The 72089-nt window shown below is 42.6% G+C and overlaps 2 protein-coding genes across 2 annotated transcripts in view; both read right to left on the bottom strand.

Annotated features, from left to right (window-relative positions):
- Window positions 1–38046: 38046 nt before the first annotated feature.
- On the bottom strand, window positions 38047–54406 carry LOC145402586 (putative glutamate receptor). The gene is made up of 13 exons (XM_080274583.1): window positions 54365–54406; window positions 48292–48434; window positions 44724–44862; window positions 43317–43540; window positions 42980–43105; window positions 41953–42111; window positions 41121–41211; window positions 40549–40846; window positions 39906–40123; window positions 39510–39687; window positions 39229–39328; window positions 38682–38811; window positions 38047–38130 (listed from the first exon to the last, which is right to left on the bottom strand). Exons 1-13 carry the CDS (start codon window positions 54404–54406, stop codon window positions 38047–38049), a joined length of 1932 nt encoding a protein of 643 aa, XP_080130709.1.
- An 11294-nt stretch (window positions 54407–65700) lies between these two features.
- Window positions 65701–72089, bottom strand: part of LOC145402587 (glutamate receptor ionotropic, kainate 2-like) — a 13240-nt gene continuing 6851 nt past the window's right edge. The window contains exons 5-7 of the mRNA XM_080274584.1: window positions 69645–69760; window positions 69144–69273; window positions 65701–65808 (exon numbers count right to left, since the gene is read on the bottom strand). Coding sequence (XP_080130710.1) covers window positions 65701–65808; window positions 69144–69273; window positions 69645–69760 — 354 coding nt within the window. The remainder of the gene's footprint in view (window positions 65809–69143; window positions 69274–69644; window positions 69761–72089) is intronic.

Raw genomic sequence — 72089 nt, forward strand, 5'->3', positions numbered from 1 at the left:
ACACTTGCCCCCGAACATGTGATCGCCACGAGGAAACGAGGCTCAGGGGTCCAGCCAATGTTCAAACTCGTATATCACAGCAGATCTAACTCGGTGCTTCGTTTCATCTCGTCAATCACATGTTTCGAGCAAGTGTGGCCGAACCCTAACATATACATTAGCCGAGGCAACAGCAGGCGACGTATACGATTTTGTAAGTCTAGCCTATTTCGAGTATTTTTATGGGCCAGCTTAAGCGGGAATGATATTAAAAAAAAACTGCCATTCTATGCCTTCCACCCCTTACAACTGTACTTTGGTTTGACAGTCACTGAGGACTTGGTAAGGCGTTGACCTACCGTATTTTTAGAACAGTAAGTCAAAGGTCAAGGTCATATAGCAAGGTCAGCCTTAATTTTTAATCCAGTTTAGACCATACTTTGTGGAAATGTTTAGGATAAGGCATGGAGGGAGGGATTCGATTCTGAGGATAATCAAAGGTCAAGGTCACATGAAGTAGGTGAAAGTAACAACAAATAGTGGCTGTATAAACCTCTCGCAGTATCATCCCATCTTTAATGCTCTGTACTCTCTTGCTCTCAAATGTTACTTTCGAATGTGGGTGTAGCAGAGAGGAAGAGTTTGAAAGTAATGGAGTTGAGGTGTCTGAGGAGTATGTGTGGAGTGACGCGTACGGATCGAGTGAGAAATGATGAAGTGCGATGGAGAACAGGAGTTATGTGGGAAATGGCTGATCGAGATGAACAGAGTGTTGCGATGGTTTGGGCATATGGAGAGAATGGATGAAGAGCGATTGATGAAAAAGATAACTGGATCGAATGTGAGAGATGTACGGCTGAGAGGAAGACCAGGAACAGGATGGATGGACAATGTGAAGAGAGCGTTTGATGAGAAAGGGATGTCTGTAGAGCATGGGAGAGTGGCTGCGAGTGATAGGGATGACTGAAGAGAAATTGTGAATGGATAAATGGTGGCGTGGCCCCAAAGGGGATATTCTCCCGCTTTTGGCCTGATCAGCTGAATAGGCCAGGTGCAGGTATGGGGATGGGTCCATTATGATGTGGCAGGGGTAAACCAGCTTTGCTGTCGGGCCCTGCTTCACATGTAGCTGACTGCACTGAGCAGTTGACCCTTGTGCGGTGTGGTGCGGTGAGGATCTGTCCCTTTTCCCCTTGGGGCTAAGGTACAAGTAAATGTGTGTGTGTGGATGAGTAAATCTGGAATGTGTCTTTCTGTCTCGGCTACCCCGTTTCTTTGGGGGAAGCAGCCTAGGTATAAAGTTAGATTTATTAATATTTTTGTTATAGCATTGTTTGCCATTCTCCTCCACAACAGGATGTGTGGGTCATTTTCATATTTTTGCAAATAGTAACTGACTTCCTCATTATTTTGGTGTTCATGAAACTGTGCTGCTTAATATGATTAACATTTTGCCTAATAAACATGACTAACATCCGTTTTCTTTTTGGTATAAAGAGTACATAGTTGGATTACTTTCTCGCATCTATTATTCAGCTTTACCGAGTGCAGCATTAGAGTATCATACCAATATCCATCATTTAATAATTAAATGCTTTATCAGAATTAAGTGTTGAATAATGCAGATATATTCTCTGAAGTTCGAGTAGGTGACAACGTAGACGAAATCTCAGTCTGTATCCTTCATTCCACGAGCGCACATGGCCTTCAGTCAGCCAGCGGTCCACCCATCTTCGCACTGTGGTCACATTTGATCCTGTCTTTCTGGCTATGTCCCTCAGTGTCAGACCCTGTGTCCAGAGCCACACGAAGCACACCCGATCATTGATCCTGGTTTTTCTTATAGGCTGAATAATTTTTCCCTGTCCGAAAATTAATCATGATTAGAATAGTAGAGTTAGTCTGAGAAAAAAAAAAAATGTTTCACCTTAGCTGCAAGCAATGATGACTTAAACCCTAACCTAAATGTTGGTTGCGGTTATTCCATGAGGTCCGTAGGTGCCGACAACAACTAAACTTCGGAGGTGCAGAGAAATAATTGGGTTTGGTAATGTGTTTGTTCTTCAGAGTTACCCAGCCAATCAAAAGGTCTATGATCTGTTTATCATCTAAGACACACACACATAGTGGGACTGTCCAAAGTCATTTGGTTTACAGGAGGTTTTAGAGCTTTGGAAAGTTCCACAGACCACTATTTTTTTTGGCATAACTATCCAGGTAAAGGTAAAGCTGTTATGGCTTTACTCATGCAAATGAATGTGACGTAAGCTTTGCCCTTGCAGTCATCACTGCAAACTTATCAAACAGTAATTATCATCTTAACCATATATCCAAAAATAGATGAGATTATCTGAATCCAGAAACAGCGGCAGGAAAACTCACAAGTAATATACAGGTAATATAATAATTTACACGTTAGCAGTGAAATAGGCCACAGTCATACCCTCATGAAAGGCCTCGTGATGCACATAAAAAATGTACTTCAGGATGCTGGTAGAACAGATAACATACATCAAGTTATTCAGTCAATTCTTCTGTTCCTTGACGTCATACATCACGTATTCACATATGTACTTACCATAGCCATCCATATTGGTCTTCCACGATGCTTCCTACTTTCAAGCTCGCTCATATCGGGGTGTCGGTAGGCACTCTTATGCAGGGATGGCTCCATCGCGTCCATAAGCCTTAATAAATGAAATCCTTCGTAACTTCCACATACAGAGGTATTATAAGCATCTAACCTTAATCCTCATGCTTTTCTATACCTGAAGCATCTAAAGTAAAAAAAACAACACTCCAAAATATTATCAAGAAAAAGGCTCGATTTCTCCGTATTCTTCTTTCATAAGATCCCCTAGCTCAAAAATGGCAAAACCTATTACTTTTTTTTTTTTTTTCACAGAAGGGTTTCGCTGGGTATGGAAAGTGATAGATATTTCACGAAAAAGGTAAACTTTTACAGTTTTCATCCGATTTAGACCAAGCCTGGTATAAAGGCAGAGGATGACGGAAAGATGAAGGGGTTCAATTTGGGGAACAATCGATCAGTATTAATGGTCACAAGAATAGCCCTCCTTTCCCCCCCCCCTTAAAAAAAAAATGTAGGAATGGGTACAGATTCTTTTAATTCCTCGACCAAGTTCCAATGATTTTTCTACAGTTCCATACAATTCATAAAATTTATTTTTATTCCTGTATACCAAGTAAATAATCTTTTTATGCCCTTCCTCTGTTTGAACAAACTATCCAAGCATGCTTTCTTTCACACTTTAACCATTAGACTTTAGTGCTGCATGTGTCACGAATCTTACCTTTTTAACTTTTTTTTCCCAAGTCGCCTTTCCTTGTTCTCCTTATTTCATTTCAGTTTGCAAGCAGTCTTCCATTTTATTCTTTGCTTCTGCCACTGCTTATTGATTGCCAATGAATATAGACAAACGACAACGAATAAAGATGAACGAAAACAAAACTTACCGATACGTATATAAAGTAATATATTGTACAAAATAATAATAATAGTAGATTTATGGTCCGAGTTTTACTTGCGATCTGGTGTTTTTTCGCTACGGCAAGAGCGCTTTGTTCAAGTATCTGGTGGTCAAAACTATGAATTTTACTTTATGTACAGCAAGACCAGATTAACCGTATTCTTTATTTTTTGATCAACAATTGTCTACTTTATGCTCAAGTACAAAAGATGAAAATGTTTATACATAAATATTCTGGAAAATCTAGCATCGTCTGTGGTGGCGTAGTCGACAACGAATCAGTTGCTGATACAAAGCCAGCTTTGAGTCCAGAGGCATGGCTCGTTTTAATCTACTGTAATTCTTGTTATTGTTGCTTTACCCCGATCTTTGTGGTCGTGCAGCCCGTAGGCCACAGGCAAATAACTGCAGCTTTGAGGCCATTCTACAGGCACAGCACAGAGTTTTACCATGTAACTCTATAATACACGGAAGGAGATGAGGGGAGTTGAAATTATGGTTTAGAGCTTTTGATAATCCTTTGCATCAGAAAGAACCAATGAAAGCTGAAACTTGCAAAAGCCATTGGTAGTTTAATTTGCACAAAATTATCACAGTGTAATACAAATTTACCAACCTATTTTACAAAGGGTTTGGCTTTCGCGGTGTCATTCGTGTACTATTATTAATTGTAGCTAAAAAAAACAAAGTAATTTCACAAAGCACACATTGTTCCCCTCCACCTCTAATGACCTTGTTAGGTACTTTCTTCACAGAGTCTTTTTTACTTTTCACTCTAATGTATCTTGAAGGACTTTCATGTCAGTGTAAACAGGAGTAATCAGTTATTATCAATGTCATATGACGCTCAGTATCTTTACCGGAGAGTACCATTTAGGACTTATGTAAATAATGGTGTTAAATGCACCACTAATTCCCTAGGTTTCGACAGCCATGTAACTTCACCCACACCAGCACCACACTAACACCGTCAGCCACACCAGCACCACGCTAACACCGTCAGCCACACCAGCACCACGCTAACACCGTCAGCCACACCAGCACCACGCTAACAACGTCAGCCACACCAGCACCACACTAACACCGTCAGCCACACCAGCAAGGCGCCACACTCAAGACTTACCAGAGGAGAGGCGATGGTGAGGCAGCGGCGGATGAGGCAGTTGGCCGTGCAGGGTCAGGCGACCAGTGAGGCGGCCAGGCTACAGCCTACGTACTTATGGAAACACACACACACACACACACGCTCTCTCTCTCTCTCTTTCTCTCTCTCTCTCTCTCTCTCTCTCTCTCTCTCTCTCTTGTACGGACATGGTATTTGTAACCTATTACTTTAGTCTCTTTTTGTTATCGTGGGATGTGAAAGTCGTACACATATCAAGTAGAAACAAAACCTGATTTGGAAATATTTTAATGAAATATACAGTTCAAGATTGGACACATTTTTTTTTTTTTTACTCTTTTGTACGTGTATATAGGTGTAATCAATAGTACCATTCATAAACCACATATTTCAGCTTTTGGCTATGATGTTAAGCAATAATTTCTGCTGAATATTGTGAGGAATAATGCCCGGTATATATATCTTTATTATTTAAGAATACCGGTCAGTTACTACAAAATATGAATAGGTAACAGTTATATGAATTTCGTCAAAACGGACTTCACTGATGTTCCACAAGACCCACCGATGACACATGATACCCCTGCAATATACCGATACACCAGTTCTGAGTGTGACAACGCCGGGATGCACTCTATATAGATGGGGGATATTAGTGCCAAGGTGGAGACATGAGAAAGTGCATTGCCTGTAGGAGAACTGCTGGTCCTCAGGGAACGAGTTGTTAAGGGTATGTCCAGAGTCGGGCAAAAAAAGATTTATTAGACAGGGCATACAATAGCAGTTTACAAAGAACATTATTTATTTAGTAACTTTGTTTTAGATACAGTCACTTACCGTTCCTTCTTACCTTATTTGAAACATCTGACAGTGAAATAAAATGCTATATAGTGTTACAAGTTATTACTGGTTTCATTTGCCTATCTCACCTTAATTTTGTTCTGGCTCAAAATAATGTTTATACATCGTCGACAATACTACTCGTATGTATGTCATATACTTGCGGTCTTACTATTTTATACCGTGAGTGATAAGGCTGGTAAGGTATGTTCTGCGTCAGTGAGAGAGAAATGTAGAGTAGAGCAGCTCCAGGCAGAGAACAAAGAGACTTGCGGTCCATCCACTTGCCAGAACCACCAGTGTTCCCTGTCCAGGAAATACTCTGTTACTACCACACCACACCACACCACACCACACCACTTCAGCAAATAAGTAAACAATATTAACCAGCACCTTCACTAAGACTGTTACTCGCACATCATTGCTCGCCATTTTTTTATTAGGGGGGAGGAAGACGAAATTGCGCACACTGGTAGACCTCCACCTAGACTCAGCTTTAAACAGCGTGAGCCTTCGAAGGTAGTCCCCACGAGGGGGAGGGGGGTGTTGCCAGGAAGAATCACTGTATTTGAGACTGATGGCATACAGTTTGTTGATTTTTTTTTTTTAACTCAAACGTTTCCCTGTATGCTTGAGGGGTTTTGTGTGTGTTTTTTTTAATTGAAATTCTTAATTTACTGTGCACGTCTTTAACTGTGGCAAATGTAGTTATTACTTACACTTGAAGTCATTACATGTACAATGATTTTTCAGGAAATGTATGAGAACATTTTGTTTAATACTTTTTCTCGGTTGGCCAAATTCTTCTTGGCGTTACCTAGGGTGTGAGCAAAAAGTAAATAACTAAATAAGAATGTATGTTACCCAGGGGTCAGGCCCATTACATTCTCGTACAGCTTCTCATATTACTCGGTTCTGACTTTCTTATTCCCAGCCTCAATCCAACAATTAAACAATCAACTACTCCTTACCTACACAGTGCTTCCAGAATGTTCTGACCTAAAGTTATCGCTTTCTCATGTACAAAACTGAAGACTGTTTGAAAAAAAATCAGCATTATTCCCTGTTTGATCTTAAGTATTTTACCCATAAGTCAGCGACGCCAAGAGTGGACCTGACGGCAACTTTGGAGGGCGCATGGAGGCAGCTGGTGTGGTTCGGGTTGTAAAGCTTCTCCCAGTAAAAAAATATGTCCGCCTCTATCACCTCCATAACTCTGTGCGAAGAGAACAAAGTTATTTTGTAATCGCATATACATCATATATCAGTCAGTATCTTTCATTTCTTTATGATACCTGACCCTATAAATTCTAGAAATAGAACACCTCCCTACTTAAACTGCTTTTTTTTTTTTCACTTATACATTAAACTTCAATCAGTAAGCTAATCTTTACTGTTTGATAATACATAACAGAGTTAACTTTAAGAATAGCTTACCTCCCTAGTGAACTGGAATTTCTTATATACCGATTTTTTTTTAATAACTAGATTAAAAAGCTCATTTAAAAATAAGAATGAGTTTTCTTGTTCACTATTATTCTATTTATTTACCTGCGACTGAAAGCTTCAATAAAAGGGCTGTCTTTGGGACCTGCCATGGCTCCCATTGAAGGTAGAAACGTCTCCCGTCCTAAATAGAAATCACACCTGCCTGTTGGCCAAGATGTTAAGGTACTGAGTGTCGGCAAGAACAGTCAATTAGTTAGTGCTGAGCATCAGATAATGAAAACTTTGGATGATGTTGGCTTACTGCTTATAATTTTATATATAATGGTAAAGTGTAAAGCAGAGACATGCACGGAAGCACCATAGAACAAAATTATTTACATGCTGTACTTATTTACTTCCTTATTAATTATCCAGCCTTTTATTCCACCATGGTGAGTGCAGGAGACCGCGGTTAGTCGTGACATGAGTGAAGATTAAGCAGTGGCTCATCTTTGAGTGGTGTTACGTGAACTATATCTGACCTCGGATGTAAACTATTATTCAGAGCAACATCTGGTTTGAGTTTTATTAATATCCCCTATGCCATGTTTAACGCATACCAAAGAAGGGTCCAGCAAACTGGCATGTCCCTCATTGCTGGATCAAACCATGTTTTCATGTGACACGTCACTGCCAGAGCCACTGGCTGGAGCAAGAATGCGGCTTCTTCGCCTTAGAATGTAAGCCTCCTGTGCTGTAGCCTGCAGACAGGGATGCCGTCTTGGTAAACCTTAGTGACCCTAATAGAGTTTTCCGTAGAGGTGTTCGGAAAAAACATTCAAAGAAGACGGTAGCAGCAACAAACTGTAGTCTAGTGATGGGAACAGCAAGGTATTTCTTGTGTCCTATGATAATATTTTTAACCAGAGCAACCATGAGTGTCATTGTTGCTGTTACTGTCACATCACTGTATAGCCTATTTAAGGTGCAGGCATTATTCTGTGTGGTGTTCTGAAGAAACCAACTTTGGCGAAACATCACATAAACTGGACCCCAATTCTGTACTATGTGTTTATGCATACTGTCACAGTCAAAGCTGGAATTGCAAGTCAGCCACGTCAATGGGTATCCAGTACACTTGCGTTAATATTAAACCACCGTTGTTCGTAAAAGCTATAGCACACGATTAAAATATTCAAATGTCGGAATATTTTACCGCATATATCATAACATTATTTCATCTTATGTACACACATACTCAGTAAAGCATAATTATCGCTAAAACCTGTTATATAGTTACCATGAAAACAATTGCTTATATTGGTTTCGCTGGAGGTAGTGTTCAGGAATAAGAAAGTGAATATAAAAGTAAAAAAAAAAAATCGTTGCACTGCATTATGTGATTCCTACTCTAACATATTGAAGTGAAACCTGAAGACTGTTGGAAGGACATAGGTTAAGAGTGACAGTTGCACAAAGGAGTTATTTGAGAGGATCATGTACATTTAGGTGCAGACAGGCAGAAAAAATTAATGAGGAAGTGAAGGAACACCATGGTACCGATATGGATGTGACTGAAAGAGTCAGGAGAAATACCATGGGATGATTTAACTATGAGGAGAAGATGGAGTATGAGACTAAGTGGAAGAGTGTATGTGAATGAAGTGAAGGAGAAGGGAGACTAAATATGATGGAGGAATAAGGGAGAGGGGGGTGAGTTGGAGAGAGGGCAGGCTGGAAGAAAGGGAGACATAGAGGAGACATGGTTGTGAGATTAAGGAAATTTTAAAATTTTAAATATTGTAACATTTGACCCATTAAAACAGTTGGCTTCCATAACAAAACTAAAAATAGTATCTGGTAATGTCTATGTCTACAAACAAGTTTACCTGTATGTGTAAAATCTGTACTCATTGTCCGATGGGCAAAAATGTCTAATGTAATGTAGGCGGTGTCTCCCCTCCTCAGCAGCATGTTCACATCAGGCATGTTGGATCTGTCCAGCAACATCAGCCGACCCTTACTCTGCAGCTGCCATACATCGCGCAGAAAACCACTCGTGGCGGCCTGGCACACAAAGAATGGGAAAATATAATGCAATGAGCAGAGTAATGCTTGGAAACACATGGCTTAAGAATAGAAGCATCCGTAAGTGTACATAGGTTAGTGGAGAGGATGGACATGGGGAATGATGAGTGTGTTCCGATCCCACTGCCTCTCCCGTTTACGGAGTTTGATGAGGTGCCAGTTCTGCCTGGACTGCCACTGCTGTTAATTCGTCAGTTGCTCTTTCCAGCGCCAGCTCAAGCAACTCAATCATGTCCTCTGTTGTTGCAATGGTGAAGCCCTCGTCTGTGACTGTGCTGGTAACCGTGGCGTTAGTGCATAAGTGAGTCGAGGATTGGAGTCAGAGAGACAGAGACATGCTTTCATCATTAGATTTTACCACCGTGCTCGACTGTCCTCAGATGTACCAGAGATGTCCTGTGGTTTTCTGCTGATTTCAGTCCGTCCTCCAGCTGATAATGGGTCGTGTCTGGGTCTGGCTTGTAAGAGAAACAAATACAGGAATACTAGACATATGCGGGACCACACGGAGCTTCGCTAACGAGAAGAACCATATGGTGCTTCATAAAGTGAACCAGTTTCCATGTCGAAAATCATTAGGGAGCTACAGTGAAGCATCATACTGTGCTTCGCTAGAGTAAAGCACTGCTTCACAAAATCTTTAGGGAGCTAAATGAGTCACTACATGAAGCCTTTCATGATTGAAGCACCTCCCATTTGAAAGTCCTTAGGGTGAGACTCACTGACCTAGTTACGCCCATAGATGATGCTGCATCTAAAATGAAGACATAAAAACTGCTTAAGTAAATGACCGATGGTATTTGTGTCCCAGGTCTGTGCTTAAGGTTTAATGGCAATGAGGTTGATTACCTGGCCTGCAGACACACCTATTGCTAACATTCACGGTACGGCCTCCCAGGTTGGCCAGGCGATGCACCAGTCGCCAATCTGGTAGCTAATTTGTTATTGCATTAAGGTGTGCAAAGAGGGATATCACAACGACGTCTTTCTTTGTCTGTCTGTTTGTCTCATGTCAGGAAGAAACTAACATGAATAATAAAATTCCTACCTGAAGTGCCTGTTGCTGAGCTGTACCGTACATTATCATAACTTTAACAGGATTATCCACCAAGTCTTGGAGTGACTGTAAGGGCTGGGGGATGTACCTGACGGCCAGAAGAGCCATGAGGTTGCCGGTGTAACTTCGCGTCAGCACCAATGTGGTCTGCATCCACACCCCCATCAGCACACGCTCCCACCACCACCACTCCGCTGACTTGCTTACATCTGAGTCGCCAGCATAATTGTGTCAGCAGCATCAGATTAATATAATCTTTATCCCTTAGTCTATGATTGACAAAGATAATTTAAGTTACTGAGTGATGAAAATATCTACTTAACACATTTTTCTCTTCAACAGTCAGTCCTGGTACACTCCAAAGTCTCAAGATCTCACTAAACCTCCTCAAACAGCCATTAGGATGAAAAGGAATATAATTACTTTACCTAGCTATAACTTGATTTTGCATTACATAAGGAATGGTCTGGTTCTAACGATATACGGGTACATGTGGTTTTATCTTTTTTTTTTTTTTTTAATTAAATCTTGTATTATGTTGAGATACACAGTCTGAGATTTGAAGGGGACAAATTTGGTGTCTAACGCTTCTTGAAGCCGCGAAGGTCAATTGTTGATCTACTTTTCCTCATCCTTCTCCCTGAGGCTGGACATTTGAACTTACACTTGGACACACTTATCCTTTGGAAACTAACATGAAATTAAAGTGTAAGTGAAAATTTACACATTAAAAATAAGAAGTGCACTTTTTTTTTTTTTATGTGTCCGACTCTGGGCAAAGGCTCAGGGCCTATTTCTTGGGGGTAGTTGCCTATCCCAAGGCCCAGTAGTCCTCCTACACCTCCACATGTCACCACTTCGGCGCTAACACCCACCGTCCATATTGAATACATGCTAGGGCTGTCTCATATAGGACTGGTGTATTGGTATTAGCGGGGGTACTTTTACGACATGTCGGCGGGTCATCTGGTAGATCAGGAAAGTCTGCTTTTAGGAAATTCAAATCCTTAAACTGTTCCCTGCCCCAGCCGAGATTCGATGCACTTGATTAATGTTACTGAACTAAATAACATAAATAAGAACCACATAGGTGTTAGAAGAAATAAATGAGTATCTGGTAGTTAACAATGTGAACACCCACCTTGCTGTAGCAGAATACGAGTAATGTTGGCAATATTTTTGAACATATTAGTTCGTCTTTGCTTGAGTTGAGAAAGACATGAAGTTAAAAGCACAATGACGGCGATCGCAGCCAACATGGACGCCAGAGTGGTTTCCCATACCAAGGCTCTTAGGGGAAACAGGAAACTCCAGGGGTTCACTTCGCCTCGGCCTCGACCAGCCAAAATTATTACGTAAGTTGTCCCCAGAGGAAAGGTGTAGTCCATGACAGTACTTCTTTGGAGGGTGATTTTAAAAGGTCCAATCGCCATATCCACTTCCTGGAAACACACACACACACACACACACACACACACACACACACACACATATATATATATATATATATATATATATATATATATATTAGTAAACATAAAACTTGCAAAACATGATGTTAATTTTTATGGAATTTGTCAAGGGTGTCAAGACACTGATATTCAAGGCTCAGTTAATTTGACACCACAAGAAAGACACGGATTGCTTCACGTATGATACAAGGTTATTGGGTTAGGACTGGGAGAGCTATGATGTTGGTTACCAGACCCTGCTGGCGGCAGGGACTAGCTCATTATCGCGTTTGTCTCTGAGTCGCTCTTTTTAACCAGGATCCACTAGCTGTAACCGGGAGGGAACTGGGCCAGACTGGAGCCCCCAGGGTGGCACCTGCAATCTTCCCTGTGGCTAATTGGATCCTACACGATGATTCCCAGAGATGTGAGGCATATGAAAAAAAGTCTTAAGTTGAGAATTGTTTCTTTTTAGGTAAAGATCCCCCAATGAACTGACAAAAAACAGCTTAGCTCCTATAGTTTGTGTGGGTTATCAGAGACTCAGCAGGAATGCTCATTTTTGTATCTAGGCACAGGTAGCACTCTGTTTCATTGTGATAAGCTAAATTTTCCTTGCATATATAGGCTATCACTTCACTCTCATCTCAACTGTCAGGACCAATTTGCCTAGCCTCGGGTTCCTACACTCCTCATGGGGCAACGTAGAATTGGATGATGGATGGATGGATACAAATCACTGCTTATTTTGAGTGATTCTTAAAATATTCCGTGTAGATAAAACACTGCTTTTCCAAAAATTTGTATAATTTTCACTGCAGCGACCCTTGATCCAACTTGTAATGACTGATCAACAAAGTTAACGTTCTTACCTTCCTCTGTAACATGCCAATCATGCCCGTCCAGGAGCCATTTGGAAGCTCGGTTCCGAACTGAATCACCGGTGACTTGACAAATGCTGGTCTATCAGGGAGGATGAACGTAATGTAAGTCTTATGAATACTGAACAGTACAAGATATTTCAGATTAAAAAAGGTGGTCCGTAGATAATGCTTCTCTTGCAGTCCATCAGGCGATTTTTGTGTGTGTTTCAGGGAGTGTTTAGTCGACGGTATCAATGTACATCTTATTTTTTCATTTCTTACTCTCACTCCTACACCCACACCCACACCAGCAGACTGAGTCGTCCCCGCAACACATAATATACTGCCAAGTGAGTTTTTAGTGCAGTACTATTTACGGACTAACCTGTACATGCCGTTAGTACAAACAAATAATCAAACTGAAGACGAATTCCCAGGCTTAATGTTGCTATACCATAAAATAAGTTATATATTTCACCCAATTGAATTAACAAAAGAAATATATCTAAACCTATATATTTACTTGAAATTCATAGCACTGGCTATGGTCTTAACGATGGCATGTGCTGAGTTTAAGATTTCGATTCTCTTTCCACCGTCTGCCTCGTGGACCGTCACTGTTTTGTCAGTGGGATCGGAGACCCATAAGACACGCAGCTCTGGTCGCAGAAACATCCTTTGGGATGGGATAATGAAACGAAGAAATTAGACAAAGCAAAAATATGTGAACTGAACAGTATACTCCGACAACACATAGAATATAAATACCACTGTTTTACAATATATATGCCTTTTTATGAATACTTGCAGTTACCTGCTATAACGATGTGGTGCCTCAATACAGGAAATAAGAACACCAGTTAGTCATAGTTTTTCTCACAACTGTTATACTCAGTGGTGTACACGAAGCTTTTTTTTTTTTTTTTTTTTTTTTTTAAATCATCAAAAAACCAAGCCCCACCGAATAACTCTAATTGCTTCATATTCTTGAGTGTTTTAGGGGTGCTGACAAGGAGCCCACACCTGCTGGAGCAGAGCACCCAGGGTGGAGCAGCTGCAGGACCCATTCGGGAGCTTCTTCATGTTTCACTGCACCTCGCCGTGGAAAGGATCCTGGTCCAACCCATACGAGGTATTTGGGACGCCAGATTATTTCACGGTGTACAGTAGGTACTGTACTGTACCTGTAGCACGACCCAGAATCACTTGCTTATCTGTGGTCGTGGAATCTGCTTAGTCAAATGGACCGGGGTTAAGAAACATTGCCAACAACAGCTGTTACACATCACTGACAGCGAGTCATCTCCCAGTAAATGACCACATTCAGTTATGATCTGTATTATACAAGCGTTTCACTTATTGGAAGCTCGGACCTCTATAAGTAAACATCTCTTTCTCACTGTCAATACGCCTTCTCCTTGACCTACCCTGTGCTCTCACCCCAACTACGTCTAATCTGTGCGTCATCTCTATGTCTCTGATGACTCTTTCACTTTATGTGACCATATTAATCGAATACTCCCTGAACTGCCCTTTCCATTATACTATGTCTACTTCCACACCTCTCTCATACAATCCCATAGCTCACCTTGACAAACCATCTCACTCCGCGTATGCACTTTATGCCTTTTGTTTACAACACTTCTATGCTTTTCCGGGCCTTTCGAATCTTTTCTTGTCCTTAGCATTCAGTATCCACGCCCTGCATCCACCCAGTACTCTCTGCACTACCCTGATTTCATTAATAGCACACCCATCTTTGCCTGAATAAGCAGTGATGTTGCCTTCAACGCAGTTCCCAGTGCCCATAACAATTTTGCTCCTTGCCCTATCCACTGGCTTACTTCAGGATCATGTATTCCTTCCACTGCTATTTCATACATCAGGGTACATGAATTTTTTGGAACCTCCCAAATCCTCCTTGATTACATAAACTGTCTTATCAACAGGTTTAGAGCAATGAAGTGCAAAGAAACAATGCCAACTTCTTTCAAATAGTAAAACAGTGTGATCCTTACTTTTTAGCTATATCTCTACTCACGCGTTCAATGGGTAGCTGCTGTCATACACTTTTTACATACCCTTTGATACTTCTCATATTTTTAAAAAGGGACCAGCCACGACTAATAACAAAATACTCACCTGTAAAATTTATCCGGGTAGAGGGAAAGATAAGAACTGGCAAGGAGACCTGTTCGCTGAGTCCATGATGCCACGGGAATACGGTTTGTGTCAGGAGAACTGTATGGTAAGTCCACGTACGCGATAGCCCTGGAACTGAATTTATATATTATTTTATGCATTATGAAACCGATGACTAATAACACTGGCAGACAAAGCAATAATGTGTGAACTGAACAATATATTACGACAACTATAAATATAACTAACACTGCTTTATAATATGTATGCCTTTTTATGAATACTTTCAGCTCTAGTGCAGCCAGGATTCCGGTGTCTTGAATGGTGAGTGAATGGGAGTGTGGCTTAGTCAATTAGGCAATATTTTTTGCTCCCAGAACCCTATATCACCCCATTTTGCCCGCCTTGGAATTGAAAGGGAGATCTGGAAGATGATGATGATGATGATTAAAATCTATCGTCGCAACTCCTGCAGTCGTATATGCCTGGACTGAGGTGATATAAGGTATAAACAGAGAACAGAGGAGAGAAATGAACATTTTTTTTTCCAATCTTTATGTCAACCTTTTTTAAAAATAAGCTCAGAGTTGTCTCTGCAGCTTATCTGTTTGCATCTCAACAAAAAAAGAATCCTTAACACAGTAGTTGCTATTTGGATGGATGGATCTCACTGGTGAGTCCATGGTAACTGTTTTAGTTACCTGATTGTGGTGTTGATGTGGATGTGATAGGAAGCGTTATGAGGAACACACTGAGGTGGTTTGGCCATGTGGAGAGGATGGAGGGTCAAAGACTGACGAAGAGAGTGTATGTGAGTGAGGTGGAGGGGGAAAGAGGGAGGGGGAGGCCGAGGATGAGATGGAGAGATGGGGTGGAGAGGTATATGAGAGAGGGGGGTGTGAGTTGGGAGCAGGGGAGTGAAATGGCGGGGGACAGGGCGACTTGGAGGCGATTTGTTTGTGGCCACCCCAAACGGGATAGAGGCGTCTGGCAATAGACAGATAGATAGATCGTGCACTTCCTCAAATCACCGTCAAATGTGGTTGAGGACGCGTAATACAGAGGGTGAAAAGGCAACAACAGTGGCTTCTATTCATCCTATAATGAGAGAGATCAATGGACGTCATTAACTCCACGTCTTTGTATTTGTTCTCACTTGTTGGCTGGGGTATATTTGAGAAGAAGTAAGACTGAGTTTGTCATGGCGAGTGTGGTGCGGATGTGGGTAAGGCGGTGGAGTGGGAGGCGGGTGAGGACGAGGAGTTTCGTCGGCCACACCAGGAGGCGGCCCTTGAGGGACCACTCGGCGAAGGCGGCGAGGAAGGCTGGGTCGTCACTCACCACCACCACTACAGTTGACGTCTGCAGCAGCTGGTGACATAAACAAAGCATATCTTTCACTCACTGGCATTCAGAAGAGGACAGTTAGAAATTTTGTCTCTATATAAATAAAGCAGCCAGTGTGATGCAATGCAATGCTTTTGGAAAAGATAAAGCTGTTTCTTAACCATTAAATTAAGGTACTGTTTATCCTTTTGTGATATACTCGTATTTCATTATTTTAACACGCATATATTAAGCCAAATATCTTAAAAATACAGTTTACTGAGTTACTTAAAACCTTACATGTAGAGAGCTTTGCTACAGTGTACACCTACCGCAATAAATAAATAAATAGATAAACAAATTCGTCAAGTCATTATGGTCAATTTCTTCGACCTGTTTATTGCACTAAACAGTACATGCAATATATTATGAAGGAGAATAAAACAAAAACAATTAAATCTGATTAGTTGTTAAATTTTTTTCCATTGGTATGTTGGTCTTCCTCCAATGGCCTTCAGTACCGTTGTTATACGATTTGGCATGCTCCTGGAATGATTGTGTAATATATAATCTTGCTGGATTTAGAAGTATTTCTGTTACCTTTGTTGGCCAAGAAAACTACCGTCCCCCCCCACACCACCACACACGCATACAAAAAGTTACTGTATATACGATGTGAGTGGCCTACCTTCAGTAGTAATGTAAGAGTGACCCATCTGCCTCAACAGTAACGTGTCAGTGACCTCCCCGCCTCAGCAGTAATGTGAGACTGACCTCCCCGCCTCAGCAGTAATGTGAGAGTGACCTACCCGCCTCATCAGTAACGTGTCAGTGACCTACCCGCCTCAGCAGTAATGTGAGAGTGACCTACCCGCCTCATCAGTAACGTGTCAGTGACCTACCCGCCTCAGCAGTAATGTGAGAGTGACCTACCCGCCTCAGCAGTAATATGAGAGTGACCTACCCGCCTCAGCAGTAATGTGAGAGTGACCTACCCGCCTCAGCAGTAATGTGAGAGTGACCTACCCGCCTCAGCAGTAATGTGAGAGTGACCTACCCGCCTCAGCAGTAATATGAGAGTGACCTACCCGCCTCAGCAGTAATGTGAGAGTGACCTACCCGCCTCAGCAGTAACGTGAGAGTGACCTACCCGCCTCAGCAGTAATGTGAGAGTGACCTACCCGGCGAGCCTGGCCGACCACCCGGGAGAGCTGTGCCTGCGTCACGTTAGCGTCCTGGCCGTCCGCCGCCACCTCGAACACCCCCAAACCCCACGGCGCTACAACACCACTCACACCTGCAAACTGACAACATACATTTTTTTTGAAAGGTGTCATTACAAAAAATTAAGTCTCCTCTAAGCTGGATACCCCCTCTCACAAAACACACGACCCTCCATCTGATCCTCAACTACAGACGTATCCTTTCTTTAACCCTTCTAACTTAGTGGCAAGATCAGCATAATTTCCTGCTTTCCCTGATACGTTTTAGTGCCCAGTGAGGCTAATCTTTACCTGTGAGCTTCTGTCCATGATGAGGATAATGAAGTCTGCGTGTTGAGGTCCAGCTGTAAGAGCGGCGTTCATTGCCATCACGACATCCTCTCTCCCTCCACTCTCATCTATGTGCATGAGACATTATTAGTAAAGGCTATGGCGTTGTGTATAGTAATTTCTATTTTTTTAAAATCCAGACTTAACTTCGTATAAACTGATAACACACAATATCTAAATTTATAGTATATGTTACAAATAATTAATCTCATAAATGACACATCAAAGAGCTTACTACTGTATTAGTTGTCAATGAACAAGTCAGCTGCAACAGTAATTCCCCTGGTGTGTCTGAAATATATATCTACTCCAAAAATCTACAGCTCTTTTATGAATGTTGACTAAGACCCCAGAAACGGACCCATAAGATGGTTGCTGTGAAACTGAAGTCAGACGAGTGCTTTTTCTAAGTCCCGAACTGATATGACATGCTGATTGTTCTTAATATTTTGATCCGAGTCAGTGTTAGTTTAATGTTTACAGCATATTATGGATCTAAAGCTTTTTAGACCGGACAAACCCAATGGCTAGAATCATAGCATAAGAAAAAAAATGTGAATCTAATTTATTATAGACATTCTGTATAGCTTACCTAAGTAGTCTGTAATTAGTGTTAAAACATGGTAATGCCTTTGAAAACTAAATGTAGTTTGTTATACATCTGATTTTACATTTAGATGAAATATTTATGAGGATGCTTGCGATAGATCACCCCGGATGATCAGTGCAGATTTAAATGAAATACAACCCACATTCAATCGATTTCAGTGATTTTACGCTTGATCTTCAATATTTTTACATGGCCATTAAAAGAAAAGATTTTTTTTTTATTCTAACTAGAGAAAGAAAACTAGAAAATTTTTATTCTAACTAGAGAAGGAAAACTATAATTCTGTCCTTCGACCAAAGAAGGATTAACTTACAATTTACTCTAAGCCTCTGACCATCAGTTGTATTATGCTGGACCTGGACCACTACCAACAACACCAGGCGAACGAGAATTAGCCTCATCTTGGTGGGCGAAGATGAGCACATGATAATAAAAAAAAAACATCCACTGGCAGATGCTGGAATTAACACACCTCTGGAAATATTTTGAGTCTTTTAACATAGGACTGTGGTTAATAAGTTTTGCTTATCTAAAACCTTATATACTACTGTATGTCATGAGTTGGAACTCTGACACAGTAAGTTTTTATATGACCCTCCTATAATATGACTGTGAAATATGCAGATATTGGTATTTTTTAGATTTCATTAACTGATATAGAACTATAATCGTTAACAAGTGACAGTATTGTTGTAATAACAGCACGATGGTACAGTGTATTTAGTGAAAGTGAGACTGGAAACTGTCACTTTCATGATGTAACTAGATAAAGTTTTGCATAAGAAAAAGCTGTTAATGTGCCTCACTACGGCGGAGTGCATTTGCTTGAGATAATCAATTGAGGTCCCATCTTCGTGACAGCTATTTACCTTGTCTGAGGGTTAATCTAATATACACTGAAATCGTCAATCGAAGCTGAACAGTGAACCCTCCCAGCCTCCACAAATCTTCATCTCCAGTGCTGTTGACTTCTGATGGTTATTGAAACCAGCTTTGATTACCTCAGTTACCTTCCCGACTACCCCATTGACGTAGTTATCATGTCTGGACTGTGGGTATGGCCACACGTGTCAGTGACTTGGATGCAACATAGCGCTAACCAACATGATATCCTAATCCATGAGAAATCGGTCAAATGTTCTATGAACTCGTTTTTTTTATATTTTGTAGATTAAGCTGACTGTAAACTAGTTAAGTATTAGTGGAATGAGTTTTTAAGCAGAATAAATACTTTGTGTTGTAAATTCACAGGCCGTTTTGTAAAAAAAAAAAAAAACTGTTTTGAAGAAACTTACCATTAAAAAAAAAAAAAAATGAACAGACAATATGAAGTCATTGCTGAATCAATTTTATGATCGACAACAAGCTAATCATTGAAAGGATCACGTGACTGAAACTTCATATGCCACTGGAATTCTATATAGTTCATGACTCTGAATTCAGGATAATCGTGAAGTTATGATATTGATATGGACACTGTATATTGGAATGAAATACAATACTGTCACAGTACAGGAAAGTAGACCATGTTAAGTAAACGGTATTACAGTACTCGTACTTTCAGAATCAAGTAATGAGTAAAAAATCTGACGAATTGGCACTAGGCTGCATTACAGGTAGAGACAGATCAAAAACCTTCATTTTCATACAGCTTTATTCAGTAAGAAACAACATACACATCTTAATTGGAATAATAGCTGAAATTAAATTAATAGAAAAATCCTTACACTATGTCATAAGTTTGATTACTGAGCAATGAACGAAGACTCCAAACAATAAGGCTTCTGCCCATATACCTGACCTCATAATGCCAAAAATATTAATGTACACTAATATGGAGATGAAACCAATACTGAAGTCTAATTACCTCCGCCAAGGAGGTTAAGTTTTTTCGGCGTTAGTTTGTTTGTCTGTTTGTCTGTTAGCAGGATTGCTCAAAAAGTTATGAACAGATTCTGCTGAAATTTTTTGGAGGGTTAGGGAATGACCCAAGAAACAATCCGTTAGATTTTGGTGGTGATTAGGTTCATCATCCTGATCCAGGAATTTTTTGTTTGCTTGTCCACACGATGTCTCCCAAAGTTCGCCATGAATTTCAGTTAAATTTTGTGGACGGGGGGACCATGGGCCACGAAAGAATTAATTAGATTTGGGGGTTGATCCGGATCCGGATCCTGGAATGGCATTGGCTGAGGTATGCGCTCTCTGATGCTTTCTAGTCTGCAAATGAAGTTCGGGTATGGTGAGTGCTGTCAGTGATTGCACATTTCGGTATTTTCTGCTGATTGTGTACCTGCCCATCTAGCCATCCATGAACCAACGGTAGGGAACATGAAAGTATAAACATAGATTTTGATTCGAACATATGCTATTAGTGTTTGATTTTGTCAACAAATTAGAGTAGTTTACATTATTCAGAGTATTAAAAAATGCTGGGTTCAAGTTGGCGTTTTTTGTTTTCTTTACACCCAGGTCGCCATTGTTCTTCCATCGTCGCACCCATCTCCGAACAGTGTTGGTGCTGAACCCTGTCATCTGCGATATCATTTTCAAGGTTAGACCCTCAGACCACAGTCGCACAATCGTCTCACGATCATACAGGCTAGTTTTTATTTGGAGAGCCGGGTAGTACATATCACCTGAGTACAACTGTAGGATGCGAAAGAAGATGAGTATAAGTAGAGTGTTCCAATTAATTTAGTTCCTTTATTTACTCAGTTTTTGCCCCATGTATGCATCAATACATCCTTTGCTGTCATGTACCCGTCCTGTCTGCCCTTCAGCGACACCGTTTTGCAGAGTGTTGGGGCTTGTACTGAATGTCAAAAAACTCTTTCTAGTCCTAATCCTCACATTTTTAAAATACATCAACTTGGTCTAAGTTGTAGTCGACAGTTCACCAGGATACGGTAATGAGTAGGCTAGTCTTTTGATGAGCAATTCGTCTTGTAAAGGGCTTTGATGGCAAAAAGGAAAAGATAGGTCAGACAGGAACACGCCAAACTCAAAGAAGTATATAGTGCCCCATGAAGTAGGCCACATATCCATTTAGTCATTATTTAGTCTTTACATTATTCTCGCTTCCAAACTCATGAGTAACGTTACACACACTCACGCACACACACACACACACACACACACACACACACACACACACACACACACACACACATAACTTTCACACTGTTTGTGCTATACATTTGTAGTTCTATCAAAAATGACACGTGCATCTCGAGGGCAGAGTCATCCACAATTTGATCATGCATCATAAATTTTGCTTCCTGAATGTTTTTGTTAAGCTACCTATTCTGCATCCCTTATAAATGTTGTTGCTGAAAAGGAGTTTATATGAAGTGAAAGATTTTTCCAAGATTCCGTTCCATATGCGCTTCTTTATTTCCCCATCAGGAGCATTAAGATCTAGGGCTAAGTGGCTCATTTCCGACAGTTCAGGCTAGCGTGGCCAGCCTCACTCTCTCCTGAATGGCATTATGTGAGCAGTAAACCGCAACCACGTCTTGGCTGTAACCTCTTCCCTCTAGTCAGAGCGCCTTAACCCACTAGAAAACAAGCATCATTTGGTCGTATGGTTACTATCCTGCGTGGTAAATGATACTGGGGGTTTTAGTAAACCACTTCGCTTGTCACTAACTGAATGTACAGTCACCCTAATGTTGCACTATATGGAGTGAGTGGATGGTGAGCTCTCCCCGTACATTATATTCGTATGGCTGAGTATGACAAACTATGATAATAATGTAACAACATAAATACTGGTGCACTAGAGGGAGCATCTTATTATGGCATGTAATTCCTTCCATTACTTTGTTTAAGAACTTAATGTTGTATGAACAGATTTTAATAGCACTGATTATATATCGATAACCTGGACAGATTTAATAAAGTATCAATATTCGCTTTACCAACATCTATAGCGGACTGAAATTTTTTCTTTCAAATATTACTAATTAAGTTTTGCCTTCTTTCAACCGTTCTTTAAAAGAAATGTAATTATTTACGTCCCACAAAGACATACTGGGAAGTTATTTTTGCTAATGTCACGACATTTCAATCCAATCATATTGATGGCCTGTAATTTCATCTATGCTATCCTCAGACGATTCTATTCAACTTCCTCGAGTTTGGAGGCTAGTCGTTGCCTTCATTAACCCCTCCACTACTTGAGGTATGTACGAAGCTAAATAAAATCGTCTGGATGTAGCAAGAATAAAATTGAATATGCGTTAGAGGACTGAAAGAGTTAATTTAGCAAAGTTTTATGTTATATTAGTAATCGAATGAAAAGGTACAGTGTATATATAAATATGAGTATCGTAAGTGATGTGTATATGTTTTGGCCATTTGTTGAATTACGAGTACTAGGTCCCATTTATCAAACGTGATCGAAAAGGTTAAGCGGTTGACGGCTGTGGGAATGCACTCACACCTCCAAGGATTTAGGACCATTTTAGAGAATATCAGTGTTACATTAACGGTGATTAGATCACTAAAAGAAAATTTGACTTCCATTTCCTCCCTTTAAAATATCTACTTTGAGAAAGTAGTAGTGGTGTAAGTATTTCTGCAAAGTAAAGAGGAACTTTTACTTCCATTTCCGCATTTTTTAATGTTAGGGTGGGATCACACAGGATTACTTTGAAGATGCTTTGACATAACATGAAGCATCCAATATACAGTACATTACGTAACTGCGCTGGCAACCTACATTCAGGCATTTAGATGCTTTGGGTTATCTGATGATGTACCAATTCAGTTTTAGGCAGGGATGGACTTAGCTTCAGAAGGCCACGTACCAGCAGCGAGGTGAGGTGAGGCGCGGCGGGTGAAGCAGTCGGCCGCGCAGAGTCGGGTGGCCAGTGAGGCGGCCAGGCCACACCCTACGTATTTATGGACACACACACACACACACACACACACACACACACACACACACACACACACACTGGTAGTTAGTCCCTCACTGTCTGTCTCTCTGTCCGTCTGTCTGTCTGTCTGTCTGTCTGTCTGTCTGTCTGTCTGTCTGTCTCTCTCTCTCTCTCTCTCTCAGAATCCATGGCATTATGGAAAAGTGACCAAGGCAGCTATGTCAGTTTCCATATTTAATTTTCTCAACATTTAATGGTCTTCCAAAGAATACTGAGTCTGTGGCCCATTATTATGAGGCTTTAATTCAGGTTATGAGAGACCTTTCGAAGTGGCAGTGTTATATTGTAGTCTTTATTAACTTCTTCAATAGTAGGGTCGATCCTGAACTGAATTAAATAATCTGACTGCAGGATAAATAAAGTACAAGAGTCATCGCCTATGTGAAGTTAATGATTATGGCTATTATTGAAACACGAGAAATAAACCACTGGTATATAATAGCTCAGTATGCATCTCCAGTACCATATATTGAACAGGAAGGCCAGTAGCACAGCGAGTTTGGTAGCCTGCAGTTAACTGAATATGTATACCCAATAACGTAATAGGTGTATAAGTACCTTGCTTCCCTGTAGGTAACTCAGTATGTATCTCTATTAACATAAGTATCTCTTTTCACTGCATTTGACTCAGTTTGTCTTCCCTTATTATGTGTTTTGCTTCCCTCCAGCTAACTCAGTATGTATCCCCAGTAGCAAACATTAAAGAGGATGAAGGCAAGGAGCACCGCCAGTTTGGTAGCAACGACGGTCTTCCTTCCCTGCAGCATCTTTGTCATTCCATTCAAAAGCCGCACCGACCCACCGCTCCCACCAGACCCCATACAACATCCCACAGCGTTGAAAGCCTTCTGGGTGGCGCTTGGGGTGACTATGTTCATGGGTGAGTTGACCGCCTCGTCGACAAGTACGTGGAAGATGATGGTGACGAAGGTGATGATGATGCAGAAGATGAACCACACGTCTACCATCTTGAAGTATGCCGTCTTGGGTAGCGACTCTGAAACCTGGTTGGAACGCAAAAAAATATAGAAATATAAATAATGTATCTGAATATTATATCAATAATTCTTGCAAGCTGTTCATTAGCACTGGAGTTTTAACAGTCTATAAAAATTTGCAGATTTGATAAAGAGCTCGAACTTTACTCACTTTAGACATATTTGTACCTTTGTACCCGTGCAATGAAACACAACTAGCAATACATAAAAAAGTATATATATGCATTAGTGAGGATAAGAACTGGTAACGGGAAAAGTAGGAAAGATAGCTTTTCATAGGTGAAATATAAGGCCCTTTAGAGACCACATCTCATTTAGTGTGTGTGTGTGTGTATGTGTGTGTGTGTGTGTGTGTGCTTAGCATGGGAATTACTAAAACATTTAATTGTAGTTCTTTCTAGAGAGTTTCAACATTTAATCACATTTAGAAAAAAAAAGTCGCTTAGATTCTGGAGTCCTTGGAAATAACATGAATACATTAAAACAAAAATAGTCGTCAGACAATGGAAATATAATGGCAAATGCTTCTCGTATGTCTCAGGGTTATTGAAAATTTCCAAATCGGAATAAACCTTTGTTGACATCGACATGTAAATCACAAGGAAACTGTCAGCTACAAGCAAATTACGTAGAATGGCCATTTTTGGATTTCTGTGCATGAATATGGTAGTTGGGGGTGTCTACCATTCATTCAATGTAGTGCTACCTTCAGGTGACTGTACACAGAGTGAGAAGCTATTTTTGTCACCCAGGAAACCATTACTACACTGAGTAGTAACCATATAGCTAAATCGACGCCTGGTGACCTATAAGGGTAAGACACTAATAGGAAGTGGTCAATAAAGGTTTAGATCCGAGGGGAAGGGTGGGATGGTTGGGGTTTATTGCTTATATAATGGCCACCCAAGGTATAGGGACTGGTCACAGGCGCTTTAAATGTCAGGACTAAGCAGCCTAGCCCTGGACCCTACGTGCCTTCTGGGGCAAATAAACGATTGAATGATACATGTAGGATACAGTTTAATCAAGTGACCCTTGTATTCAGACCTAACCTGTGAGAATAACGTTGCAATGACGAGCTGGACAGTGAGAGCAGCCATCATCCTCACGTCGAAGATGATGGGCCTGATGAAGAGTGTGGTGTAGTTGACGATGAGGAGTACCAGCGTGGGCAGGTAGATGTTGAGGATGGCATACCCGTAGCGTCTGGTCAGGGGCACCACCACCATCATCTCGCTGAACTCGTCATCGCTCTCATCGTAGGCCAGGTAGAGCGACCCTACCTGGTGTAAGAGCAGACGAAGGTTGGGTAGGTAAGAGGTGAGGATGGTGCAGGGTTATGAAGGTAGAGGAGGCAGGTAGAAGGTAAGGCAGGTAGTACATGAGGAAGGTAAAGGGAGAAGCAGGTAACAATAGTAGAGATGCTGTTGCTGCTGCTTACTCTCGGTCTGCGTGGCCGAGCAGACCTGTCGAAGGCAGGTATGCAACTTCCCTATAGGTTTCTCACACCTTTGATGATGTTTGTGTGTCTTAGTGTGGCATGTGCTGTGCCGTGCTCCACTGTGTGTGTTATGTTGAGTGGTTTATTCATCAAGCGGAGCAGGTGTCTAATATGCTTCCACCCAGTCCGAATCTAAGCTGGTAACTGAGGAGGACTGGGTGATGACAGAGTGAAGAAGGTAAAGGGAGAGGGAGGAGGAGGAAGACGTTTAAACAGATGGAAGGAGACTCAGGTGGAATGGCCAGCAGGTGGAGGGAGGGGCAGGTGAGGAAGGAGCAGATGGAGGAAGGGACAGATAGAAGGAGGGGTAGGTGGGGAGAGGGGCAGATAGAGGGAGGGGCAGATAGAGAGAGCTGCAGATATAGGGAGGGGCAGATAGAGGGAGGGGCAGGTAGACAGAACTGCAGATATAGGGAGGGACAGATAGAGGGAGGAGAAGACGGAGAGAGGGACAGTTGGAGGGAGGGGAGGGAGGGAATACAGTTTTGAATGACTTCACAGGACCCTTACCCTTCCACCCGAAGACATAATTTTATTAGGCTTTGAAAAGGCGTTTTTGGATTAAAAATGTAAAGAAGCACTATATCTAACCCCTTAAGTACATATATGTTCTCATATACTGAACAAAACAATATGGTCAGAGGGAAATAACAAACAAAGCTCTGAGAATTACTGTGCACCTACCTCATACTCCAGTAAGAGGGTGTTGGCGAAGTTCAGGACGTGGGAGGCAGCCTGGTCGAATATCAGGAATGACTGGGACGCAGACGTGATCCTGAACCGCATAAAACACTCCTGCTTGTCGAAGGGGTACAGAACGAGGTCGAAGTCGCACGTAAATTCCGTCCCATACTTCCTCTCGATCTTCACGGAGTTGCTCTCGCCAGCGTAATTATCAACTGTGTAAATATTATGGCTCACTTGTCTAGGATTTAGGAACGATGGTTATTATTAACTTTTGAAGCAAGTGGACGTAATTTTCTTTTCATTCTTTGTTGCCTTTAGTCCAGTGTATTTGCCTTAAGGAGGATGTTTTATTGTGAAGGAGATTTTTTTTTTTCTATGCAAGGAAGAAGGAACCAAAGGGCAGAAGGATGTACATATCCCTTTGAGTCTGAGTCTATAACGTTTCTACTGATCTGAATAAAATTGCCTGGAAGTAGCATAGAATAAAGGATAACTTCCTCCTCTGATGTAAGGGGCTAAGAAGATGCAAATTAGTGCCTATCTCTGTTATATGTGCACAGTTTGTTACTTTTTAATTGATTCATCATGATATCAAGAGTAATTTACGAGTGCATGAAAACGTGTACAGCCCATGACATTGTTAGCTGAACAAGGTTGACGACAGATGGCGTTTCCGTCTGACGAGGTACTATGATGTATATGTAAGAGTGGTCGTGACTGGGTGATAGCAAACATGTTGTAGTTTATAATAATACTGCATAAGTACGGTGTACAACATTATATGATGAGATGACTGCTGGTAAGAAAGTATCCCTTTATAAACCAACACTAATCCAACCAATTATGCAAAAAAAATAAATAAATAAATAAAATAAAAAATTACAGTACAAAATAGTTTTGCTGAGAATGAGTTGTTTTTGGTAACACTGACATTCTAGGTATGTGACAGATGTCGCAAGTCGTGCTGGCACATTAATATCAGTGACTATAACAATAACGCTGTGTTCTAACGAGATTCAAGTACAGGATCTAAGACACAATATTTCTGTATTTCTGTGATGGCAATGAAGCAGATAATGTGTGAATATAATTGTACGTAATGCATACCTTCAGCTGCAGCAGCCTCGTCTCTGCCAACAGGTTTTGCCTGCCGGATGATTAACATGGTTGTGTCGCCGTCAATGATGCTGTGTTTGTTATCTTTAGTGTTAGTGAAGCTCAACTCAGGCGTCCACATCTTCTCAACCGTGGTCATCGGAACTATATTCAGTGAGTCATTCACCTTTAGATTTAGGTAGCTCAGCCGATTATCCACCCACGTCATGATCATTTTGAACGATACCTCCATGGTCATGCCTAGAGTGTTCACGCCTATGGATTCTAAGGAGAGAAAGGTAGCAAGATTCAGACTGGCTTGGGGATCAGTTTCATTTCGAGGAGGAAGATGTTTTTGATATCCGTCAGGGATTGCAACCGTCTGACACTCTACCTCGTCACTGTCATCTCGGCAGTCGTACTTGAGGTCACAGCGTTGGTGGAGGGGCACACACGTACCATCGTTGCATGTGAATTCATCCTGGGCACAAGGAGTCAGCAGCAGTCGCCTCATCTCACCACGCGGCTGTCCACACACTGTCTGGTTCAGGCGCCACCACCTGCGTCCCATTGGGTATTCCGCAGCTGTGTCTTCCATGTAAGCTATTACTGTATTTTTAACGTTATTTACCCACACCCAGCCACTCTTCTCCTCCTTGATCTCATAGGCCCCATATCCCACAAAATGAAGTTCGTCTACTTTGTACTGGAATGCCATAAAGTAAACATTACGGGGCTCGCTCTCACATGTACCCAAGAAAGCGAATCGATGTTGTTCTTTAAAGAGGCATACGACGCATTTAACATTTGTATTGCAGTTTACATCCCAGGGACCAAATTGACCAAGTGATACACAGTTGTCATAATGTAGGCCATTTGGCTCTAGAGGTGCCCATGGAATATTTTCTATAATTGTGTTTTCTATTCTCCACACTCCTTCCTCTTTGATATCGTTGAGTGCCGTCCAGTGGTCACTGTAGCAGCTGTCAGTCGGGGGGAACTGAGCATGCGCTGCTCTGAACATGGTGTCAATCTCCTCTAGGTCCGTGGCACTGGGCAGCCTTGACCCCAGAGCTCTGCATAGGTACATGGAGGTCTTGAATGGCTTGGACCTAAACCAGAAGTACATTGAGCCTTGTTGCTTGCAAAGATCTGCCAGAGGGATATCATAGCTGGTGACTTTCTCCAACTTCCATCCTCCTTCCCACGACACGTAGTTACCCAGCATGTCTTCTTTACACCCCGCCAGTCGCTTCACCTCCTCTTCAATCAAAGGTCTGTCCCATACGTTGATCTGTTCCGTGTTTATGAACTATGTGCTAATAAGTCAATGTGTTGGTACTGATTACTGTTTTATAAATATTGATTAATAAATCCATTAATATATTCGTATCAAAGTATCTAGCCACATTCTCCTAGATATCGCTTGCTTTCCCCCAAATAACATGATATTTAAGGTAATTTGAAAGGAGAAAGTAAAATAGATAGCATAAAATCATTGTTTCAGAAGGTCCATATAGAACATTACTTTTCCGCTCAGCCTGGCGATTTTTTGTGTCTACTGGAGCGCTATTTATGGACCACACTAGAATACTTTTGATAATACTTTCTAGCTTAAATATAACACAACACATCGTGAGTAACGCTGGTGTAAGAACTCACTTGGCTAAGATCGCCACTGATACTCCGCTGTGCAAAGTACAAGCCTTGGCCGATGCATGCGCCGTTGCCAGACATTGTTTTCGCCAGAGTCACTTTCTCCTGGTGGTTGTTGAGGCTGCCGTCCACGTAGGTACTGATCCGCTCCAGTATGTGGTCGTACACGAAACACAAGTGGTGCCATCTGACCGCCAGGTGGAATGGCCAGTCGTCGTAAAATAGATATAGAGTGGTATAAGGAGGCTGTGAAATTTTTTACTCTGTTCGGTCAAAGAGTTGTTCTGTCGAGGGTTAGGAGAGAGAGAGAGAGAGAGAGAGAGAGAGAGAGAGAGAGAGAGAGAGAGAGAGGGAGAGAATTCGGTCGGGTTAAGTACTGAGAACTGATAAATGTAACATTAATTCTATTACATTCTTTACTCAGACAGTCATAACTTGTATCATAATGTGACACTGTGAATAAGACTAAACAAGAACATTGTAAGCCACACACACACAAACACAAATATATATATATATATATATATATATATATATATATATATATATATATATATATATATATATATATATATATATATATATATATATATAAATTTCTAGCCAGTCTGTCGTTACAATTCAGCATTCAAGAGGGAGAAATGACAATGTTTGGTTAAGTTAGAGGAAATATATATATATATATATATATATATATATATATATATATATATATATATATATATATATATATATATATGCAGATTCTTTATATATATAGGTACAGGGTATGTGGTGTAGTGTACTATAACTCTCTTCACTACTAATTGACTATTCTGTAATGTAAGAGCATATTTTCCCCAAATTTCAAGGTTAAATACTGCAAAACAATTGCTATAAATCACCACATTATGCACAGTTAAGCTACATTCGTAACACCGGTACTCCAGTAACAACATGAAGCATATGCATTAGTATATTCTTCATTACCAGCGCTCTGATAGTAATGATGTTTGTGAAATCTGAGGTAAGTGAGTGCTCTGAGGATTATATCATTTACATGAAACCCACCTGTAAGCCCAAAGCTTTTTCTTCAGGATCTGATAATTGTAGCTACGTGCGAGAACTGGCCTGACTCGGTCCAACCAGATGTCTGCGAAAATAGAAAGTGGTTAGTCTGCCTCACCTCCTGTTTATCTCACTATCATCAGGACAGTTTACTATACCTGACTGATTAATTGATTGGTTGATTGATTACACTAGAAAGTTTATGGCTGACGACCGAGTAACTAACTTCTGGCATGACCTTCTTTTGCTTAGCTGAGATTCCTCCTGACTCTTTCAGCTTTTACTGTGCTGACTAGAAATATCCAAATTATGATATACGGACATCCATCTGGCTAGAAGATTAAGTAAATGTTTCTAAGGCCAAACCACACAATCAGTGGCCACCCGTGGTATCCGAACTCACTGCCCATCAATTTAGAACCATAGAGACGAGACATCCTATAAACGGAGAACCGATGCAGGGATGGTGCTTCAGTTCACGTCTACACGATCATTTTCCCAGCATTTTCCACAACCATATTTCCCTTGTGGCTAAGTTGCGAATGAATGTGTGTGTGGGGGTGAGTAAATTGGGAGTGTGTCGTCCTGTCTCGGCTACCTCCCTTTCCTTGGGGGAAGCAGCCCAGGTATATAGACAGATATTCCCACACCACACGTCCCACTATTCATGTAGAAAGGCCTTTAAATATACTTGTAATCAATGGTAAATACGTCTGTGTACCTGAACTTACCTGCCTCCAGTATACCATCATCACCGTAAGCGTTGCTGAGCATGAAGACGGTTGCTTTGCCGTGATGTGTGAAAAGGAAGAACCTGGCGCAGAGTGTGACTGACTGGAGTTCTCGGGTTGGGTCGATGCCTCCCTCGTACCAGGCCATCGTGTCGTTCCTGGCCACGCGGTCCTCCTGAAACCGAATCACCATCACTCCGTCCGCCACACCTGCTGGGAAATAAGGATGATGAGAGAGGGATAGGAGGCGAAACACTACTACCTGAGAACCATCAATATCACCACCAATTCACCAGTCACATCTGTAGTCAGTTAAGGACGAGGGAGGGATAGGAAAGTAAGATACAGTACTTGCACCTAAGAAGCAAGAGGTACTATTCTCACGCCATTACCAACACTTACAGCGAAGTGGGAATGAAGGAGGGATAGGAATGGCAGGAATTACTACATGAGGAACAACAGGTTTCATCTCACACCAAATGCCACATCTACAGTGAAATAGGGAAGGGGGAGAGATACCAGCAACTGACACTAGTAGATGAGAACTAATAGACATCACTCTCACGCCACCAGTCAAACACGAAGTGAAACAGGGGCGAAGGAGGGAAAGGAGATGCAGGCATTGGTATACCCGAGAACCATCGAATATCACCAGCACGTCAGCAGTGAAATTAGGGATGAGGCAGGGACTGGAGCGACAGACACAATACCCTTTTCACCTAACTTCAGCCCAAATTTTGTCATTTTGCATTTTGTATCACTTTGCTCATGGACAGAAAGACAGTGCTATGGCTCTACATTCTTTCCATAGCATTTCGTTGTGAAGAGGATAAATTTCTAGCCAGTCTGTCGTTACAATTCAGCATTCAAGAAGGAGAAATGACAATGTTTGGTTAAGTTAGGGGAAAATGAATGTAGTACGGTTCCTGAGAACCATTAAATATCACCTTCACACCATCAGTCGCTCCATTATCCTTTCAGTAGTCAACAGTATTGTTTACTCTGAACACATATTGTTAAAAGATATTGTACATGTGTTAGGTTGATTAAGTATTCACGAATTTTATCTACTGGCTGTGGGAATGATCACTCAGTTTGGAAGGGATAAGGAGAACTTTTCCATTTCAAACTGTTCGTATCTATTCCACTTTGTTTTGCACCCAAACTAACCTCGAACAGAAAATCCGAAGACAGACAATTGACAAATGAGAAATGTGAACGACAACAAAGGCAAAGTGAACACGTGTGAAAGTACTATCCACATCAGGAAGGAATGAGCTGCACGTATGGAACAGAACGTATTGACCCTGTGAGTTGGCAATCATGTTCTGGAAGGAGGTCAAGAGAGTAAGGCAGGGTGATAATGAAGGTAGTAGGGATATGAAAGATAAAAATGGCAGATTGCGGGGGGAGAAGGGAGAAAAAGTGAACAGATGGAGAGAACACTTTAAAGAATTATTAAATATAGAGAATGTAAGTAAGGTGGATATAAGTGGCTGGGGAATGGCTGGGAGAAGGAGGAACGTAATGATAATGGAGGAAGAGATCAGCAGAATGGAATGAAAGCAATGAAGGAAGTCAGAATGGAGAAAGTCCCAGGAAATGATGTAGTGTGTGGTGAAATACAAAGGAAAAAGGGAAAAAGAAGTGAAAGGTTGTTTTTTCATAGAAAACAATTATAAGAAATTGAGAAGTGAGCATGGAAGTAAAAAAAGTCACTAAGCGAAGCTAAGACTTTGTTGGAAGGACAAAAGTCAAGAGTGAGAAACGTGGAAATGACTTATCTGAAAAGAGCATGTGGAGTTACATGGAGAGACAGACTGACAAATGAGGAAGTGAAGAAGCGTTATGGTGTGGATGTTGATGTGATAGAAAGCATTAGGAGAAATACACTGAGATGGTCTGGCCATGTGGAGAGGATGGAGAGTGAGAGACTAACAAGGAGAGTGTATGTGGGTGAGGTTGAGGGGGGTATAGGTAGGGAGAGACCGAAGATGAGATGGAGGGATAGAGTGGAGAGGTATATGAGAGGGGGGGGGGAGTACAAGTTGAAAGGACATTGAATTGGCAGGGGACAGGGCGACATGGAGGCGATTTGTTTGTGGGCTCCCCTCAAGGGACTAAGACATCTGGAAATAGATAGACAGATAGATAGATAGATAGATAGCAATCATGTAGGTGGTGGTGCGGCAATACTCTGGTGGCAGAGGTGTGAGTACAGTACGAGTAAAATTAATACTAACGCGGTGTGAGAACCACATAACAGCACCAGACCAACAGAACCATCGGAGCCCGTAACTTCATTATGTCCCCGTGTATGGCTGACCACAGATGAGCACACAATGTCAGTGGATATCAAAGGCTGCCTCAGAGAACACAGCCCTCCTCATAGTCGACCCGCGCTGGAGGGAAAATAAGTAAAATCAGATGGAACATTAGCTTCAACAGAAATGGCACCTTACCAGTCAACCCATTGCCGAGAAAATCATTCGGGTTTTATTCTCGCTACTGAAAAACAAATATATTCTGATTAGGAGACACTTTCTGAATGAAGTTATTTATGTTACCATGATAAGTGTGAAACACTGCAGATGAATGAAGCTGAATATGTCTAAAATTTTCATCTTTTAGAATATCCGATTTTTAAGTATTTATTGTTTCACTTAATTCACTGCCAACCTAAATACAAAGTTCCACTTCTGCCCATATACGTTTCCCGAACTAGAAATACATCTTACTTATATTTACCGATTCCCAGGCATAGTTCTATCTTTGCCGGAGCATTTCCTTTATTGGCAACAAGAATATTAGCAAGATCTTCTCATACAAAGTGGACTGATGAGGTTGCTGTTGACCCAGTGAATAAGATACACCTCATATGCTGGAAAAAATAATCTTGCGTTCGGTACAGGGAGGTAAAGAAAACGCCAAGCTGTTTAAGAATATTCTGCAGCTGTTTCATTCTGGATGTAGTGGATCATCTGCAGTTGTTTCCGCAGTATTTTGACCCTGTGAGGATGCGTTAGGTGGTTGGCGAGGCATCAAATCCGCCAACTCTCTCTCTCTCTCTCTCTCTCTCCCTTTACTATGGTAAACAATTCACCCCAGTCCACCTACGCAACTATATATACTTATATCCCGACAGCTAAGAAAATTACAGATCAGACCATCCGTGGGAATTTTAACAATGAAAACTGTACCTACATTTTACCAAGAAGAAGAAGTGGAAGAAAAAGAAGAAGAAGAAGAAGAAGATGAAGAAGATGAAGGAGAAGAAGAAGAGAAGGAAATCTTAGCAATATTTTACCATCTTAGATTCAAACTAAATGAACGTAAGTGTGTCTGAATGAGCGTAATTTAACCTCACTGGACTGGAATTGGCCTCAGTAACTCTAACAGCACTTAAATGGGCATGAAGTGACTAAAGGATTGTGCAAAGCCCTTGTAGATTTTTAAAATGAAGGATGAACAGAGGGAGGAAAAATTGATTGAATATAAAAAAAATCCATACATCAGACTACAGGCATCCTCCATGCATAGAAAATCAGTAACAAAAGGACCTGAACTGGTGTGGGTTGAAGCTTGTGGGGGAGGGGGTGACCAATCTGGGGTAACACAAGGAAATTAATTTTTTCCATCACTATAAAAAAAATGTTAGGGCTGCTGAGAGAAATGAAAATCTGTTGTCGTTCTGTATATTTATTAGTTTGGTATATACTGCGAGCTATTATACTTTATTTTTCATTCCCGAAAAAGGGATTACATACCGTATATTTGCACAATGTTTATATATATATCCATCTACAAAAAAACGGTGACCAGTCTAACAATAATAATAATAATAATAATAATAATAATAATAATAATAATAATAATAACAACAGATTACACTCCGGATACTCATTGCAGGTTAAGCACTCCGTAATATCTATGGCTAAAGGCGTACAAATATTGCAGGTACAACAGGGCTTGGCTATATTCGTAGGTGTTCATGTCTAAGGGTTCAGGGTTTCTTTTCACAGTAGAAGGCTCTTGTGGCAGATAGTTTTGCGACAGGAAGCTTATCCAGGGATGGTTCCGTTTGCCGCGTGACTCCTTGGAGAGCAGGTTACCCTCCCTACGCCAGCGCCTCACCCACCTACCCACAGTGGTTGCGCTCGTGCCCGTCCGCTTCGCTATGGCTCTCAGGGACAGCCCATGCGCCCACAGACTCACGAACAGCTCACGTTCAGCCATCACGGTTTTGCAATAGAACGGCCTACGCGTCATGTTACTTCCCTGTGCATGACAAAAGAGCTTTAATTGTACCATTGTTCTATGAGTTGTAAAATCTTTCAGTAAATATGATGCTAAGCAATTCTGTTAAAGGCTCCATTACCTTTTCAGATACTGATGAGACAATGAACCAGGAGGAAATGGGGACTTCACTTTACTTTCTTTACCTTGTACAGACGATGTACCTTTTACCATCACTTCATTTTACCACTCGCAGTATTATTGAACAACCTTTTTCCGCAGGATGATGCATGGTTTTCATATTAAATTTGTGTGTCTTTCAACCTGATGTGCATCTCAAGCTTCAGCTGTGTGTCAACCTGGTGGCAAAGCACAAAAACCCATTTTCACCTCTATGTTGTTTGCCAGACTACTGAACATACTCATCGCTCTTGCCAACCGACCACCTGTTCACCGTGAGCTTCTCACTCATTGCTCTGGACCAGGATGACATTATTTTGTTTATCTCTCTACATCCTTGTGTTGCTCAGAGCTGTTAATCGTTCCTTCTTTAACCCTAAACCAGGTTGCGTTAACAGAGTAAATCTTGCTCACCAACAGGCATTCTACAGGACCTAAGAAACAAAGCCAAGATTCAGGGAAGGACTAGGACGACTCTCGACCGACCGTTCCCTTTGTGCACCACTTAATCCCACCGTTCTTAAAACCAGATACAGTCGGCATTCAAAGTCTTGTCGTCATCTCCAGCTTTTCTCTCTATAGATTCCGAAAATAAATGTGGGCAATGAGAAGCAGTCGACACTGAGAACTTTTTTTTACCACACATCATTGTCATCAGTGTCGTTTGCTGTTGATTCACAATACCTTTTATCATAGTTCATGAAGAAAAAAGCAGAACGAACGACAGGGTTTCTGATGCTGAGCATACTTTGTTCTACATCAGATGAAGGCCGTAGAAAATACATTGACAATTCCATTTTTGCAGATAAAAATCTTTGAACAAATCATCCATGTAAGACAGTTCAGCAGCAACAATGAATGTTCATGTATAATAAGTATACATGGTACTGCACTGGAGTCTCGTTTTGAAGAACCCATTTTATGTACAGCAGACAGATCTGTCTAGCATGAGCCATACCTCTGTTACACAGTCGATATGGGCTACTTTCAGAGCCGAACAGGCTTCAAGCAGAACACTGGGATGGAACTAACTTCTTAATGGCATAGTTTGGAGCCAAAACTTGCCTCACAGCCACACTTATCTCAGATCGCAGGTTGCCAAAAGTCAGTTTGTCGGTATCTTGTCACCTTGTCTGGACTGACTTCTGAGCCAAATTCACCTCAGATCGCCTCAGACACTGTTGGACAAGACCCACTTTCTTGTCTGAACTAACCTGTATTTCTGCCTTGTAAGCACATCAACAGGCAGCAACAGCCCTCTTAAGCCGACTTATCTATTGAAATCTTTGGGGAGACAACTGAGTCACCGATCCGTGCGTGTAAATCTTCACTAATCAGCTGTGGGACTAAACCGAGAGTGATAAACTTGGAAAAGGAAAGACATCCGTTGAAAAAAAAAAAAAAAAAAAAAAAAAAAAAAAAAAAAAAAATAAAAATATATATATATATATATATATATATATAGTCGTTGATGAATGAGGATATTTTTGTATACTGAAATTCAATACTCATTATGCGAGGAGAAACACTTATATACTTTTGGTTACTCTAAAATGTTATCAGATTCAATTTTCGTAGATATTTCTAACTTCCGCTACCCTCATAGCTAACACCGTCAGCCACACCAGCACCACACTAACACCGTCAGCCACACCAGCATCACACTAACACCGCCAGCCACGCCAGTACCACACTAACACCGCCAGCCACACCAGCACCACACTAACACCGTCAGCCACGCCAGCACCACACTAACACCGTCAGCCACACCAGCACCACACTAACACCGTCAGCCACACCAGGAACACACTAACACCGTCAGCCACATCAGCACGGCGCCACACTCTCAAGACTTACCAGTGGAAAGGCGGAGATGAGGCAGCGGCGGGTGAGGCAGTCAGCCGCGCAGGGTCAGGCGGCCAGTGAAGTAAGCCAGCCACCCTGGCCTGCCCTCCTTATCTACTCACCTTTCTAACATCCGCTACCAAAGTTTCGTACTGTCTAAGGTCTTGAGAACAGTGTTCTCTAGACCATGGACTGTATACCCTGCCAGCATATTGATTACCAACACTTATATTTGTTATATTTATTACCAGTCAATGCAGAAGCAGAGGAGGATTTGAGCCATTCCTCTTGTTCTTTTTTAAGAAAAGGGTATTGTAATAGACATTATTTTATTGTAAAAACTTGTATATGAAGTAAGGTGTCGGTTACTTTCACAAAAATATCATTTTCATAACGCAGTTCAGCCCCATTCTTAATACTAACAGCCTGCTCGTGGGAAAAGACAGATCAGTTGAAGGGTTGCATTTTAATAAGGCAGTTTACAGTTCATTAAGTCATAACTAATGGTTGGAGGTCAAGGTAAACAGTCTTATTATGAATCTGTGTCAACAAAAAAATAATAAAGCATACGCATAGGCCTTCCGTAAATTTCTGAAAAGACGACGTGGCTAGGTTCAGAGAAAGAAACTGAGGAAAAATACTGATTGACTATTTTTCTAATGGTTAATGCAATGTGTCTTGGCGGTGGAAATTGAGTCATTATTTGGCTGATATACCACAAAAGAAGAAAAGTGTTGTGATGTCAGGAACAAAGTTATTGAGGACAGAGTTGTTGTGTGTGAGCTGTAGATTTGCTTGAGGAAAGGCGAGACCGAGAGAAAGATAATAGTACCAGAATACAATGCCTATCAAAATGAACCCTTTTCTCTTGATGCATAGTCCTGAATATGTACTTGGGTTAGGATGCGTAATTATATATGCTCTGCCTTATAAGCGAATGAGGAAGAAAGTGGAAGAAATTACTGGTGAAAAGAGGTGAGATTTTTTCCTGTAAACACATACTCGTACACACAGGAACGAATCTGACATCTGTCATCTTGTATTTTCTTCCATCTCCATCCCATATCTGTCAAAATGTCTATATATAATAAGTGAAGAATTAATTTTTTCTTTTGTAGATGAAACATAGGGGTCCCACAGTGTACATGCCTTTGTTGAGGTGTGGTGGCTGCGTCAGTACAGCAGTCGAGAGGAGAACTCCAGGCAGAGGACCAGGAGACTAACCATCAAACCTCCCCCCAGCAGCACAAACATTCCCTAAAATCGTGATGAGTAAGCATGAGTGAATTATTAAGCTTTTTACTTCAAAAATACTTAAAATCTCTCTTTCACTAGAAAAAGAAGACTAAACATGATTATTCAGATACAGGAATCGATAAACGTGCAGAAACAAGAGGTGAAAAATTGGCACAGAAAAAAGAAAGTATTTGGGATGGGAGGATATTCAGTGTTCTATATCCATTAATACATTTCACTCTGTACTTACAAACATTTATAGCTGTTGGAATGTAGTAATGGGTATAGAGCTTTGAATCTTCTCCAGACTCTAATGCTGTCATGCTACTGTGTTTTTTATAGCTCTTGTTTCTGCACCTTTTTGCCATCAATACATCTTAATCATTCCAGAAGGTACTGGCATAGTTAGGAAATCTTCTCTAAGGGTAAAAGTGCAGACAAATGACAAGTGCGTTAAAATTATGAAAATATGGATTGGCCGCCAGCATATTTTAACGTTTGTTTTATATAAACTTAATGATATTTGGTTTCTGAGGTAAAAGTGTGAAAAAAAAATGAAAACATGTGATTACCCAGATGTTTGTGATGGCGAGGGCGGACGTGGTGGCAAACTTTGTAGGGACACTCAGACAGGCGGTAAGGTTTGGGAAGAACTTTGCCTGCCAGTGATTGTACAGACCAGCCTCAGCCACCTGCATTACCCTTACAGACAAAACAGAAGCGTTATTGTTCAGGTACTGCACATAGAGCGGGTAAAAAGTATTATGAAGATACTTTATAACTTGTAATGTTTCTTAAGTAATATTTCTGGATTCCGGGGGCTTGAATGGTGAATAAATGGGAGTGTGGTTCATTTAGTTGGGTAAATGGTTAGTATCTCAATCTATAATTTCTTCCTAGCTCCCTGTACCCCACCTCACCCCCAAACTACGGTGGAAATGGAGGTCTGGAAGATGATGATGATGATGATGAAAATAATGAAGTAATTAGTCGCTCGATATTTCTCAGATCTATCAAGTTTTATCACTCCTCCCCCTTTTTATTTATTCATTTATGTATTTATTTATTTATCGAGTTCACTGAGTACCATTTCATCTGCATAAGGACACGTTACTATACTTGTGACCAATAGCTGAGACGAGTGGGCTGTCTTTGGGTCCTGCCATTGACTCCAGTGCAGGGATGTATCTGTTCCTCCCCAGACTGAACGAACATTTGCCTGGTAATGGGGGAGAGTGGGTGTGTAAGCTTGGTACTGATTTACACACACACACACACACACACACACACACACACACACACACACACACACACACACACACACACACACACACACACACACACACACACACACACACACACAACTCACACATACACATCCCCCTCCCACACTCATTTACCTGTCCTTGTAAACTGGGCAGCCATCCTCTTCTTATGATATACGTCTAGGTTGATCATTGCCGTGCCTCCCTGCATCAACACAGCCGCCACCTTCACCATCTGAGCTGTGTTGAACCGTAAGAGGCGGTTCTGTTCTTTAAGGTTCCACACGTCCCGCCTGATTCCACTCGTCGCAGTCTGGGCAAAAGGGTTGCTTAATTAGAGAATAAAGAAAGAGCTAACAATCATAGGGCGCGTTTGTAGCATTTTAACAGCGACATAATTACTTCCTATCGATAACTTCAAACCTCACAGCTCACAATTAAGCATGTTATTTGTTGATTCATCTCCTCTCATAATCAATGGCTCTTCATGACCAAGGGAAGTATAGTTGTGGGAAAATCAAAGTTAATTACCCTAAAGGCCTGTTCCTCAGCTGTTCCTTCAACCGTGATGACTTTCACGCGGCTATGGATAAGGTCCTCGAGTGACTGGTATGGTTCTGGGATGGTTCTGACGGCCAGGAGTGACATGAGGTTCCCTGCGTAGCTCCGCGTCAGCACCAGCGTCGTCAGCATCCACAGCCCCATCACCACACGCTCCCACCACCACCAATTCCGTTTCTTTTCCAGATCTGAATCGAATACATGGGGGATGGGGAGGGGGGTTCCATTAATAGCGCTCCACAAGAAACTCACCTGGTAATATTTTGTGTGTTGCGAGGTTAGCTCAGTCTCCTTGTGTGGGAGTCTGCATAGCAGCGGGAGTAAGAAACGAATTTGAGTATCTAATGCAGGGTAAATACTGGTAATGCTTGCTGGTGTGGGCGTGGGCGTAGCAGTGGGGGTAAAAAATGAATAGCTGATGCAGGGTAGATATTGATAACGCTGACTGAGCCGTTCCAGCAATACACGAGAAATCGCTTGGCAGGGAAGAAGATGCGTTAAATATGGACCACTGTGTATCCATTGCACTCATAAAAAATAATGCTCTATATGTGTTCTATTTGTGTTAGGCATTATTTCATAGTAACAAGTAGTTGATAAAGGGACGTCTGACCTTGCTGGAACAACACGCGGACACAGTTGAAGGCGCTGGTCAGTAAACGGGTCACACTGAGGGCTTTGACAGGGAGGCATGCGGGCAGCAGCACCACCAAAATGTGTACCAAGAGCGCTAACAAGATGCCCATCCACACTAGAGGCGACAGAGGCAGCAGGAAAGCCCATATGTTCACTTCTGCCTGTTCCCGGCCCGCCATGATACGTGCGTAGCTGATGGTAACAGGGAAGGTGAAGTCAACCACTTGGTGCCGCTCTGGTGTCATTGTGAATAAGCCAAGACCAAGATCTGCTTCCTGTTGAGGAGAGAACTTTGATTACAATTCTGTGTGTGTGTGTGTGTGTGTGTGTGTGTGTGTGTGTGTGTGTGTGTGTGTGTGTGTGTGTGTGTGTGTGTGTGTGTGTGTGTGTGTGTGTGTGTGTGAAAATAATAACACAGCAAATCAGTTTTTAAGTTCCGTTACAACCCACCTATGTATTCAAGTATCTATCAATAAACAAGATAAACTCTGCGCTTAGGGCTCACTCGAATTCATTTATTAACCTGCAGTGAACAAGAGATTAACTGACCTCTCTGTGCACCATGCCTATCATCCCCGTCCACTCTCCATCACTGTTCAGAGCGCCCCAGTAGTCATCGGGAGGGTGCACGTACTTGATACTGAAAGGAAGGTGAATTTTCTTTAGTGTATGCTGTGAAAAATCTGTTGCTTACCTGATAAATAAGGAATGAATTAAGTAAGTGACATTTTCTTTATTTTTTTACTCTAATTTGGCCCAGAATTACCATCTCTCCCTATCGTCAGTAGGATATGATGATAATCACGAGGAATTGCTATGGAAAGGATGTGGAACCGTAGCAGTGTCTTTTTCCGTCACTGAGCTAGATGAAATAAGCTGCAAAGGGACGAAAATTTGGACCAAGTTAAGGTAAAAGAACAAAAATCATGAATATCACACACAAAAAGTATATTAGAAGGAGATATATTGTAAAGAAAGAGACAAAGAAAAATATTCAGTGTTTATACAAGTAACACGAAGTGGATGTTGAAAGTGCTTGACAGAAATACTTTGAGATGGTTTGGCTATGTGAAGAGACTGACTAGAAGAGTGCATGCGAGTGAGGAGGAGGGAGAGGAGGAGGTGGAGACCAAGGATGCGATGGAGGGATGGAGTGGAGAGATATATGAGAGGTGGGTGTGAATTATAGTGAGGACAGCGAAATGGCAGAAGACAGGAGTACGTGGAGGCGATGTGCTTGTGGTCACCCCTGACAGGATTAAGGCGTCTGGCAACAGATAGATAGATAGATACATACATACATACATAGATAGACTGATTGATAGATAGATAGACAGATAGTTTATATGATGGCAAATAACACGATAAACCTTTATATTACGTGAAATTCATGGTCCTGGCGATGGTCTCAATTAGTTGGTTTTCAGCGTTGAGGCCGATGATCTTCTTCTCCCCAGGGTAGTCAGGGTCGTCCACCGTCACCGTCTTTTCTGTGCTGGTCACCACTCTCGACACCACCAGACGAGGCCGCTGGGAGAGCCTTAGAATTGTATGTGTCATTAAATCATATCAATAAATTCCTTCAGTTCGACAGTACATTTGTAGCTGGTTTGTTTGCATCTGAAGGAACTGGGTCACTTCTAAAGCTGAAATACCTAGTTGTGGTTGCAGGAAGAGCCTTAGAATTGCATGTGACATTAAATCATATCAATTATCTAACTCCTTCAGTTCGACAGTACATTTGTAGCTGGTTTGTTTGCGCCTGAAGGAACTGGGTCACTTCTAAAGCTGAAATACCTAGTTGTGGTTGCAAGAACTTCGATGAGCCTTAGCCATACCTAAGACTCCGGTTCGAAAAAAATTGTACAGTAATCTAAGTTTACTATGATCGTCGCGATATGGGAAGAACAAAATATAAAGGACATCTTGTGTTGAAGGAGTTAAGGATTTTACTGTCGGTAGTAACAATGTAACGATTATCATTAGCCATTTCTATAGATGCAGATTCAGCTTAAGTCTCTCTCTTCAAAATATCAATATCTCACATATTTCTGATTAAATTATAGTATGCAGAATCATGGTAAAAATTAATGCGTTAACCTGAACACATCTTCGCTGTTTATAATAAAGATGGTGCTGGAGAGGGACGCCTTCTTGTGGTGATACCAATACGGCCGAGCGGTGGAGATGCTCGCTTACACAAACGTCCCTCAGCTTGCTCCCTATCGCCCCCAAAATGGAGGACAGTGGTCTGCAGGAGAGGGCGACTTCACCCTGTAGTCCACTGGGTTTACATTCAGATGAGGTTGGGGTTGCAGCTACTACTATTACAACTATTACTACTGCTACCGCTACAACTATCGCTACTATTTCTGTTACTACCATAATAAAGATAAAATAATTCTTACCTGGAAAATTTGTCTGAGAAAAGGGGAATGCGCGGTTTTGTTAATCCCAAACCAGGTGACCAAGAGGCAACAAGGCGCGGCTGTGATCCTGGTGGGTGGAAGGGTTGAGCTACGAAGAGACTGACCCTGAAATAGTAGGGCTACTTCTTTAGCATAACAGGTAAAACACACACACACACACACACACACACACACACACACACACACACACACACACACACACACACACACACACACCACTGTAATAGTTTACTTTCTTAGTGTCTACGAATATAGCGATACACATATTTATCTCAGAGAACCTTTGTTTTAGAGGATAAACAAAACTAGATCTTACCTCACTGCTGGAGTATGAATGATGTGTAGCAAAATGGAGTTTGTCATGGCGAGTGTGGTGCGGATGTGGGTGAGGCGGTGGAGTGGAAGACGAGTGAGGACGAGGAGCCTCGTCGACCACACCAGGAGGCGGCCCTTGAGGGACCACTCGGCGAAGGCGGCGAGGAAGGCTGGGTCGTCACTCACCACCACCACCGTCACGGACCATGACACCTGCCGCAGCTGCTGGTGGCACAGGGGTAAGGGTTAAGGGGAGAAAATATACAATATTTGTTTTACTTTACCTTTGCTCACATTTCTGTCCTTTTGCACTAGACTTCACATAGCTCACTGGCAGAATAGGAAATAATACTGCTTTACAGCCTTTCCTTAGCATTTCTTCATGGGTACCATCATATTCCAGTGTTAATCTATAGTTACAGTTCAGAAATCGAAGTGGAGAGATGGCAATTATAAGCCAAGTCAAAGTAAAATGGGTATTGCTTTATTGAATTCTTGAGTGTTGCATCCTTCACTGTTCACTGGATAGCAACAACATCCTATACCTACCCGACGAGCCTGGCCAACCACCCGGGGAAGCTGTGCCTGCGTCACGTTGGCATCCTTGCCGTCTGCTGCCACCTCGAACACCCCCAAACCCCACGGCGCTCTCAGTTCAGTAATGCCAGAGAACTGATGAAATACATCTTTATGAACACACACACACACACACACACACACACACACACACACACACACACACACACACACACACACACACACACACAAAGGAGGATAAAGTATTGTGGGAACTATGCATGTGTTTCAAGCTTAGTTTTTTCCTGGTCTGCACTGAAAATGTCTGGGAAGTGGGAATAGTAAATGAGGAAAGAATTAGCATCTAAAGACAAGTTGTGGGCAACACAAGGGAAGCAAGAAGTTATGCTGGTTGTTAAGAAACGGTCTTTCCAAAAACCAAGTAACTTTCAAGAGCAACCTAAATGAAAATACACATTATAAACACTTTGATGGATGCCTGAAATATGAAACTTTCAATTCTCAAAATCGTTTTGTGGCCGCTGCTTTCAGGTGGGCTATTCTTAGCACAGTAGGAAGGCTAAGTTCTTCAGGCAAATTGATCCATCATTAGTATATATATATATATATATATATATATATATATATATATATATATATATATATATATATATATATATATATATATATATATATATATATATATATATATATATTTTTTGAACGCATACGATGTTAATCCCTACACCACATCTGGTTGAAATCCCTTAACCCAGTATAACATCAGCCGTCTATTCGGTTGCATGATTACCACCCAGCGTAGTGAACTGCAAATCCATATCTTTCATAATGCTGAGAAACCTTGTTAACATTTTTTTTCCCCTAAACTTACGGCTGAGGAGGTCTCGGTGATAAGAATAACAAAATCCTCGAGTTGTGGTACTGCAGCCAAGACAGAGTTTAGAGCATCAGCTATTCCCGCCACATCCCCTCGCCCACCTGTACCAAGATCAGCCAACATTAATATCAACCTCAAAGTGACACAGGTGGCTTTGGATCATAAGTGCATTCATATTCATTTTTTTAATGGAAATATTAATATACATACCGTTACTTGAGGCTACAAGGTGTGAAGAATCAGAGCATACGATGACAGCAGCCACCAACAAGATTAGTAATACCTTGGCAATCATATCTGTGGAGAAAATAGCTATATTCATACTCTATATATATGACCGTTCCTTCCAGCGAATTCCACTAATATTTCCAATATCACATTCTGCATACTCATTCCAAAATGCCCTACTGTAGTCTCCTCATGTACCAGTTTTCTTGCCTGCTTTTGCATTAAAGTCTTTCATTACAAATGTATACTAGGTTTTATGCTTATTCATTGCTTTCTCTAAACATTGTTTCTTTTGTTCAGTTAAGTTAATCCTGCCTCTCCCATTTATATGAAGAATTTTCCAGTGATATCACTTAATTTTTTGTTGACCAGAAGTCCTACACTTCCTTTCCAGTATACCTCTGTAGCACAGTACGTGACCATAAGACAGTTCTATAAATGTCTCACCTGGCCTTCCAACCTCGCTAAAACCTACGATATCACAATTCACATCTCTCAGTTCTTCAAGAAGAAAAGCTAAGTTAGCTTCACTAGAAAGAGTTTTGGACTTTGTCACCCCTAAGATTCATTTTCCAAAGGCAGTTAGGTATTCTCCCACAGAGATTCTTAGCACCCCATACTTTGGAGCAGGTTTGACCCCCTCCACTGTCAGCTGCCCCGTTGTTGCTGGGTACTAGAGTCCATGGCTTTGTGGAACTAGTCATAGTGATTTAGAAAGGAGGTTTGTGCTGTTACCTCGCAAGGCTGACACAGACAATTACTGCAAGGGGAACACTATTGTTCTGATCCCAAATAATGACCTTGCCTTGTATGGTTGCACCTGACTAATACAGCTCCACTGATCTTTGGAATGCATAAGTTTCCTCGTCATGGCAAGGCAGTGTCTCTTTGATGAAGTAGATGTGATGTTTACCTCTGACCCTATTTGGGCAAACAGAGCTCACAAGTAATAAAAAAACCTCCACTACTGGGTAAATGAAACTAGAATAAAATATCTCTCAGAAGCTGTATTGATTTTTACATGAATTATGGCGTTCTCTGACATATGAGGGATTGGTCGTTCACTGACATATGAAAGATATCTCACAGAGTACAGGACAGTTTTGAAAATGTAACCCATAACACTAACACATTTCATGCACTTTTGTTACACAAGAGATCACAGAGATATATTAGGATAGGAAATCAGAAGAGGGTGTCTGTTGATGCATGAAAGCACCGACAAAGGCAGATGACCAGTTTATTTCAAACATGTTATGGCATCTTCCTCCTCTTCAGTGGAGAATATTAAAAAAAAAAAAAAATCAAGTTTCCGGTGAGAGAAAATTTTGTCTACAAACACATTCGGTACTAGTAATATTTTTCTTGTTTTAAACTATGTTCACTAGATGAAGAATCCATAATGTTAAGTCCTAAACACTTACCAAACCTAGAACTAGACAAGACTCTGTGCACACTCTGTACATTGCAGCGCCATTAGTTACAACCAGCGAGATTTTCTTGGTGGGAGTGGAAAATTATCCTTCCTTAGTGTTTTTAGAATTTCTCAGTGCCAGTATGAGTTTTAAGTAGTTGATGAAATTCTGTTTGCCTTTAGGTACAGCGATATATATATATATATATATATATATATATATATATATATATATATATATATATATATATATATATATATATATATATATATATATGAAGTCTTTGGGATCAAGAAAAGGAAAGCAAGAAATCACAAATCTAGAATCATTTTCAACGGAGTGTACGCCTAAAATGAGTCAAGTCTCCATTCACTTGCCATTCAAGCCTTTGGAAATCACGAATGAACCTATCTATCTATCTATCTATAGCCCGACGCCCTAATCCCGCAAAGGGTGGCCGCAGACAAAACGCCTCCAAGTCACTCTGTCACCCACCATTTGACTCCCCTCCCCCCAACTCACCCCCCCTCCCTCATATACCTCTCAACTCCATCCCTCCACCTCATCCTCGGTCTACCCCTCCCTCTCCCTCCCTCCACCTCCCCTACATACACCCTCTTAGTCAGTCTTTCATTCTCCATCCTCTCCACATGTCCAAACCACCTCAGTGTATTTCTCCTAATCTTTTCAACCACATCCACATCTACCCCACAACGTTCCTTCACTTCTTCATTCGTCAACCTGTCCCTCCATGTCACTCCACATGCTCCTCTCAAGTAACTCATTTCCTCTGCTCTCACTCTTGACTTGTTCCCCTCTTGCAAGGTCCACGCCTCGCTTCCATACGTCAGGGTAGGGATCACAATACCATCATGCAGTGACTTCTTAACTTCCATACTCACCTCCCTATTTCTCATCACTGCTTTCAGTGTGCCAACAACCTTCCTTCCCTGCTGTACCCTTTCACGTACTTCATCCCCCAAAGTTCCATCCTTACTCATCACACTACCCAAGTACTTGAATGCACTCACATTCTCCATATCCTCACCATCCACGACAACTTAAATGTTTTACCCTGGTGTGTTTTACATAAATAATTTGCTGTATAAGCAGCTGCAGTGTACAGCTTTTCCCTCGACTATAAGTTAATAGATGGGTGCAACGCTTTTAAAATGCACAGCCGTACATACTTCATCCACAGATTCAGTCTTTGGCCAATAGTTTTACGTATTTATCGTCTGCATCTTACATTCTCCTATTTTCACAAAATGCCAGGTAAAGCCATCTTTTTCTTGGCCTTCCTTGCCCAGTCCTGCTTTCATACTCATCCATATAGAAATCTTTAACCAACTTATTACATCCTTTCACAACATACGACCATCCATTACCATCTAAGCAGAGTCTTTTGCCTCTGATCATCAGACTTAGTAAAAAAATTGCTTCATGGATAGCTCCTATACTAATCTTCGGCTAAGATATCTGAAGTAAATGTTGCTTCAAGGCCGGAACACCTAGGCTGGTTACAGTACATGGAAAGTGTTCAAAAGCGAGTTTTTTTCCCCCTGCATCTCTCACCCCGGTATTTGTGCTGCTCATCTTATGTTGTGGTCAAACTTGATCAGACACACGTGTGTATTAACTTACTGTATATTTCATCTGTTGATAACAGTGCTGACGAATTCTGTACTCAGTGTACTCGTGACAGAATACATTGCCTTTCATACATACGTTGATGTAAGTACTGTAAATACAAAATGAACCGGGCATACGGTGCTAAATCCCACGTAAACATTCTCATATTCATAAACAGGGCATTTTCTACACGCCATGGCGGGGTAACGCTGACTGGAAGAGTGTAATTCTTGGCCTTGACCTGCTTGGAGTTCAGAGTACCTTCCCTTCGCCAATGTCTCACCCACCTTCCCACGGTAGAGGCACTGGCACCCGTCCGCTTGGCAATGGCCCTCATGGACAAACCCTCCTCCCACAGGGTTACATAGCGTTCACGTTCGCTTAGCTTGGTTTTCCTACAGCAGAGTCGCTGTCCTGGCATTCTTTGTCCCTGTGCATAGTAAAAACAGTATGATCAATCTGAAATGCCAAGGATTTTGAACGCTAAACTGGACTTTAGTTCGATAACTGAGAGAATGGTTGTATGATCAGTTTTATGTTAGTGCTTTAAGTAATTTTACAGTTGCATTATTCTTAGGTCGTGATGATGATGATGAGGAGGAGGAAGAGAAGGAACACGAAGAGGAAGTAGAGGAGCAGGAAATGACAACACCAATGAGAAAAGACATCGGGAGGCTGACTGGAAACTAGTGGCTGGCTAAAATTTAACTAAAATATCTCCACTAACCTCCCTCGTATGTTGCCTTTTTTTACCAACAGTATTTGAGGGACTGCTGTTATGGTGAGACTAGACATTAGCACCTGCAGCCCATTTAGTGCGATTTTGCGGGGAGGAGGGGGGAGGGTTACAGATGGACTATTTTTATTTTCTTTTTGTCTTCTTCTGGGAGCTCTGTCTTAGAAAATGCACGAAAAATATATAGCAAGAATTCATTTATATTTCATCAGTCTTTAGATATTGGGTACTTTAGAGATATCAAAACATAACAATATCGAGATCTGTGTGCATGGAAATATGAATGACTTTAAATAATAATATCCGTGTATGGGCCAAGCCTAAACCGAGGTACGAAGTGGAGTTATAGCAGGATTAGTTACCAAAGGCAACGCAAGAAGGACATCGAATTAAAACAGACATGGTTTAAGTATCATGCCTACACGATGTACAGTATGTTCCGAAGTATTTCTACAACAAAGTGCAGTGGACCGCAGCCTTCCCCCCAAGCACTTTGTTCATAATACTGCGTCTCCGTTTACAGATCTTTCTTACTGTGTCATCTCTCACTCTCACATCGGTTCTTATTTTGATGCACATTAGTCACAACATTCGTCTTTTTCGTTCCTCAAAATTCAGAGTTTATGCTTCCATACGGCACAGGTACTTAGAAACATATCACCCTCTCAACCGGCCAGGTGCCGTAGTGGCGCTTAACTTAACTTCCTACTCCATCTACTGTAGATGGGAACCTCGGTGTAAACCTCTAGACTGCAGCTCTTTCCAAACCAAATAACTCTTGACACGAATAGTTTCCTCAACCATAATATTCTGTGACTTTTTCATAGGTCTCCTCCGCTCCTGGTTGTTTCTCCCACATACATCCTTATTAACTGGATCATCCTCAGTTAATTTTGTCACATCCCCTATAACCCAAATTGGCGTTCGCATATTATGTAGACAATAGACCTTAATTGCTCATTATATACTCACCCATGCCAGCGATACCCCATGATATACCGAAGGAACTTTTCACCAAAGGAAAGAGTTCGCCATTCCTAGGCGCTGTTTAGTGTCCATGACTCAGAGCCAGGATGATAGGGAACACCAGCCCCTTCAAGATGTGAACCTTCGTCCCTCTGCATAAATACTCGAACTGATTACATCCGTAACACCATAAACCAAACCCGTCCCTGCCAAAATAAGCAAATTTCTCCATGACCTCTGTATTCTCATCACATCCCTGAACAGACTGCATTGTTTTAGTAGCCTACATAACTGAGGTGCTACGAGACTCATTATTGCTGCTCGAGGTCTGACAGTCCCAATAGGAATATTTCGATTATCATACACAACTTGTAACCACATAACTGTAGAATCTCTCACCCAGACAAGCACCACACGAACACCGTCAGACATACCAGCACCTGACTAGCACTGTCAGCCACACCAGCACCGTCAGCTAAACCAGAAGCTCACCAACACCGTCAGCCACACAAGCACTGCACCACACTCTCAAGACTTACCAGCGGAGAGGCGATGGTGAGGTAGCGGCAGGTGAGGCAGTGAGGCGCTTAAGACCACACACCCAATGCAGTGAGCCAGCCACCCTGTCCCGCCCTTTTTATCTACTTACCACCCACCCAAGACCCACCAAACTGTCGTACACCACTTACTTCTACAAGGACTTTTTTCTCTGATAGGCTCTAGCTCCCCTGGAAAATACTGTGAGAACTTAAAAACAAATATAACAGTAGGGAGCAAAGTATGCAGTTTCTGTATCATGAAAAAAAAAAAAAAAGGCAGTATTTAATATCACAGATCTTAACTTGCCACATACAGGAGAGGGACTTCTTTTCACATTTCCTAAAAAGTAAGATATATATATATATATATATATATATATATATATATATATATATATATATATATATATATATATATATATATGTGTGTGTGTGTGTGTGTGTGTAAATAATAGATAGATTGATAGATGGATAGATAGATATACAACTGTGTGTGTGTGTGTGTGTGTGTGTGTGTGTGTGTTTGTATGTATCTGTGTGTGTTTGTATGTGTGCGTGTTTGTGTGTGTGTTCGTAAGTGTGTGTGTGTGTGTGTGTGTGTGTGTGTGTGTGTGTGTGTGTGTGTGTGTTTGTATGTATCTGTGTGTGTTTGTGTGTATGTGTGCGTGTTTGTGTGTGTGTTCGTAAGTGTGTGTGTGTGTGTGTGCATGTGTGTGTGTGTGTGTGTGTGTGTGTGTGTGTGTGTGTGTGTGTGTAGTTAATGAATTGTTTTCAAGTTGTCCTCAGCTTTCTCTTTTTTCTTTCTTTTTTCAGGGTTATTTGGATCCAGTAGAAGAAGAGCCCTAGGAGGTACAAGTTTGCCAGTCAGCCTCTACTCCTCTGGTAGTAACTTCCTCTCCTCCTCCTCCTCCTCTTCCTCCTCCCACTGTTTTAACATCTTCCTTCGCTTCCTCTTCCTCCTCCTACCTCAATGCCTTCCTCTTCCTCTTTCACCTGTGCGAGCTTCTTCCTCCTCCTCTCTCAGAACTAGCCTCCTCCCCCTCTCAGTCCTCCCTCCTTGGCAGCTTTTTCCTTCCTCCCCAGTGCCAGTCTCTTTCTCCTCCTACTCCCTCAGTGTCCCCCTTTTCCACCTATTTCCTTAGTACCAGTCGCTTCCTTCTCCTTCCTCAGTGCCATTCTCTTCTTCCTCCTCCTTCTCCTCTTTCCTCAGTGCCAGTCTGTTCTTCCTCCTCCTTCTCCTCCTCCTCCTCCTCCTCCTCCTCCTCCTCTTTCCTCAGTGCCAACATCTTCCTCCTCCTTCTCCTTGAGTGCCAGCATCTTCAAATTTGACCTTCTTTGTAGCTGAATGTTTCTTGCCAGTGGGTGGTGAGGTGTGACTCTTCGTATCTTTGAAATTCAGATATTATGTAAATACTTGTTGATCTCTCACGAATACTTAATAAAACTCTGTGAATATTTCTTTCTATATCCTCTGTAATTCTAATTTCTGGGTGAAGTAAGACAACAGAATAACTGAACATACTAATTTGAAAATGAGTGTACAGAGCGACAATGGTGTTGTTATTAATCTGCCTGAAAGAGAAAATGTGTAGGAAAAATTAATTGACGTCGAAGTATGCCGGCGTGAGTGGTGCCATCATCCCAGCTTAAAATCTTTGACCCATCATCATTAAGGAATCGAAGGTAAGTGAGCTCGGCAACTGCAGATATGACAGCACCTTACCCACCCACACCAACATCATTAAACCCACCAAACACCTTACCCACCTCCTAAAACACCAAACATCCATCTTACCCACCAAGCTAACCCCACCTACCACCATACCCACCCCACATCAACCACACCAACCATGATGCCCACTCACACCAACCCTACCAACCTCCACACCTACCAATACATACATCATTAATCTACAAATCACCTCACTCATCCCTACCAACAACGATACTCACACCAACCCCACCGATCGCATCAACCACCCATATGAACCCAATCAACCTCCTCACCTTCCTCACCCACCCACACCAACCCAGCCACCTCACCAAATACCATACCCGCCTAAACCAACCCAACCACCTCACCAACTGCTATGCCCATCTACACCAACCCCACCACCTCATCAACTACCATACACACCCACATCAACCACCATTCCCACCCACACCAACCACCATTCCCACCCACACCAACCACCATTCCCACCCACACCAACCACCATGCCTACCCACACCAACCACCATACCCACCCACACCAACCACCATACCTACCCACACCAACCACCATACCTACCCACACCAACCACCATTCCCACCCACACCAACCACCATACCTACCCACACCAACCACCATTCCCACCCACACCAACCACCATTCCCACCCACACCAACCACCATGCCTACCCACACCAACCACCATACCCACCCATACCAACCACCATACATACCCACACCAACCACCATATCTACCCACACCAACCACCATTCCCACCCACACCAACACCATACCTACCCACACCAACCACCATACCTACCCACACCAACCACCATTCCCACCCACACCAACCACCATACCTACCCACACCAACCACCATACCTACCCACACCAACCACCATTCTCACCCACACCAACCACCATACCTACCCACACCAACCACCATTCCTATCCACACCAACCACCATACCTACCCACACCAACCACCATTCCCACCCACACCAACCACCATTCCCACCCACAGCAACCACCATATCTACCCACACCAACCACCATACCTACCCACACCAACCACCATTCCCACCCACACCAACCACCATTCCCACCCACACCAACCACCATTCCCACCCACACCAACCACCATTCCCACCCACACCAACCACCATACCTACCCACACCAACCACCATTCCTACCCACACCAATCACCATTCCCACCCACACCAACATCATACCTACCCACACCAGCCACCATACCTACCCACACCAACCACCATTCCCACCCACACCAACCACCATTCCCACCCACACCAACCATCATACCTACCCACACCAACCATCATACCTACCCACACCAACCATCATACCTACCCACACCAACCACCATACCTACCCACTCCAACCACCATTCTCACCCACACCAACCACCATTCCCACCCACACCAACCACCATTCCAACCCACCCCACTCCCACCACCCCAGCAACCACTATACCTACCCACTCCAACCCCACCATCTTACCAACTACCATACACACTCACACCAACCTTACAGCCCCACCAACTACCGTACCCACGTACACCAACCACCATACCCACTCAAATCAACCCCACCAACCACCATACCCAATCAAGCTAACTACCATACCCACCGACACCAACCCAAGCACCCCACCAACTACCATACCAGCTCACACCAACCCCATCAACCACCATACCAACCCACACCAACCCCACCAACCACCATACCACCCCACACCAACCCCACCACCAAACAACAACCCCACCAATCACCAAACCAATCAACCACACCAACCCCACCAATCACCGTGCCATCCCACACCAACCCCATCATATCAACATGCACCAACCCCACCAACCACCGTACCAACCCACACCAACCTCACCAATCACCGAATCAACCCACAATAACCTCACCTACCACCGTACTAACCCATACTAACCCTACCAGACACCTAACCAACCCACACTAATCCTACCAACCACAGTGACAACTCACACAAACCCCATCAACCATCTTTCAACCAACACCAACACTATCCACCACCATACCAGCCCACAACGACCCCACCAATCACCTAATTAACCCACACGAACCCCACCAATCACTAACCCAATCAATCACCGAATTAACCCACACCAACCCCACCAACCACCGATTTAATCCATATCATTCTCACCGATCACCGGACAACTCACACCAACCTCAACAACCACCGCACCAACCCACTAACCCCACCAATCCCATTAATCAGCGAACCAACCCACAACAGCCCCACCAACCACCATGCCAACCAACATCGACCCCACCAACCACCATACGAACCCACACCAAACCCACCAACCCCACCAACCAACACCAACCCCACCAACCTCCTTACCAACCCACATCAGCCCCATCAAACACCATACCAACCCACACCAACCCCATAATCACAGAACCAACCCACACCAACCCCACCAATCACCTACTCAACCCACAATAACCTCATCTACCATCGTAGTAACCCACATCAATTCTACCAGACATCTAACAAGCCCACACTAACTCCACCATCACCTTATCAACCACCCCAACCCCACCAATCACCGTACCAACCACCCCAACCCCACCAATCACCGTACCAACCACACAAATCACCGAACCAACCCCACCAACCCCACCAATCACCTTACCAACCCCACCAATCACCGTACCAACCTCACCAATCACCTTACCAACCCAACCAATCACCGTACCAACCCCACCAACCCTACTAATCACCGAACCAACCCCACCAATCACCTTACCAAGCACACTAATCACCTTACCAACCCCACCAACCCCACATATCACCGTACCAACCACCCCAACCCCACCAATCACCGTGCCAACCACACAAATCACCGAACCAACCACACCAACCACACCAATCACCTTACCAACCCCACCAATCACCGTACCAACCACACCAATCACCTTACCAACCACACCAACCACACCAATCACCGTACCAACCCCACCAACCACACCAATCACCATACCAACCCCACCAACCCTACCAATCACCGAACCAACCCCACCAACCCAACATATCACCGTACCAACCACACCAACCCCACCAACCACCGTACCAACCACCCCAACCCCACTAATCACCGTGCCAACCACACAAATCACCGAACCAACCACACCAACCACACCAATCACCTTACCAACCCCACCAATCATCGTACCAACCCCACCAATCACTTACCAACCCAACCAATCACCGTACCAACCCCACCAACCCTACCAATCACCGAACCAACCCCACCAAACCCACCAATCACCTAGCCAAGCACACTAATCACCTTACCAACCCCACCAACCCCACCAATCACCTTACCAACCACACCAACCCCACCAATCACCGTACCAACCACACCAACCCCACCAACTACCGTACCAACCACCCCAACCCCACCAATCACCGTGCCAACCACACCAATCACCTTACCAACCACACCAATCACCTTACCAACCACACCAATCACCGTACCAACCCCACCAATCACCTTACCAACCTCACCAATCACCGTACCAATCCCACCAATCACCTTACCAACCCCACCAATCACCGTACCAACCACACCAATCACCGTACCAACCCCACCAACCCTACCAATCACCGAACCAACCCCATCAAACCCATCAATCACCTTACCAAGCACACTAATCACCTTACCAACCCCACCAACCCCACCAATCACCTTACCAACCCCACCAATCACCTTACCAACCACACCAATCACCGTACCAACCACACCAACCCCACCAACCACCGTACCAACCACCCCAACCCCACCAATCACCGTGCCAACCACACAAATCACCGAACCAACCACACCAACCCCACCAATCACCTTACCAACCACACTAATCACCGTACCAACCCCACCAACCCCACCAATCACCTTATCAACCCAACCAATCACCGTACCAACACCACCAACCCCACAAATCACCTTACCAACCCCACCAATTACCTTACCAACCCCACCAACCCCACCAATCACTTTACCAACCCCACCAATCACCTTACCAACCCCACCAATCACCTTACCAACCACACCAACCCTACCAATCACCTTACCAACCACACCAACCCCACCAATCACCGTACCAATCACACCAACCCCACCAACCACCATACCAACCCACACCAACCTCACCACCCAACAACAACCCCACCAGTCACCGATCGAGCCACATCAACACCACCAATCACTGAACCAACCCCACCAATCACCTTACCAACCCCACCAATCACCTTACTAACCCCATGAAGCCCACCAATCACCTTACCAACCACACCAACCACACCAATCACCGAATTAACCCATACCATCTCCACCAATCACTGTACTGTACCAACCCCACCAACCTCACCAATCACCGAACCAACCCACACGAACCCCACCAATCACTGAATTAACTCACACTAACCCCACCATTCATTATACCAACCACGCCAACCCCACCAATTACCGAACCAACCCCACCATCACCTTACCAACCACACCAACCCCACCAAGCACCGAACCAACCACACCAACCACACCAATCATCGAACCAACCACGCCAACCCCACCATCACTTTACCAACCACACCAACCCCACCAATCACCGAATCAACCCCACCAACCCCACCATCACCTTACCAACCACACCAAACCCACATCACCTTACCAACGACACCAACCCCACCATCATCTTACCAACCCCACCAACCCCACCATCACCTTACCAACGACACCAACCCCACCATCACCTTACCAGCCACACCAACCCCACCAATCACCAAACAAACCCCACCAATCACCTTACTAACCACACCAACCCCACTAATCACCGTACCAACCAAACCAACCCCACAAACCACCATACCACAACCCCACCAATCACCGACATCAGCACCACCAATCACTGAACCAACCGCACCAACCCCACCAATCACCTTACCAACCCCACCAACCCCACTAACCACCTTACCAACCGCACCAACCCCACCAATCACCTTACTAACCTCACCAACCCCACCAGTCACCGAACCAACCCCACCAACCCCACCAATCACCGTACCAACCACACCAATCCCACTAATCACCGAATCAACCACACCAACCCCACCAATCACCGAATTAACCCACACAAACCCCACCAATCACTATACCAACCCCACCAACCTCACCAATCACCGAACCAACCCACACGAACCCCGCCAATCACCGAATTAACCCACACTAACCCCACCAATCATTATACCCACCACGCCAACCCCACCAATCACCGAACTAACCCCACCAACCCCACCATCACCTTATCAACCACACCAATCCCACTAATCAACGAACCAACCCCACCAACCCCACCAATCACCGTACCAACCACACCAACCCCATCAATCACCGTACCAACCCACATCAACCCCATCAATCAACTTACCATCCCTACCAACCCCACCAATCACCATACCCACCCACACCAACCCCACCAATCACCGTACCATCCACACCAACCCCATGAATCACCGAACCAACCACACCAACCCCACCAATCACCGAACTAACTACACCAACCTGACCAATCACCGAACCAACCCACAGCAACCCCACCAATCACCTTACCAACTACACCAACCCCACCAATCACCGAACCAACCCTACCAACCCCACCAATAACCGAACCAACCCCACCAACCACCGTACTAATTCGCCCAACCCCACCAACCAACAACAACCCCAACAATCACCTAACCAACCACATCAACCCCACCAATCACCTTACTATCCCTACCAACCCCACCAATCACTTAACCAACCACATCAACCCCACCAATCACCTTACTATCCCTACCAACCCCACCAATCACCATACCCACCCACACTAACACCACCAATCACCATATCCACCCACACTAACCCCACCAATCACCATGCCCACCCACACTAACCCCACCAATCACTATTCCCACCCACACTAACCCCACCAATCACCATACCCACCCACACTAACCCCACCAATCACCATACCCATCCACACTAACCCCACCAATCACCATACCCACAACCACTAACCCCACCAATCACTATTCCCACCCACACTAACCCCACCAATCACTATACCCACCCACACTAACCCCACTGATCACTATACCCACCCACACTAACCCCACCAATCACCGATCCAACAACACCAACCCCACCAATCACCTTACAAACCACACCAACCCCACCAATCGCCACACCCACTCACACCAACCTCACTAATGACCTCTCCCACCCAGACCAACCCCACCAACCATAATACCCATCACAGTAACCCCACCTACCCTTCCAATGACCATACTAACCAATATCCTCCCACATCAACTTCACCAAACCGCCTTACATCCACTGATCACACCATTTACTTCTACCACACACACACACACACACACACACACATGCGCGTTGAGGCACAAATTTAATCGCCCAAGACACATTATCATACACCATGAACACACACACACACACACACACACACACACACACACACACAAACAAACAAACAAACATGCACAGACATATGAAGCGGTCACTGATGACACGAGGTAAAATGGAAGGAAATGTTTGAAAAGAAGAATGAAACACCCGTAGACTTTATTTTTCTTTCTTTTTTCTCCCTATCGTACCTATCGAATCCCAGCATTTACAGGAAAAATCGTGGATACCATTTTTAGATAAAACCCAGACCTATTACCAGATTCATTTTGGGCTAAATATCTCTTCTGGTTTCCTCTAAAATGCCAGATTAAAAAATGTGACCTATTTTTACCCATTTCCCTGTGAAGGTAACGTGATGAGACCTAGCTCACGGGTTAGAGCAGTAAAAAATAGGATTGAATTTACAAAACGGCCGTCGACGTCGCTCCGTTTCGCTCTAAAATGCACCGTTTTCGAGATATGGGCACTTTTGTGTTTTTCAGTGCTATACTGTGCTGGAGCGCAATTAAGGTACTGGAGGCGCCATCTACCAGGCTTAAAATCTGTGGCCCAGGAGGCCCTGAAAACACAAAAGTGCCCATATCTCGAGAACTGTGCATTTTAGAGCAAAACGGAGCGACGACGACGGCCGTTTTATCAATCATGACCTATTTTTTACTGCTCTAGCCCGTGAGCTAGGTCTCATCACGATACCGTAGCAGGGAAATGGGTAAAAGTAGGTCCTATTTTTTAACCTGGCATTTTCGAGAAAACCAGAAGAGATATTTAGCCCAAAATGAATCTGGTAGTAGATCTCGATGTTATCTAAAAATGGTATCCCCGATTTTTCCTGTAAATGCTGGGGTTCGATAGGTATAATAGGGGGAACAAAAAATGAAAAATAAAGTCTACGGATGTTTCATTCCTCTTTTCAGACATTTCCTTCCATTTGACCTCGTTTTTTCATGGATTTTAACTAGAAAACCGAAATAGGAAATGTTGTGAGAGAGGCATACCCCTTGTAGGTAAATAGGTCTATTTGGTGAAGAGGCATTTTAGAGGAAAGGAAAGGGGATATTTGTCCAAGGGTGGAACCTCCAATAGGTCTGGTCTTTTACTACGTACAACCTGGTGGTGGGATAGGTAGAATAGGGCTGACAAACAACTGCTTTACCTACAAAGGGTACGCCTCTTCCACCAGATTTCCTATTTCGGTTAAAAATCGATGAAGAAACGAGGTGAGATGAAAGTAGACGTCTCAAAGGAGGCGTGAAACACCCGTAGACTTTCTCAGCGTGTCTTCTCCCTATTATACCTATCGAACCCCAGCATTTACAGGAAAAATCGTGGATACCATTTTTAGATAACACCGAGATCTACTACCAGATTCATTTTGGGTTAAATATCTCTTCTGGTTTTCTCTAAAATGCCAGGTTAAAAAATAGTACCTACTTTTACCCATTTCCCTGCTAAGGTATCGTGATGACACCTAGCTCACGGGCTAGAGCAGTAAAAAATAGGTTTTGATCAATAAAACGGCCGTCGTCGTCGCTCCGTTTTGCTCTAAAATGCACCGTTCTCGAGATATGGGCACTTTTGTGTTTTCAGGGCCTCCTGGGCCACAGATTTTAAGCCTGGTAGATGGCGCCTCCAGTACCTTAATTGCGCTCCAGCACAGTATAGCACTGAGAAACACAAAAGTGCCCATATCTCGAAAACGGTGCATTTTAGAGCAAAACTGAGCGACGTCGACGGCCGTTTTATCAATTATGGCCTATTTTTTACTGCTCTAGCCCGTGAGCTAGGTGTCATCACGATACCTTCGCAGGGAAATGGATATAAATAGGTCCTATTTTTTAATCTGGCATTTTCGAGAAAACCAGAAGAGATATTAAAGCCAAAACGAATCTGGTAATAGATCTCGGTTTTATCTAAAAATGGTATCCCCGATTTTTCCTGTAAATGCTGGGGTTCGATAGGTATAATAGGGAGAAGACACGCTGAGAAAGTCTTCGGGTGTTTCACGCCTCCTTTGAGACGTCTACTTTTATCTGACCTCGTTTCTTCATTTATTTTAAACCGAAATAGGAAATCTGGTGCAAGAGGCGTACCCCTTGTAGAGAAAGCAGTTGTTTGTCAGCCCTATTCTACCTATCCCACCACCAGGTTGTACGTAGTAAAAGACCAGACCTATCGGAGGTTCTACCCTTGGACAAATATCCCCTTTCCTTTCCTCTAAAATGCCTCTTCACCAAATAGACCTATTTACCTAGGGGTATGCCTGCCTCACAACATTTCCTATTTCGGTTTTCTAGTTAAAATCCATGAAAAAACGAGGTCAAAGGGAAGGAAATGTCTGAAAAGAGGAATGAAACACTCGTAGACTATATTTTTATTTATTTTTTCTCCTTGTTATACCTATCGAATCCCAGTATTTACAGGAAAAATCGGGGATACCATTTTCAGATAAAACCCAGACCTATTACCAGATTGATTTTGGGTCAAATATCTCTTCTGGTTTCCTCTAAAATGCCAGATTAAAAAATGTGACCCATTTTTACCCATTTCCCTGGGAAGGTATCGTAATGAGACCTAGCTCACGGGCTAGAGCAGTAAAAAATAGGTCATAGTTGATAAAACGGCCGTCGACGTTGCTCCGTTTCGCTCTAAAATGCACCGTTTTCGAGATATGGGCACTTTTGTGTTTCTCAGTGCTATGCCAGTGCTGGAGCGTAAGTAAGGTACTGGAGGCGCCATCAAACAGGCTTAAAAACGGTCTAGAGGCCTTGAAAACACACAAGTGCCCATATCTCGAGAACGGTGCATTTTAGAGCAAAACGGAGCGACGACGACGGCCGTTTTATCAACCATGACCTATTTTTTACTGCTCTAGCCCTTGAGCTAGGTGTCATCACGATACCTTCGCAGGGAAATGGGTAAAAGTCGGTCCTATTTTTAAATCTGGCATTTTCGAGAAAATCAGAAGAGATATTTAGCCCAAAATGAATCTGGTAGTAGATCTCGATGTTATCTAAAAATGGTATCCCCGATTTTTCCTGTAAATGCCGGGGTTCGATAGGTATAATAGGAACAAAAATGAAAAATAAAGTCTACGGATACATTCCTCTTTCAGATACTTCCTTCATTTGACCTCGCCTTTCATGGATTTAACTAGAAAACCGAAACAGAGAGAGGCATACTCCTTGTAGGTAAATAGGTCTATTTATGACATTTTAGAGGAAAGCGAAAGGGAATACATTCATGTCCAATGCGGAACCTCACAGGGTCTGGTCCTTACTATGTACAATTCCGGCGGTGGACAGGTAGAATAGGGCTGACAAACAACTGCTTTATCTTTACAAAGGGCATCTCTTGCACCAGTTTTCCTATTTAAAGAAATCGATGAAGAAAACGAGGTGAGATGAGTAGATGTCCCAAAGAGGCATGGAAATACTTGTAGACTTCTCAGTGTCTCTCCCTATTATACCTATCGAACCCCAAAGAGTTTGCTAGGAAAAATCGTGGATTACTCATTTTTAGATTAACACCGAGATCTATTAATAGATCCATTTTGGGGCCAAATATCTCTGATTTTCTTCTAAAATGCCAGGTTAAAAAATAGTACCTTACTTTTACTCCATTTCGCGGAAGGTATCGTGATGACACCTACCCACAATAGAGCAGTAAAATAGGTCATATATAAAACGGCGTCAACAGTTGTTCCGTTTTGCTTTAAAAATGCACCGTTCTCGAGATATGGGCATTTTTGTGTTTTCAGGGCCTCCAGGGCCCCAGATTTTAATCCTGGTAGATGGCGCCCAGTACCTTACTTGCGCCCAGCACAGTATAGCACTGAGAAACACAAAAGTGCCCATATCTCGGAAAACGGTGCATTTTAGAGCAAAACTGAGCGACGTCGACGGCCGCTTTACCAACTATGACCTATTTTTTACTGCTCAAGCCCGTGAGCTAGGTGTCATCACGATACCTTCGCAGGGAAATGGATATAAATAGGTCCTATTTTTTAATCTGGCGTTTTCGAGAAAACCAGAACAGATATTAAAACCAAAACGAATCTGGTAATAGATCTCGGTTTTATCTAAAAATGGTATCCCCGATTTTTCCTGTAAATGCTGGGGTTCGATAGGTATAATAGGGAGAAAACACGCTGAGAAAGTCTACGGGTGTTTCACGCCTCCTTTGAGACGTCTACTTTTATCTGACCTCGTTTCTTCATGGATTTTAAACCGAAATAGGAAATCTGGTGCAAGTGGCGTACCCCTTGTAGGTAAAGCAGTTATTTGTCAGCCCTATTCTACCTATCCCACCACCAGGTTGTACGTAGTAAAAGACTAGACTTATTGGAGGTTCACCCCTTGGACAAATATCTCCTTTCCTTTCCTCTAAAATGCCTCTTTACCAAATACTGTAGACCTATCTACCTATTTACCTACAAGGGGTATGCCTCTCTCACAACATTTCCTATTTCGGTTTTCTAGTTATGATCCATAAAAAAACGAGGTCAAAGGGAAGGAAATGTCTGAAAAGAGGAATGAAACACTCGTAGACTTTATTTTTCATTTTTTTTCCCCTATTATACCTATCGTACCCCAACATTTGCTGGAAAAATCGTGGATACCATTTTTAGATAAAACCCAGATCTATTTCCAGTTTGACTCTGGGCTAGATATCTCTTCTGGTTTTCTCTAAAATATAAGATTAAAAAAAAAGTGACCCATTTTTACCCATTTCCCTGTGAAGGTATCGTGATGAGACCTAGCTAACGAGATACATCAGTAAGAAATAGGGCATATTGATAAAACGGCCGTCTCCGTTGCTCGGTTTTGCTCTTAAATCCAGTGTTTTCGAGATATTTGCAATTTTGTGTTTCATGGCTGATTTGGTCTGAGAACACTTCAGATGCAAGGTGTTCGTGGAAAGTGGAAAAAAAGAAATGTGGGAGGCCTTGCCGTAGAGTTTGCTAGTGTAACTACTCTTTCTCCTCCACTGTCAGCGTCCTTCTCATCCTCCGCCTCCCTCAGTACCAATCTCTTCCTCCTCCCTCTCCTCCTCTTCCCTCAGTGCCAATACTCGACATATTTCAAGCCTGGTACATGGTGCCACTTAATGCACACTGCAGGACAATGCTTGCAAAATATTATGTTGCCCACGTTCGACTCAGCATTTAAGATTACATAGGATAAAGAATAAATGAAGTTTGCATAGCTTTATTTTGTAGTAGTGACTGATAAATAAGTTGTAGCATATTTTTTCAACATCAGGGATAAAACGACACACAGAATCATCACTTCTGAGGAGGAAACAATCAGCCACAAGGAAAAGAATAGTGAAAGTCCAAGCAACTTCTTTCACACTGTTCTAGATCTTATTACGGTGGCTGAATCGGTAGAGAGGCGGCCTGCAGTCCTGATGGACCGGTTCGAATCCCGGCTGGGGCAGGGAACAGTTTAAGGATTTGAATTTCATAAAAGCACACTTTCCTGATCTACCAGATGACCCATACGTCATAGTACCCCTGCTAATACTAATACACCAGTCCTGTATGAGACAGCCCTAGTATGTATTCAATATGGACGGGGTGTTAGTGGCTGGCAGGACATGTGGAGGTGTAGGAGGACTACTGGGCCTTGGGATTGGCTACTGCCCCCGTGATATTGGCCCTGAAGCCTTTGCCCAGAGTCGGACACATAAAAAAAAAAAAAAAAAAAAAAAAAACTGTTGGGAAGAAGTTAGCTGAGGTTAGGGAGGAGGAGGAACAGGGAGAGGTAAGAGGAGGAGGAACAGAAAGAGGAGGAAAACAAGGTAGAGGAGGAAGAGGAAAAGAAGGAGGAATATGGACAGAAAGAAGAGTAGATGGAGGAGGTAGAAGAGGAAGGGGGAGGAGGAAGGGAATGAGGTGGAGGAGGAAGAGGAGGGGGAGAAGGAGGAAGAGAGAAACGAAGAGGAGGAAGGAGAAGAAGAAGAAGAAGAGGAGGAGGAGGAGGAGGAGGAGGAGGAGGAAAAGGAGGAGGGGAAGGAAAATAAGGAAGAGGAGAACGGTTAGGAGGATAGGAGAAGGAGGTGGGGAGGAGGAGGGAGTGGAGGAACAGGGAAGGGAGAAGGACGTGGAAGCGGAGAAGGAGGAGGAGGAGGAGGAAGAAGAAGAGGAAGGAAGGAGGAGGAGGGGAAGAGGAGGGGAGGAGGAGGAGGAAGAGGAGAAGGGAGGAGGAGGAAGTGGACGAGGAGGAAGAGGGAAAGGATGATGATGATGAGGAAGAAGAAGAAGAATGAAAGGGGGAGGAGGAGGAATGGGAGGAGTAGGCGGAAGAAGAGGCTGGAAATGGGGAAGAGGAGGAGGAGGAGGAGGAGAAGAAGAAGAAGAAGAAGAAGAAGAAGAAGATGATGATGATGATGAAGAAGGAAGAAGATGAAAATCAGGAGGAGGAGGAGGAGGAGGAGCCTGGCACTAATGGATGAGGTGTACGATGGGAAGGAAAAAGAGGAGAATGAGGAGGAACAGGAGGAAGGAGTATCTGGCCATGGGTAGGAGAAGGATGAGTTTGAACACACACACACACACACACACACACACACACACACACACACAGCGCCTCTCATAACTGTGTAGTGTAGGAGACAACTTTGTTTTTTTTTTTTAATGGACGCAGTTGTGTTTTTCTGTTTTGGACACCGACACTTTTACTCTCGAAAAAAAAAATAAATAAATAAATAAAAAAAAAATAATGAAATACGTATCTATATTCTAGGTCCGTTCATGCCTTGGCATATTCAGGCTACCATCAAATAACATTATACATCTGAGAGAACTATTACTTAAATGGACAATGCTGTTAGTTGGTTCTTTTGATGCTGTGGAAGTCCAAATATTATATTCATTCTTATACCATTCAATTTTGTTCAGCAGTGAGGTATCTCTTGCCTGTGTTGCTAGAAAAAGCTGCATAATGCTGTGAATTTACCAAACACCACTAGTCGTCTCTTATTTTGCTGTGAAGGATCTGACAGTTTTTCTAGTATTAAAATTGTAGAAGATTTTAGATGTTCATTTTACAAAACGAATCAATTTTTCCTTCCTTGTTTACCACACTACCATTTAGTTGCTTTACACATATCGAAGAGTGTGAGTCAGTGTGTCCTAAAAGCTTTCAGTTCTAAGAAGCAGAGTTTACGACACATAAATCTCTCGTTTCTCGGTGGCTCAGGTGTAAGGCGTCTAGCTCAGTCTTGAAGTGATGACCGGCTGTGGCTGTGTTGTTGAAGAAAGAATTCAATGAAGAACACGAGGAAACTGATGACCCCACCCCCTGCAAGCACCATAAACATACCCTCTGGAGGAGATAACATTATTAGTAATCAGAATAAGTATTTCGAAAAGACTTGATATCACTGCAACACAAATGGTTATATCTGTTTTTCTATAATCGTTGGAAAAAAAATATATGACAAGAAAGATCACTCAAACAGCACCACACCAGCATCCTACAATTTGTCAAAGACCCGAATTTGACCCTCCTTATCATTTATACCATTGGCCAAGTGTTCTTAAAAATAAATAAATAAATAAATAAATAAATAAAAAATTAATCCCTGTATTACACTCTACTTTTCCAAAGGTTTCGGCTAAATCGATCAAGACTGACTTCACTGTGCCATGTCACCTTGACCTTTCATATTATGTTTCTCAAAATCAGACTTCACACAAACACACACACACACACACACACACACACACACACACACACACACACACACACACACACAGAAAACGCAAAGAATACTAACATCGCACAGAAAACGCACACAACACACAAACACACCACACACACACACACACACACACACACACACACACACACACAAACACACAACAAACAACACACACACACACACACACACACACACACACACACACACAAACACACAACAAACAACACACACACACACACACACACACACACACACACACACACACACACAAACACACAACAAACAACACACACACACACACACACACACACACACACACACACACACACACACACACAAACACACACACACACACACACGCACACAAACACACACACACACACAATAAACACATCACACAGAAGACGCAGACAATACTCAGATCACACAGAAAACGCACACAACACAAACACACAACAAACAACACACACACACACACACACACACACACACACACACACACACACACACACACGCATGCAATACACATATCACACAGACAATGCAAACAATACTCACATCACATAGAAAGCGCACACAACACACACACACTCAAAACACACACACACACACACACACACACACACACACACACACACACACACACACACACACACACACACACACACACACACACACACACACACACACACACACACATACACACAATACACTGACACAACACATACAACACACAACAAATTCACAGCACACACACACACACACACACACACACACACACACACACACACACACATTAAAAGATAGAACAAATATACCGTGTCCATTGGAATTCAATTTGGTAGGATTGGTTTGTATTTGTCAATGTCGATTAAGTCGCACCCAATTGAGTCTAAATTGGTAGGGGTAACTGATCGTTGTAATTGAGAGGAATATTTTGTTGTTATTATGGTAGATTGAGCAGCATGTAGTTGTGTCTCACTTGGTAGGTATGATTGATTTTGGTTGCAGTCGGTCTTAATCTGCTACAAGGCCAGGGGGGGATCCCGTGTGCAATATCTGGCCATCAACGTCCCTTGGATACTATTTATCCGTCGCAGTATCAAATATTTCTCCTACAAGGCTATGTATTTCTCGTTTCAGGTGTTTGAAAGAGTTATAGCGACGATGATACGTTTTTTTAATGTCTTACGTAATTTTTTGAAAAGTCCTTAACTGAGGAGTTTTCTCGTGATCTGTTGTGTTCTTCTAGTAATGTTTTCCAAATTTGTACTTGCCTTTGCGACCCGTAGCAATTGAGACATGTATTCACCGTAAGCTGAAATTCTGGGTATATTTCCCTACAAATTTCAGTATGATTTAATTTTAATATCATAATAATCTCTTTTATTATAGAGCTTTGTTGATATTGTTATGCTTTCTATTTTGATATTAATTCCGACAAAGCTTGCTCGGTAGTTGTCGGTGTTTTCTTTATTTAATGCTAGTGCTTCCGGATATATTTCTTTTATCCTTTCATTCATTTCTCCATCATTGTTGAAGGATATTAGATTGTCAATGAATTGTCTGGTTTTGTTAAATTTCTTCGCTGCTGACTATTGAACTATTGACATTCGTTCCATCCACACGAATTCATAACACACACACACACACACACACACACACACACACACACACACACACACACACACACACAACACAACACAGAGGCACACATACACACACAGAAAGAAGTAATAGACACACACAATACACAACACACATATGACACGTAAGCACACACACACACAGACACACACACACACACACAAACACACACACACACACACAAACACACACACACACACAACAACACACATATGACACGCAAACACACACACACACACACACACACACACACACAAAGACACACAAAGACACACGCATGCAAACACAAACACAAAAAGCAAACACAACCCATACAACACAGAACTAATTTACAACATAGACACACACACACAAAAAAAAACTCACATACACTAAACACACATCACACACAAAACACACACATACACACACATACACACAAACACACACACAAACACACACATACACAAAACACACACCGCACACACAAAACAAGCACACACCTACATACACGTACAAACAGATAATACACGCATAATACACAACACACACACACACACACACACACACACACACACACACACACACACACACACACACACACACACACACACACACACACACACACACACACAAACTAACAAACACAAACACTAACAACAAACAAGGATTAGCAAGGAAGCAAAAACAATTAACCCTCGTACGTGACTGAAATTAATTTTTTCAACGATGTTTGTGACGTGATTATAATGCATCTCACAGAAACAGCAATTTTTTTATCTTCAGTGTGTGTGTGTGTGTGTGTGTGTGTGTGTGTGTAAATGTAATCCTAAAGCATGTGTATGTGCTCAGTTACAAAAGTTATTATAATTCTGTGCTTTATGTGGAAGACCATATTGATTGCGAAAGCCGTGTGCATGCTGTATGGCTAAACACACACACACACACACACACACACACACAGACACACACACAGAAAGTTGTAATTAAGTCCCATATAACAAATACGTCAGTTATCATTACTATATGTATGTTATTAATATTCTTTACTTTCACCCTCATGATACCCTTCCCTGCAAACTTACCAGCTCATGTCTCCACTATTTCATACCTATCAGTCCTGCCCTACTTTTATCAAACGCAGCATTTGCGCTGTACTTGTATTCATATTTCTATTCCGTAAATAACTAATAAACATGATGGCAGTTTCAGGGAACACATGAACTCCTCTATTTCGTGAGCGTGAAGGCAATAAGTTTAAAATTCTACTAAAGTTTTTCCTTCAGTAATGTGGCTATAAAACAGGCAAAATTAAAGGTGGTAATTACCCAGATATTTCGTATAGCGAGAGGAGACGTGATGACAAACTTGGTGGGGATGTTGAGGCAGCTGGTGAGGTTCATGTTAAACACTCCGCTCGAGTGATTGTAGAGGCCAGCTTCTGTTACCTGCTGTATCCTGGTGGAGGGAAATACAGATTACTCAGTTACAGTGTTAAAATATTACTGAAGATAAGACTTACATGGAGTTCACTTAAAATATAATGATATAGTATTACCGCAGAGCTTAATAGTTCCGTGAATTATTGCACGCTTGTAAAAGTTGAAGTGCTTTACTTTTGGTTAACACTTTGGCTGTGATTACTTATTTTCGTAGGATATTATTATTTAGCTTTGGAGAGGTGCACCTAGATGGTGAATGTGTTATTACATGTTATATCACCCCTCTAGCTTAAAGGATGTCAGCTGAAATGAAATGAAAAAGACGTCATGGGTCTGAGATAGGTAAAATAGTCATATACGAGTATGTACAAGTTTTCATATGCATACTTGCGACTGATGGCCAGAACGAGGGGGCTGTCCTTAGGCCCTGCTATGGACTCCAGGGCTGGCAGGTACCTCATCTTGCCCAGGCTAAACGCACACTTGCCTGTGGAAGTGGACAGCTGTGATAGTTTGCTGTGTCTTTAGGTTCATATAGGCTGTGAATCTGGTGGAATGCAGGGTGAAACTGCTCTTTTTCCACCGTCCACCAGCCTTAATTTTTTTTAGGGGGGGATGGGGTACAGGGAAGGAGTTGAATTGCATTTGTTTAGCCAATTCGTGCAGTGGAAATGCCTGGTTTCATCGGTGCCACCGTGTGCAGGCGGCACAGGTCTATCATTCCACTCCCGCTGACACCAGACGATTTTATTCATCTGATGGGGAATAGCTGGAGCCAGACTGTATCAATACTGCTGCCAATAACAGTGTCTTATCTGGGGAATTCTGTGAGTCTGTTCCATTTAACGCTAGACGATTGTTATTGTGAATAAGCCACGGGAGCCAGAGTGTAGACTGGTACTGGTATTATTAACCCTCCCAGTGTTGAGAAAGCTCTAGTGTTCTAGTTTAGCTAAGACCAGTTCACATCCAAGCAGGAAAGGGTAGCCTACATGAGAGAAAGGTGAAACAGTGACGAATCAAGCGCCAATAAGATAGCTATCCCTCCAAAAGAATCGTTTTCTGTGGAATTAATGAAAGCACTAAACGTTTTCTGTAATTGCTGCTTCCTATTGTTTCTGTTTGAACATCCTGGAGAAAGACAACTCCTACCTTCTCTCGTATCTACTCCTACGTTCACTCCAGGCTACTTCTACTTTCACTACTATTTACTACCTTCTCTCCTGTCTACTATCTTCACTCCTATCTCCTGTCTTTTCTCCTGTCTACTCCTACCTTCACTCCTATTTAATACCTTCTCTCCAGTCTACTCCTACCTTCACTCCTATCTACTCCTACCTTCACTCCTATCTACTCCTATCTACTCCTACCTTCACCCCTATCTACTCCTACCTTCACCCTATCTACTCTCCCCTTCACTCCCATTTACTCCTACCTTCACCCCTATCTACTCATACCTTCACCCCTATCTACTCCTACCTTCACCCCTATCTACTCCTACCTTCACCCTATCTACTCATACTTTCACTCCTATCTACTCCTACCTTCACCCCTATCTACTCCTGCCTTTACTCCTATCTACTCCTACCTTCACCCCTATCTACTCCTACCTTCACCCCTATCTACTCCTACCTTCACTTCTATCTCCTCCTACTATAACAAAGAGACTACCACTACAATAGGACGCTAGTCACGAAGAAGTGGTATGGAAAAATTACCCTTGTTTTCTACTGACCTATGAGCTTCACTATGTATATTTGAGGGATATTGATACTATTGCATTATGTCCATACCACTTCTTCGTGACTAGCATCATATTGTAGTGGTAGTCTTTGTTACAGCTCAGGGGATATAGCCTGCCAATAGTCACCTTTAACCAAGAACGTAGATAGGAGTGAAGGTAGGAGTAGATAGGAGTGAAGGGTAGATAAGAGTGAAGGTAGGAGTAGATAGGGGTGAAGGTAGGAGTAGATAGGGGTGAAGATAGGAGTAGACAGGAGTGAAGGTAGGAGTAGACAAGAGTGAAGGTAGGAGTAGATGGGGATGAAGGTAGTAGTAGATAGGAGTCAAGGTAGGAGTAGATAGGATTGAAGGTAGGAGTAGATAGGATTGAAGGTAGGAGTAGATAGGAGTGAAGGTAGGTGTAGATGAGAATGAAGGCAGGAGTAGATGAGAGTGAAGGTAAGAGAGAGGAGTAAAGGTAGGAGTAGATGAGAGTGAAGGTAGGAGTAGATAAGAGTGAAAGTGGGAGTAGATGAGAATGAAGGCAGGAAGAGATAGGAGTGAAGGTAGGGGTAGATAGAAGTGAGGGTAGGAGTAGATACGAGTGAAGACAGAAATAGACAGGAGTGAAAGTAGGAGTAGACAGAAGGGAAGGTACAGTTGTAGTTGACAGGAAAGAAGGTAGAAGTAGACCTAAATAGGAGTGAAGGTAGGAACAGACAGGAGTGAGGGTAGAAGATAGGAGTGAAAGTAGGCATAGACAGGAGTAAAAGGTGCAGCTGATAGGAGTGAGGATAAGAGCAGATAGGAGTGAAGGAAGGGGTAGACAGGAGTGAAGATAGGTTTAGACAGAAGAAAAGGTAGTAGATAGGAGTAAGGGCAGGAGTAGATAGGAGTGAAAGCAATAGTAGATGAGTGAAGGTAGTAGAGAGGACTGAAAGTAGGTGTAGACATGAGTGATGGTAGGAGTAGATAGAAGTGAAGGATAGTACTGTAGTAGATAAGAGTGGAGATAGGACCAGACAGGAGTGAAGATATGAGCATACAGATAACACTAAGAGTATGCAGGAATAAAGGTTAATGTTGATAGGAATTAACATAGGAGTAGAT

Source organism: Coenobita brevimanus, chromosome 58 (genome assembly GCF_032717465.1).
Source record: "Coenobita brevimanus isolate Jiangsu-jjx chromosome 58, ASM3271746v2, whole genome shotgun sequence".
Taxonomy (NCBI): Eukaryota; Metazoa; Arthropoda; class Malacostraca; order Decapoda; family Coenobitidae; genus Coenobita; species Coenobita brevimanus.

What these genes read in the sequence shown, in the direction of transcription:
- LOC145402586 (XM_080274583.1), bottom strand. Translation starts at nt 54,406, where the DNA reads ATGGGGTTGGTGTGGGTTGGTATGGTGTTTGATGGGGCTGAT. An exon ending in TAGGCATGGTGCACAGAGAG is followed by an intron (nt 40,847 to 41,120) that starts GTCAGTTAATCT and finishes TCTCCTCAACAG; the next exon opens with GAAGCAGATCTTGGTCTTGG. An exon ending in GTCTCAGCTATTGGTCACAA is followed by an intron (nt 38,812 to 39,228) that starts GTATAGTAACGT and finishes TTTGTCTGTAAG; the next exon opens with GGTAATGCAGGTGGCTGAGG.